Here is a 72,089-nt window from a genome sequence, read left to right as displayed (position 1 = left end):
ATGTATGATATGTTGTGTTGCATTAGAGACCCTTGTAAATGGTAGTTACAATTCATACGTTGAATTAGGAAATAGATGTAGATCATGTATGATGAAAATAAGGAAATTTGCAAAACACAACTCAATTATGTCAACTTTTACCGTCTATTGAAAACTTGTCTCATGTACATAATAGTCAACATAGTAGATCTATAAAAAGAGCACGTTGTCAATGGCGATCAGGAGGCGTTCTGCTGCTGGCCACCGACGCGGTGACCCTGTGCTCCCCTGTGGCAGTCACAGTCCGGCGCCCGGCGCGCTCCATGCTGACTACCTGACTGCAGAGCTTCTTGAGGAGACAGAAGATGTAGCCGTTCCGCTGGGGACCTTCGCCCAGGACGTCTGCCTCGTCCACGCAGCTGACGCGTCGGTCGTCGTAATGGCACCACCTGTCCCGTCCCACACTGTACACGTCAGACACTGTCCCGAGCGCTTGGCCCCGCTGTAATGACTAAAGACGGCCATCAGCCGGACGTAAAGTCGCCGGCATGGTCAGCGGAGCAGAGCGACTGGTCGCCCTCGACTTAGAACTCGGAGAGGTGCGTCTGTCCAGGGGCGTCGGCCGGCTCTTCCTTCCCCAGTGACGGCATGATGGCCTCTTGGAACTCGTGATCCTCGACCACGTCCATCCAGCGGATAACAGCCGCACTGCAGCCGTTGTTGGCAGTCGTAAATGCTTCGATGGTCTGATTGGACTTCTTCTTGAAGGCGTTGATGTCGGTGAACTTGTTCGCCTTCAGAAGGTGATTCCCTCACATGGTACCCGTGCCATGGAACTGGCGCTTCTGGATCTCTGCTGCAAAACCGATCATCAGGGTCAAGCTTGGTGCTGCTTTGGAAGTGAAATACATCCATAATCATCCCGAACCGGTTGAAACGGTGGGTGCGACCAGTTACGGGCTCAGTTACGTCTTTACGGCTCAGTTAAGTCTTTACGGCTCAGTTACGTCAGTTACGGCTCAGACCAGTTACGTCAGGCGGGCAGGGTCAGCATTCTCTTCGTCGCTAGAGTCTTCGTTTGTGTCGACGCGAACTTCCGGCGGCTCTAGGACGACGACCGTGACATCGGCGACTCGACTTCGCTCCTTGATGCCATCCAGAACAGGGCTGCGGAGTCGGAGTCGGAGTCGAAATCGGTCGGAGTCGACAATTCTGACCGGAGTCGGAGTCGATTTTGGAAACCGGAGCCGGAGTCGGAGTCAGAATCACCGACAAATCCATCGACTCCGCTGACCTGGCAGGGCTGCTGAGTCGGGAGTCGGAGTTGGAGTCAGTCGGAGTCGATAGTTCTACCCGGAGTCGGAGTCGGAGTCGGAGTCGGAGTCGGAGTCACTGAAAATCCATCGACTCCCGCAGCCCTGATCCAGAACATCGTTGAGGCTCACATTTGCCATCAAACCAAAGCATAAACGTGTTTGATGTTTGGGAAACAAAATGTAACGGATATGCATAGACGTACATTATTGTACGTGCGTTTTTGTGAAACGTACTATTTTTGGATTTGCTTGGTAAGCAAAATTAGCATTATAATGACACCACTCATGAAGTTAGGGTCATGCTTGAGCAGATTGCTGGCAACGAAAGCTAATCCGGGAAAAGCACTTAACTATAATTAAGAACACTTGGCTCACCCTGGGTCGAGCGTCTGAACGGGTGAAAATCTTCCCGTTGCGGCATCAACAAACCGAATGTCTGAAACTCAACACTGAATGCATTGGAACCGTGTTTTTTGGTATTCACCTGACGGCTAACAATGTAAATGATTTAGAACGACCGCGTTTGATGGCTCATTAGCTCTATTTCTATAAAGATGGCACACATTGGTCAACTCAAATTGACGTACATTTATGTACGTCTATGCATATATGGGTTAAAACCACAGTACTTAACAGCAGGTCACTTGGTGCTTCTTTGTTTGGTGTACTTATCCATGGGTCAGGTCAAATGAGGTCAACTGAGGTCAAATGACGTTTTTGCCAATAACTTGGCACATAATGACGCTAGAGCTGAAAAAAATTGTGTCATTGTGTTCCTGCTGATCAGCCAAATCGGATGATATGCGATATGATGCAATTTGGCTAACTTTAACTTAATTCATTAATAAAAGTTTACTTAAAAATTAAGAAAAACTTTAAGTACAATTAAGCAAGCTTAAAAGTACATCATTTGACGTGCCTTGACGTGCTGAGTTCACTGGTGCTTTTCTTTTTGCTCTTTCATAATTAGATCAAAAGTTATAGGCGAAAAACTTTTGACCTGTTTTTAGCGAAATTTTGACATTTATACCCCCCAAAAACCCCTAAATATTGACCTAGATCAACCAAATTTGCACAGGGGCGAGAACTCTAGGGGTCCCACCTACCTACCAAATTTGGTGTTTCTAGATGCCATAGGAGCCAATCGCGAGGGGGGGGGGGTCGCATCGACCCCCCCTCCCCCTGCCAGGCCGCGTTATGAAAAATGCCATGCCAGGGCGACGGATATTTCTCAAAAAGTCGTCAAGGGAGTACGACGGTAATATGAACGGTGTTTATCACCCCTAAAACACTGTTGAAATCTGTAAATGGGATTTTTCTACACCTTCCAGATACCTGTAAAATTATTGTGGGGAGTAATGCTGGCATTATGTAGGTGTCAAATATCAAACTGACACTCTTAAAGGTGTTGGCTTAGTTTTGTACACCTCACAAACTCCCTTTAATAATGAAGTTAACACTTTGCATGGGTGTTTTTGGGGTATCTGACACTCCAAATACACCCTAAGAATGTTTATTAGGAGTTATATAAAGATCTGTGAGATATATGTTAGCAGAACGTACACCCTCACGGGTGTCATAACGGTGTCCGATACCCCAAAAATTCCCCACAGGCATTATTATTTTTTCTCGTAGGTTCGCGCTCGCAAAGACAGTGGTGTGGTTCCGGGTCTATGTATTGGCTTTCCCACACTGTCTTTGGGTGAGGGAAAAAGCCCATAGCCGATCACAAACAATCAAATGATAAAGCTTTTCACAGAGCACAAGTATGTCTAACACAGTTGCTGGCTAGATACATATGCCAAAGCTGGCGGAGGTGGGGCGGACGGTGGATGTCGCGCCAAATCGAACCGTGCGCTCAGGTGACACGCGCGCAGTGAAATGGCCCGGCGCAGCCGGCTACCACTCGGGTCACATTGTAGATGGCGCTGGGCTCGCGCTCGCCCGCGAGAAAGGTCATTTGTGCTCATGCGCGCAAAAATGCTGCATTTCTCGTAGGTTCGCGCTCGCAAAGACAGTGGTGTGGTTCCGGGTCTATGTATTGGCTTTCCCACACTGTCTTTGGGTGAGGGAAAAAGCCCAACAACCCCCAACCGAACCCGCGAACACATCACTGCTAACTTTGTCGAGAATGCAGCTAGACTGCAATTAATGCATTGGCTAACTGCAGATCAATATACTAAACTCAGCGCCATTGTTGCTTTTAAACTACCAAGAGCTGTTTTAAAAACTAGTCCAGGGAATATGATTTGCCTGGGGTCAGCGTTCCTGGCACCGACGCAACGTTCAGACTAGCGCTGGAGCCGGGTGTGGCGCTAATTGATGAGTCTAGGGGGATGAGCGGTCCCGATCCAACGTCTCTGGCACCGATGCAAGCGGTCGGACCAGCGCTGGAGCTGGGTGTAGCGCTGCGTGACGATTCTTGAGATGAGCGGCCTAGCGCCAGCGTCTCTTGCACCGATGCAGGCGTTCGGACCAGCGCTGGAGCCGGGTGTAGCGCTGCGTGACGAGTCTTAGAGATGAGCGGCCTGGCGCCAGCGTCTCTGGCACCGATGCAGGCGTTCGGACCAGCGCTGGAGCCAGCTGTAGCGCTGCGTGACGAGTCTTAGAGATGAGCGGCCTGGCGCCAGCGTCTCTGGCACCGATGCAGGCGTTCGGACCAGCGCTGGAGCCAGCTGTAGCGCTGCGTGACGAGTCTTAGAGATGAGCGGCCTGGCGCCAGCGTCTCTGGCACCGATGCAGGCGTTCGGACCAGCGCTGGAGCCAGCTGTAGCGCTGCGTGAAGAGTCTTAGAGATGAGCGGCCTGGCGCCAGCGTCTCTGGCACCGATGCAGGCGTTCGGACCAGCGCTGGGCCAGCTGTAGCGCTGCGTGACGATACCAAGAGACCGCTGTGGCCCCTCCCTTCCCGTGCCGGGACCGGCGTCCGAGCCACCATCAGCCGCCACTTGTGAGCCGTGTGGTGCCGTGGAGATGCCCGGACGGCCAGTGGCGCTAGACACGCCAGCAGGAGCAGACGGGGTCACACTGCGCGTTGTTGACGTGTTGCAGGTGGTCCACGGCTTGGACCCAGCCGTCAATTTGCAGCATCGCCTCTCCAGTAAATCATGAAAAAAAAGGGAAGGCCATGAGTGTTGCACTGTGCACATGATAATCACGTAGAGTTGCGGGCCATGTAAACGACTGAGTTCAGAGCTTGCACGGCAGAAATGGGCTCACACTTAGCCTTCGTTACATCACAGTGGGCACGAGACGACATGCCTTATAACACATGTCCTGCTGAAGGACACGAGACGACTTGTCACGAGATTCATGCGTTGTTGATGGACACGAGACGACATGCCATGACACCATGCGTTGCTGAGGGACACAAGACGACGAGCCATTGATCGGGGCCCCGAGACGATGAGCCAATGATACGGGCACAAGACTACGGGCCTATGATAGGGGCACGAGACGACGAGCCATTGATAGGGGCACGAGACGACGAGCCATTGATAGGGGCACGAGACGATGAGCCAATGATATGGGCACGAGACGACGTGCCATTGCTAGGGGAACGAGAAGACGCAGCATTGCTAGGGGCACGAGACGACGTGCCATTTGTGAGGGGCACGAGAAGACGCGCCCTTGTTAAGGGGCTTGAGAAGACGCGCCATTGTTAAGGGGCACGAGACGACGTGCCACTGTTAAGGGGCACGAAACGACATGCCATTGCTAGGGGCACGACACGATATGCCTCTGTTAGGGGCACGAAGCGACTTGAGTTTATTAGAGGTACGAGATAACGTGTCATTGGTAGGGAACTTGGATAACGTGTCCTTGATAGGACGATTGGATAACGCGTCATTGGCAGGGACACAATATAGGCATGATGCTCTTTTGCCCACTTCATCGCCATCTTTTATTGACTCAGTGCCAAGAATAGCCCCTTTGACTTCGGTCAAAGATAGAGGACGGCCACTGCGAAGTAATTAAAGAAATAGGGCACGAGATAAAGTGCCATCGGTAGGAACACGAGATAAGGTGTCATTGGTAGGGGAACGAGATAAGGAGTCATTGGTAGGGACACGAGATAATGTGTCATTGGTAGGGACACGAGATAATGTGTCATTGGTAGGGACACGAGATAACGTGTCATTGATGTGGACACACGATAACGTGTGAGTCATTGGTAGGAACACTAGACAAAGAATCATTGGTTGGAGCACGTCACAAAGTGTTATTGGTTGGTGCACGAAAACAACCCTTCATTGGTAGAGCATGAGAAGGCGAGTCCTTGGTAGAGGCACGAGGTCAACCACAACGGACACGATTAGGCAATGACCCGAAAACCCAAAATAACGCCAACATTGTTTCAAACCAGGATATCCTTGTCTGAATGCATTACTATATCTAGGCATAATTGGATCCACTGTTTTACTGCGTGTCTCAAAGCGCCCATCATGTTTGCCTCTAAGGAGGCAAAAGTGCCTTAAGCTGAAATGAAGATGGATGCAGTCCAAACACAGAATCTCGTATTATTACTTGTCTTGCTTTGAGCAGCTTGTAGGTAATTCAAGCCTAGGTACAATTAACCAAATGCTGCACTAAGCAACACTTTAAATGCATTTTAGTTTTAAATAGGTTAAGGCATCCTCACTCAGGTCAAAGTATTAATAAAGCAGAATGTATCGCAATGATCACTTGAGTGGCAGGGAAGGCAAGAGACGTGCCCCATTTGTGACTGGCTAGGTATCTTGCACGAGACAACGTGCTCTTGGTGGGGTACGAGACAATGTGTCATTGGTTGGGGCACGAGATGATGTGCCATTGGTGGGGAGCACGCGATAACGTGCTATGGTTAAAGATGCGATACAACGTGCTATGATAGGGATACGAACAGCCTGCCATTGGTATGGGCACGAAACGATGTGCTGTTGGTAGATACCCTGATTGGTAGTGGCACGAATCAACGCGCCGTTCAGGGGACACGAGACACCGTGCCATTTGTGAGGACAAGAGACGACGTGGTATTGGTGGGAGTGGGGACACGAGGCGACGTGCTCTAGCACAGTCTGTCTGCGATGCGGTGGCGAGCACGGCTGGTAAATATGTTGCAATAAGAGAAATTGTGTCATGTTCCTCTGCTAGCTCATTGCCTGTGCCCAATCTTAATTTTAACACGGGCAGGTAAGAACGCTTCCAGAGCCCTTCGCCCTATCTTTGAAGGGTGGACACCATTCGGCCCCAGAAAACCAGGCTAAAAGCGCGAGTGTTCCGAAGATTGTTTTTGGGTATGACGAGGTAGCTGTAAACTGCATAACTGATTCTGCTCATGTAGCAACTCCAGCCACCAGCACACCAACCGGCGACCCGTACTCTTATAATGTTATACACTCCCAAGGCAACACGCTATACCAGCGCTAACAGGGAGCCACATCTCTAACCGTGAGGCGACACTAGTTATGTTGTTCGTTAGTGGCACGAACGAGATATCAGGATTCAGGAGGACCGAACACTGCAGGTGGGGCACGAGACGACATGCCCAAGAAGAACGAGCATTACAGGTGGGGCACGAGACGACGAGCCAACAAGACCGAACATTACAGGTGGGGCACGACACGACGAGCCAACTAGACCGAACATTACAGGTGGGGCACGAGACGAGCCAACAAGACCGAGCATTATAGGTGGGGCACGAGACGACATGCCAACAAGACCGAACATTACAGGTGGGGCACGAGACGACATGCCAGGACACCAAGCACCGAATACGGGCACGAGATGACCTTCCATGACATTGGACACTGCATTTGGGGCATGAGACGACATGCAATTTTACTTTTTTTTGCTATCATTCTTGTTATTATAATTAGTTTAATATTAACATTCGTATTATCAATACTATTACTATATCAGCATTATTTATCTTTATTATTTTTATGTTGAATATGACAACTCCGATCAACAGCAGCACAGCATGCCGGGCTGTTAGGGGGGGGCGGCACGATGAGGTTATGTTGGGGTGAAACAACTTGCTCTTTGGGAGGAGGGTGTGACAATACGACCTGTGAGGGACATCACTGCACGTCTTTCTCACTTACTTTAAGCGTGTTCTGAGACGAATGACCATATAGCCTGCCAACCGGTCTCTGACGGGTGAACGCCGTCGGCGCCCAGAAAACCACTAGGAAAGTGGAAAGGGAAGCAGACGATGGGCCGCCGACGGGAGGTTGCACGGAGGATGCGGTTGGTTAACCGCCTCCGACGCCGGTACTGTGCAGGCAACACATCATTGGCTCGTAGCTGGTCGCGCGGCGGGATGGGGAACAGTATAACTGTCTCAGCGCCCGCCGCTATTACCCCGAGCGCCAGCTCCCTCAGGTGGCGGCTAGGCTACGCTGCCTAAAATCGGGCCGCGCGAGGTCGTTGCCGCCGGCGAGAATGATGACGGTGTCGGGCCTCCGCACCGCCACCTCCCCGATGACCCAGCGCCGGAAATCTTCACGACCAACACAGGCACCCCGCCAGCCTGCGGCCTGGATGGGGCCGTTGGGAGCTATGCGCGACCCAAGGTGGGCGGCAAAGCTGTCGCCTACGAGCAGCAACATCTGCAGGCAATTTAGCGCATTATGAACGCAAAACGAAGAATTCATCAATTTGCTTGTCATTCTTTCTACCTTTTTGCGGTTTTACTTATAATAATTAACAATTTTGGCGTCGTCTATATGCATTAATTAGTACGGCGGTTGATTTAATTTCCCTTAGCCTGATAAAATATATGTGATTCGTATTCTATTATCCGGTCGCGGTTTTCACGCTAATGCATCTAACTTGGCTGATTGATATTGCAATATGGGACCGCTGCCATGTCGCAGTCATTGCTCACCGTGACCTACTGCGATTTTCTTGGCGCCGCCTGCCTAAAAGACAATTATATAAAACATCGGCCGCCAATGCTCGAGTGATTTCATCCTTATGGGCGTTATCCGAAAATTTCTGCATTATACTGTTCCTATTGCTATAAATACAGCATTTATTATATAGCGCCGACCCGTACGGGTCCATTTGCATATTGCAAAGGTTATGCACATTACTAGCCCCGATGTTTAGCAAACGGAAAATTTATGAAGGTGGTTGGCGGGCGGCGGGCTCTTACGTGACGCTTTCCGGGAGAGAAGCCTCTACTACTTCGCCCAGAGGGAGTAATTTATCCCAAAGTTTTGACTCCCATTGCCCAAATTGTTTGGCCGTCTGGACTAAGGTGGTTGAGGCAGGCGATGCACCGAGACGCCAATATAGCGGCGGAAAACTCATATGCACTAACTATCCATCGAAATATTTCATGCCAGTCTGCTGCAATGGCTGTAAGTTATTTGCCCATCACTCACTGAGGTATCAGTCTCCGAATCTGGCCAGTGCGACTCGCCCTATGCAGGAGAGAGGTCAGTAGGTCAATGCCCCGGGGGCCCAGTGGGCAGGTCGACCGGACTAGCGTCCGGGCCGCGCCGGTCAGGCACCAAACGCCGAGCCCCGAGGCATGAGCACTGAGCAGCTGATGCGGCCGGCGACCGTCCACGGCACAGACGGGGAAGGAAACCGGTAGGCGGGGACGGAAACAGACCGTACACACAACTTGTTCGATGAGCCACATAACTGTGGTGTTACATGCTGCACCGAGCTTGGAAGCAGAAAGACGGTGAGGCGACACCGAAAATTTAGCCAATCTTTGTAAAGCAAAACGCAATTCAATATCAGCTCTTCAACGCTGTCAGACGACTAGCATCCACTCCCCGGCATGCTAAATTGAGATAAAATACGGAGTGCTCATTAGCTCCGGCTAGAATAAGCGCCGCTCTAATTAAAACCAGAGCTCACCTGAGGGAAGGTCCAAGCCGGTCCGCCTTTTGTCCATGCCCTTCTCAAAGCGCGCGCGGTGAAATCAAATGTCGCGCCAAATCGAACCGTGCGCTCAGGTGACACGCGCGCAGTGAAATGGCCCGGCGCAGCCGGCTACCACTCGGGTCACATTGTAGATGGCGCTGGGCTCGCGCTCGCCCGCGAGAAAGGTCATTTGTGCTCATGCGCGCAAAAATGCTGCATTTCAGTGTAACTTCAAAGCTTGACTCAGTCTTTGAAAGGAACGATTTCATTCAAATCGTTAGAGATCTATCTGAGTGCATCCCGGAGACGGCGGTTTCCTTAGTCGTTTCCCTCACCACATTTGGCTGTTCCGGCCGTCCTGCGTGTAATATCCGTTCTGTGATATGGACGGTCAAAATGAAAGCATTTGAGGTCTGCAGCCGCCGACTACGTTATAATGTTTTTGTTCCTTTCTTTCTTTTCGTTTCCTTTACCGTGCCCTATCCTTCCCTGCCCTGCTCTTTGGTTTCGGTCTGGCTCTTTGTTTGCGCGCTCTAGTTTAGTTTCTGTCTGTGACCTCAGGCTAGGTCACGTGGTGTCTGTGCCCGGGAGCGATGGGCCGGGTCAGTGCGGTGAGGGAGAGCGGCGGCGGCCAGGGACCAGTCTGGTCTGACTTGAGTGGCGAGCGGGAGGGCTAAGGCCCGTAGCGAGTGTGAGCGCACAACGAACGGGAGAGTGCACGGGAGAACGCGCTCGATAAGTGACGAGAGAGGTGACGAACGGGAGAGCGTTGAGCCGCTTCACCGAGTGCAGCTGGAGTTCCAGTATATCATTCGAGGGCGCAATTGCCGGTAAGAATCTATCTGTACTGATTAGTTTTTGATTGATATTGATGTTCGATGTTTCAATGTTAGAAAGTTTGAGCCAGACCGATAGATTTAGCTATTTATTTACGTAAAATTCAGAAACGATGTTTTAGGGATGTTCGTTGTCGTTTTCAGTGTCATGGCGTTGAACGATGTTGTTCTTTCGCAGCAACGGCAAGTATTGTCACGCAAAGGCGTGTGTTGGCGAGTACCTATATCGAGTGTTGGCGTTGTGCAATACAGCCAGTCGTGCAGGGTTGTATACCAATCAAGTCGATTGAATTGATTGATTTGTTTCAACGCATATTTTGAGTTGATTGGATTGAGTCGATTGACTTTTCGAGATGACTGGTTGACTGACTCGTTTGACTTTAGCGACTGGTTGACTGATTTGATTCCCGAAAATTAGAGTGACTCGTATGATTGAGTCGATTGAATGGAAAGTTCAAATAAGTTTTAGTTGATGAAAAATAATGACACCAACTGATGACATCAAAGATCACAAAACTACACTGAAAACTGCTTGTCAATTGTCATCACAACTGCAATATGGGGTAGATGGCCAAATAAAGAACAGGGCCTAAACATGAACAGCCAACTTTGACTTTCAACTGCAATAACTCATAACTGCTCCAATCCTGGTGATAGAACCTGGCGATGCACCTACCTACCTTTCTGCACTCAGCAGGAAACGTTTTTTTTTTTTAATCCAGATGAGAAAGTGCAAGGCCCTATATACTAATAAAGTGTGATTAATTAATAATTCACATCTCCACATCTCCTCAGAAACAACCCACTGAACTCTATAAATATCTGAAACCCCTAAAAAAATAACTGAAACAAAAGCGCCGTTTTCGTCTCGCTAATTACGTTTACGTATGCCAATTAATAGCTAATTTGCTGCATTGTTTAAATTGCAGCAGAACGTTTGTTGATCCTTTTCTCCTGAGAGCCTAAGCATAACATATGAAATATATTTCATTTTTCTTAAAATATTTTACCGAATATTATTAAGTGGTCTTATTTCAAATGAAATAATAATTAAAACGAAATTGGTGTTGTACAACCGATTTATTTTATGATGATCTACCATAGTACATGATAATCAATGACGTCATCTTACAAAAAAATCAAAACACGTAGAAAAAGGATTTATAAAAGCTTAGCATACTTATTGGCAAAACGTTTTCTTTTATTCACAGTCGCACCGTGCCGTTTTCGCGTTTTAATTTTCTTTGTTCTACTTTCTTTGTCCTTATCTTATCCTGTGGTTCCAGAGTCCCTGTCCTCTCCATTTCCTTTTAAATATATTTTTAATCCTCATCCTTATCCCCCAGTCCTAACAGTTTCAAACTGTATTGCAATTAAATGTTTTGAATTCTTCACATAGGTACCTAACATTGACATGCCACGTCCAGAGTCGTGGACCGCTAAATACTTCAAATCTCTTCCTTCCCAATCTGACAACATCCCACGCCTCAAATGCATATTGTGTGGAAAGATTTTTCAGGCTGCCCGTCAATCTCTGTCTAACTGAAACCGTCACATGCAGGTAAGATATTTATTTCTATTTCCCTATTGTTAATATGTTATTGATGCATATTATCCATTAAAATAGACGTGGTGTAGGGTAAATTGTCCAAATCACGAACACTGCCAAAATCCGAGCAGCCAACTTTCAACCGGAATATCTGATATTTAGTGTAAATGGAGTTGGAATATGGCCAAAATTAAATTGACAACCTTTAGGTGAAAGGTGGTGATTTGGGTTAAGGGGCGAGTCAACTACTGGGTTATTTTGCACCCATTAAATGAAACTTCTGCTCCAATTCTACCCATTGAACCTCAATATCATGATCCACCTGTCCATCACTAGGTATCCATCCTTATTACATAGAAACTTTGAATGGCATGGCAATTTATAATTTTAAATGACAATATTTTTATGTTTCTTCTGTGGGTAGGTAGGAAGGTAGGTAGGTAGGTACATACACCAGAGTGCTATGGACACTTTTCCAAGTTGGTGGGGCAAAAAACCTAATGTATGTGTTGGTTTGAGTCGTTTGATTGAGTTGATTGATTCCTTTCATTGTCGCGTTTGAGTCGATTCAATCAATTCCCGAAAACTGCTCTGACTTGATTGATTTGATTGGTTTCCCAAATTTGTCGTGATTGAATTGATTGCTATTGATTGAGCCGTATACAACCCTGCAGTCGTGGAGCACGTCCTTTTTTGGTGGAGCACCGGGGAGCGGCTACAAGGTCCTAATTGGCGAGTTTTCGTGCCTTTCTTGAGTCTCATGTGGCTACGATTTGGGTCGCGTTGCGATAGCTGTTTTGCATGTAGCTCAGTTGTCGCAGCCATGAAACATTGTTTAGTATTATCGTATATTGCAGTGAGAAAACTTAAAAACGGGGTGGGGAGTTTTTGCAGTGTATGATGAGTGTCAGACACTTTTAACCCTCGCCGGACCTATTGGTTTTCTACATACGCGCCGGCCGAGGGGGGGTGGGTGGGTACGACCCCCCCCCCCTCACCGTTTCGCCCCTGGTGGAGCTAGCGCGTCGCGGAAAAAACGAGCGTGTGCGCCGTTACGAGACGCAGAGATTGGTACCCGATTTTAAGGTCCTAGGTCAACCAGTGACCTCTGAGGTCAGGTCAAGTGCCCCAAGGTACGGTTCAGTTTTTGGTGAATACCTTCGCATAAAACGGCCGCAGAGCGCCGATTTTGGCAGCATCATGTTCGCCTCGCTCAGGCGCGTCGAATGATATACTTTTGGTCCGGGTCAGGTCAACTTGGGGTGTTGACCTCAGGTCAAGGTCAGGTCAGCACCCCCAGGTCACGAAGTTGGTCGAAAGAGGTCATGTCGCATATCATTCGATTCGGCAGGTTTTCCTGAGTCCATTGGTGGCTTTCCCGACTCGCTAGCTCAATTTGATCAAGAGTTATTGACGAAAAACTAATATGACCTTGATGACGTCATAAATGACGTCACGCAAGGTCAACATTGCAAAAGTGACGCATCTAACCTTGCAAGGAGTGCATCGAATCACGATTCTGTGTGCTTGAGATAGTTGGAGATCGTTCCCGGCGCCAGAATAGCAGTTTGAATTTTTCCCCATTAACTTATAATGGTGAGGTCACGAAAATGACCTGACCTCATATGATCTTGAGGAAAAATCCGAGATATACAAGTTGTGAGACTCATAATGGATACTAGATCCTGCAAGTTTCATTTCCCTGTAACATCTCCTCTGGCAGTGAGGGCGTTGCGAAGTTGCGACATCTGAAGACCGTGCAGAGGTTCACTTATGACGTCATAGGTCAGTGACCTGACCTGACCCAAAAATGCGGTTGGTGTCAAAAGATCCGGCTTGAATCAAAGGTCAGGTATGCCAAGTTTCAGCTCTCTATCGCCAGCGTGTTCGGAGCTATCGCGAAAAAAAACCTATGGGGGGCGGCACCCGCCCCCCCCCCCTCGGCGGGCGAGAGATGTGTACTGTGACACTTATTACAGTGTCATGAAGCCTGTCATACACGGTTAAAGGTGTCAAACGCTCCCTGAACACCCATTATTGGGTATATAAAAACTCCGGTATGCAGAATAACCACTTACCCAGTTAACGGTGTTCAAAATGTTTTCAGTGTGTCTGCCCGGGAGACACTGGTGCGGGGCCGAGGCGCCGTCCGTCCGGGCTGACATGTTTTCAGCCCCTCCGCTGCAGATAGCGGCCCAGGATGTGGTCCCCGCGCAGCGACCGACTCGTGCGTCAGTGTCCTCGTGTTGCGGAGTTGCGCCTAGGGGCGATTTTGCCGCCTAACGCGCTGTGCCATCGCCTCTACTGTCCGCGGGTCCGGAACTGGAGGAGATAGTGGGACTGGCGTCGGCGACGAGCGCTTCCAGTGGTCACGGTGCTCGGGTGAGGACGTCTCCTCAGACCGCCGTCTCTGGGCCGAGGTGACGGCTGAACGAGGAGGGCCGTCCACTACCTTTCAGACGAGGGTACCCTAGAAGCTTCGTCTTCAACGTCCTGCCACGAGTGAGTAGAATCGATGGCCAAATGTGGCTCTGGCTTGTGTTGTGCTGTTGCTGTTTCGAAGTTCAGGTCAAGAAAATTTTCGAAATGACGTCGTCATGCCTTGTCTCTTTTGGTCTTCTTTTTGCACTCACACTTTAGCGAACAATGCTATTTATTCCTGACTCCATTCCAACAAATGCCGTAGCATGCTCCGAACCCTCCACAACCAATAAGGCACCAGACATTCACTCTCCTTCCTTCAGATTCAGATCCAAAATCCCTCACAAACTCCGCCGGTTTCCGAGCACTCCAAGTCGGCGCTTCTCCACTCGCGCCTCTGATTGACGAGGTGAACCACTCTACATGACGTCAACTGTACCAAGTCACCCCGACCCGTCCGGCCCTGCTTTCACTGGGGCCGACCGCGCCGGCCCGCCCGCCAACAAAAAGACGTCAGTCGGCCCCTCGTCCCGGCCCGGCCGATATACCCACCTGGCTGCGGTCTTGATGGATGACCTTAGCGGCGTCCCCCTGCCGCTCAGCGACGGGGCTCCTTCAGCACGGGGAGAGGGTGTTTCAAGAGGCCTGGTCGGAATCGGCTGACAGAACTTTGTCAGCCGAGAATAAGCCCCGCCCACACCGCGCTGCTGACGGGCTTGTTCATAATCGGCTGACAGGAAACGTCAGCCAAAGATGGCGCTCGACAGTTAGGGTTGAGACTTGAGGAGAGGTAGCATTTTCGCGCTTTTTTCAACGACTATCTTCCGTTACATTATATTTCTGAGATTTATTTGCCGAGGCTATAGAAAAAAAAAAAACAGGATTGATAATTGAGGCGGTGCTGGCATTTCGATTTGTAGGTGCTGTTTTCAGGCTGATTCGCACATTGCGCCATGAAAAAGAAATAATTGCTATCTTTCGCGAAAAATATTTAATACAAAATAGGTACGTCAAAACATCGTACCTATATAAAAACTAACCACCTGCACTATATAGCTGCGCTTTGACTTACACATGCGCCACTTTCGAGCCACTTTGAATTTCGGCTGAAGTGCTGCTGCCCTCTCCCAGCAGCCGAAAAGCCGGCTGTCAGCAGAGGTGTGACGTCACAGCGCGGGAAGGTGTGATACGTCATCAATACCTCAACCAATCAGGGGCTTGGATCTCAGCTGACAACAGCACAGCAGCCGATTCCGACCAGGCCTAAGGAGTTGGGAAGGTGCTTTGGAGTGGGTTACGACCGGTCGACTGGGTGAGGGCCGGCGTGGATCGGGCAGGGATGGAACGGCCCTCTCGGAGGCGATATACGAGTTTATCGGAGCCCCTGCTCTCTCTCCATCGTCCGCTGTTTATCGTCACCGTAATTACAGAGAACAGAAGGCCGATACTAAATTCCGCAACTGCACTGAAAAAAAAAATTGAACACCGTTAACTGGGTAAGTGGTTATTCTGCATACCAAAGGGAGTTTTTATACACCCAATAATGGGTGTTCAGGGAGCGTTTGACACCTTTAACCCGCGCCCCGCTGGGCTATTCAGCCATACGCGCCCTGCTGGGTGGGGGGGGGGGGGGGGGCAGATTCTGCCCCCCTGTCTAACTTCCGAACCGATGGTCGTAGAAAGACGGGGAAAACGGCAATCGAAAGCTCTCAACAAGGCGGATCTTAAGAGCCCAATTTTTTGCTTAAGTAGGTCAGAGGTCAGGTCAAGGTCAGGTCAAGGGTACAAAATGCAAGTTTCTACAGTATCGGCCTTGCACCGTAGTTGCCGAAGAATGGACTGCGACTGATTGCCCAAAACGTGTTCTCAGACTACCAAGACATTATTCGTTGCATACAATGTCATTCAAAAGTCAAGTCATAACTCCCACATTTTCAACCGATTCTTCTAAAGATTGGTATGTAGGTGCACATAGACCACCTCTCTGACATGTATTCCGGTCTTTTCGATACACTCAAAATTTTGGATTTTATAATTATTTTTCCAAAAAAGTCAGTTTTTTGAAAAAAATGGGCCAAAATCCAAAAGTTTCAAAAAACCGAGATAGCCATTTGATAGACAAAGTAGAATCACGTATAACCTTTTTGTTACGTCTTGATTCCTTTAAAAATGAAGATGATAGCGGCGTTTGAAATTTTGCCGTTTTTTAAGCGAAAATGGCGAACATGACGTCACTAAAACGTCAATTTCTCAAAAACTTTTTGACGGATTTTGCTCAAATTTTCAGGGAACGTGTCAAATTGATGTATGATAAGGTACTGAAAGTTTGACGTCGCTGGCGTAACGCGTTTAGAAGTTATTGGCAAAAAACGGGAGGGGGGCAGATTCTGCCCCCCCCCCAGCGGGGCGCGGGTTAACCGTGTATGACAGGCTTCATGACACTGTAATAAGTGTCAAAGTACACATTTAAAAGTGTCTGACACTCATCATATACTGCAAAAACACCCCATCCCCTTTTTAAATTTTCTCAGTGTGCCCAACAATAGGCAGACGAGGAGGACATTAATTAGGCTTTATACAGTAATGAGCGCGCCCGGGGCGGCGGCGGCGGCGGCTGAGTCGGTAGTCACTCCATCAGCGGTGTGACATGGGCTGTGTGTGTGGGGTGCCGGCCGGCTGACTGTCCTGCTGGCCGCGCCCGGGGCGGCGGCGGCGGCGGCTGAGTCGGTAGTCACTCCATCAGCGGTGTGACATGGGCTGTGTGTGTGGGGTGCCGGCCGGCTGACTGTCCTGCTGGCCGCGCCCGGGGCGGCGGCGGCGGCGGCTGAGTCGGTAGTCACTCCATCAGCGGTGTGACATGGGCTGTGTGTGTGGGGCGCCGGCCGGCTGACTGTCCTACTGGCCGCGCCCGGGGCGGCGGCGGCGGCGGCTGAGTCGGTAGTCACTCCATCAGCGGTGTGACATGGGCTGTGTGTGTGGGGCGCCGGGCGGCCGGCGGACTGTCCTGCTGGCCGCGCCCGGGGCGGCGGCGGCGGCGGCTGAGTCGGTAGTCACTCCATCAGCGGTGTGACATGGGCTGTGTGTGTGGGGCGCCGGGCGGCCGGCGGACTGTCCTGCTGGCCGCGCCCGGGGCGGCGGCGGCGGCGGCGGCTGAGTCGGTAGTCACTCCATCAGCGGTGTGACATGGGCTGTGCGTGGGGGGCGCCGGCCGGCTGACTGTCCTACTGGCCGCGCCCGGGGCGGCGGCGGCGGCGGCTGAGTCGGTAGTCACTCCATCAGCGGTGTGACATGGGCTGTGCGTGGGGGGCGCCGGCCGGCTGACTGTCCTACTGGCCGCGCCCGGGGCGGCGGCGGCGGCGGCTGAGTCGGTAGTCACTCCATCAGCGGTGTGACATGGGCTGCGTGTGTGGGGCGCCGGCCGGCCGACTGACTGTCCTGCTGGCCGCGCCCGACGCCCCCGGCCGAGCGATCCCTGAGGGTCCCGCGCCCGGCTCTGTTCCCAGTCCGGCCCTCGGGGTGTAAGAGAGACCTGGACCGAACTACTGGCGCCCAACTTGAGTTGCGTGTGGTATACAGTGCTTAGAGCGTTTCCTTCCCGTGGTGTGGCCTATTTTTCCTCGCGGTGGCTTACATGCGTCTCGGTTCACAACATGTCATCAGTCATGAGATAATCGGAGTATTGAAATCTTATTCAGAAATCTGACAGCGCTGTCGCTGACTAATTGACCACGCCGGGTTTGACGGCACTGAATTGAGACGGTCTTCGTCAAACAACGTCGGGCTGTTGCCGGCTGACGGCCAGGGTTGACCATGGAGCTGGTGTTGATGGTTTTGATGGCAGTGATGGCTCCCGGTGTGACTGGTGCAGCGACTCTATCACTGGCCTGTATCGTGGGCCCGCGGCGGTGGGCAGTGGGTAATTGTCCCGCGCTCCCGCCCGTCTGGCGGCGCCGGGTGGCCCGATTCACCGGCCGGGGCGCCGGGCCGTGACGCTCCCCTGCCGCCGCGGTGACGGTCGTCACGGGCCGTGACGCCAGAGCTGACCGGCCTGCGTATTTACAAATTGCAACCGAGCTCCGCCGTAGGGTATTTTATTTCCGCCGTAGTGTATTTCACTTGGGGGATTTTCTACCATACATTTGCCTGAGCTCAGGGTAATTACAATTTGTCAGCGACGTTAAAAAATGATGCACCTTTTTTCGCAGTATAGGATATCGCATGTGCATATTTCTGCCTTTTTGGGTGCGCTTTATCGGTTTTTCGTGAGTAACTCGCGTAAAAACCGTCCGATCGCGACGAAACTTTCAATGCCCCCGATTTTATCAATTTTACACCTACCCTGACCCAAATGACCTTTGACCTGTGACCTATTTCTCGAGACCATGTTTGGCCCGAATCGCGATTCGGCGTATGTCGGCTCGCATTAGCCGCGCGGTTGCAGTCTTCACGTGGTTTCAAGCGTTGAAACATGTGATATGATGCAGCGATGCTGGTCCCATGCATTAGGGTGGGTGTCAAGGTCACCTGAAGGTCAGGTCAGCTCAATGACCTTTGATGACCTCGGTTCCTTTTTCGAGTTTTACATGTTTCTAGGCTAGTTTTTGGAGCTGATTTCGAATTTAGCAACCATTTGAACATAACAGGGGGTGTAACGAAATTATCCGAACACCTTTCTTCCCGCTGTAATTAAAAAGCAAAAAAAAATCTGGTACTTTTTCTTTTAACTGAGCTTGTAGCCACCTTTCATAAAAACAGTGATGAATGTTCTGGAGCATTTCAGCCAACATGGATTCTCCAGCACACTGGCTTTGATGCGGACCAACGCCGTCTAAACCTGTGCCTGCGGTTGAGCAGTGCTGATGGCGGGTGGCTCTTCATACACCTCCTGCTGAACAAGAGCCCACGCCCCACAGGTTTTCGATTGAATAGGGATCGCGACTTTTTCCAAGTCATAAGCGTTAGCCCAGAATGATTGAAGGTTCTATCGGCATCACTTCCCGTTCGTTTAGGAACTTTTAAGTAGCGCGCCGCCCCGCATGAAGACAGTGTGGCTTGAATCAGGCATCAGTGCGCGTTCAGAAACCGTGCCCTCCTATGCCGTCTGGTTGAGCGCCTCCAATCATGCTCCTACACCTTCCCTGGAAAAGCTCCACCCTTGCCTATGGGGCAAAATATAACCCGCGAGTTGCTGGGGGGGGCGTTAAACGCCCCCACTTTTTTCGCCGGGCCATAGCATAAAAACGGCGCGCCGCAGGCGCGCCAAATTTTGGGTACCTGTAGGGAATTGATTGAAGTGTATTGTGACAAAGTTTCAAAAAAATCGGTCGGAAATTTTTTGAGATATCGAGGTTTTAGTGACGTCATGATTTCTGAGTTTTCGACCAAAAACGGCATATGTTCAAAAAATCATATAAAATCACAGAATAGACATACAGACATGCCGTAAACGCCATTAGACTACCAATACCATGAACAATCAAATGGCTATCTTCGATTATTGATTATCGTTCCGCATTTTCCAAAATCTTGAACTGAATCTTGGCAATTTCTCGTGACTACTTCACGCCCATGATACATGCATTTCTTCAATTGGACTTTTTGAGCCAAACACGTACACATATGATAAAATGAATGTCACCATCGTGTTCTACGCCCCAAATTACCCACAAAACATGTGTCACAGGCTGCGAATATCAGTTTTGATTTTCGGGGATATGTGCCTACCCGGTTGACCTGACCTTGACCCTGACCTATGCTCGACTGACCCCTACATGGAGCTGACACTCTTGTTGGCCTTATTTGATGGATTGTGCACCGTTTTGACAGAGTTTATGACGAGAGGCGCCCATTGCGAAGTCCTGAAGTCCATGCTACTGAAAGCCCGATTTCAGGTGTTTGACCTGACCTTGACCCGACCTGTGACCTCAAAATTCAACTTTAAGTACTCATCTGAAGCGTCTCGTCGCGTTCTTTCGTTTGCCGCCTCGTGCGTTTCGCTGCGCCTATTGGTTCTCGAGTTATCGGCTGGGGGCGTTTAACGCCCCCCCCCCCCCCCCAGCAAACGGTGGGTGGCGAAATACCCCAGCAACTGCCGGGTTAAGGGACAAAAACACAAAACAAGACAGATAAAAACAAAGCAAAATTAACTCATTACCTAATGAAATTAAGGCTGGAGCAAAAACATAGGTAATAGGTATATATGTCAAATTAGAATGAAAGATTAAAATCAACCTGACCAGGCCTTACGGTCTGACCTGGTCCTAACCACCTTACTTCGCCTAACTTAACCCAATTCAACCTAGCCTACCACAACACCTGCAGAGGTACCTTCCTGGAAAAATGACGCCCAGGGAGGTGACTGTCCAACTTATTGGAATAGGTACTACCATGATTGATTGTCAAAATGTGTGTCATCATGCTCTTGTTTGACAAGTGATGTATAATAAATGTGATATTCAATAACATTATCTCCTGACTGCTGACTGTTGAGTGATCAAAATATTCAAATAATCAGGGTACAATGCTTTGCATAGTGCACACTAATCATGTTGTTTTTGTGTAGGCCCTCTGCACATTGTTGTGTGCAGTGCTATGTGCACCTTAATTAAGTAAAAAAGTGACTGGTGGTACATGACAAAAGGTTGTGCAACTGTGAAGTTCATGCCCTTGGTCAAGCTGGTGCCAAATGCCTATAGCTATAGCAGGATCAGTGAGGGTTGTAGACATGCTACATACATTGTGCATTGAAGATATTGGCACAAAGTTCATCCGTAATTACTATGCTTAACACCTAATGTAAGAAGCGACATAAATGCCCAGATGATAAAACTCTCTGGCCAACATCACACAAATTTATTGACATACTTTGCAGGTACATATTTACATTCATGGCAAATACTTTTGATTTGATTCAGAAACTAGTTGCTAGTAAGCTTGCATTTTTGTAGGTACCACAACAATCATATATTAAATCATAAAAAAACCTTCTCATGGCATTCATCACATACCTTTTTACCGAACAAGTACCTAGCTACCATACAATGATTCTACAAATTTTCTGCAATCCATCTATCTATATCTCAACTGACACAATGAATTGAAATACCCTAGCAAAACCTATAAATGTACATAAAAAGAATGCAATGCTACAAGAACTATGAATTTCTGAAGTTATTCTCACATGCTGGAACATTGAAACTCTACTTTTGTCTTCCATTTCCACGTTTGATTGAGCCATCATATCGAACTGTTTTCGTTCTTCAGTCACAAGCTTTCGCACAAATCTTGAATTTTTACACATCATCTTGAACCATGCTCCAGTCTTTCCAACAAGGTACTATGTAACATCAAAGCAATTTTGATTTGTTACAGCAGCTTCAGATCATGATAGGCTTGAGGTTTGTTACACCATTTGCCAGACAAATCGCTACAAAATGTGTATCAACTCCCAAACTAAGTAATTGATCATATCAGTATTTGCAGTTTCCACACAATGTTTCATAATATTATTCTATGTTTATATAAAGAAACTCAAATAATCCACAAATTGTTATTGAAACACTCCCACTTCAAGAATTCACAGCAATAACAGTACAAGTTCAGAAGCAAACAAACATTGCGCCAGATTTCGTATGAAACGCGCCATCGTCCTGAACTTTCTACCACAGACGGTAGTTCAACCGCAGCCGTAGTGCGAAAACCCCTGCCCACCTTACCCCACGGCGAAGCTCGGTTGCAATTTGTAAATACGCGACCGGCCTGCTCCGGGCCGGAGGGAGGCCGTCACACCGGCGGTGCACAAAGGGCCCGCCTGCCGCACCGGGTGGGGGGGCGCAGCACACGTGGTGTCAGCTACACGTGCAGTGGGCACAGACGGGCGGAGGAACTGAGCTACCAACAAACTGCCGTGTGGTGGTAGGGGAGCAGCATGCAGCGGAATTAAGGCGTTATGCATTGAATGGCTCCTGACTTTCGATTTCTTTTTCGCAACTATTTGTCGGATTTTTAATGTCTGCATATCAAGAGAAAGAGTGGGTTTGGTGGGTTTCACGGTAGAAATCTGCACGCCACCGTTTGCCACAGTTTATCGGTCAGGTCCCAGCTGCCATGAATGTGTCACACGCCTGACGAAGTGTATAGCAAACAGAGCTACCGGGGCCCGTCAGCAGCTCTTTACAGATCAATGTGACTGCACCCTGATTGGTGTCAGTCCATGATGTCTTATAGGCGTATTTGGAAATTCCGACCTCGACGAGCATCTGTGGTAGAAAACCAACCCTTTCGTAGGGGAAACTACTGCTGTCTGCTACCATTTGCACTACATGTGTCGCTATAGCTGCGACATCTATGCATATTAACCCTCGCATGTGTAGGGGGGGTCGGATGGACCCCCCCCCCATGGTTTTTCGCGAATAACTCGCGTAAAAAGCGGCCGATCGCGACGAAACTTTCAGTACCCTCGCATTGATCAATTTTACACCTACCCTGAAAATTTCATGACCCTGACCCAAATGACCTTTGACCTGTGACCTCTTTTCCGAGACCATGTTTGGCCGGAATCGCGATTTCGCGTATGTCGGCTCGCACTAGCCGCGTGTTTGCAAGCTTTTCGTGGTTTCAAACGTTCAAACATGTGATTTGATGTTACTCCCGTGTGTGTCAAGGTCACCTGAAGGTCAGGTCAGGTCATTGACCTTTGGTGACCTCGGGTGACCTCGGTTCACTTTTTCGAGTTTTACATGTTTCTAGGCTAGTTTTTGGAGCTGAATTCGAATTTAGCAACCATTTGAACATTTACGAAGCAGTTTTGGTGCCTTCGTAACATGTTACGAAGCTGTCAGAGGCGGTTGACACGTACTACGAATACCCGTCACGACGCCTACTGATTGACCTGACCTGACCTGACCCGACCTGGTCTAAATGCTTAAAGACATCATCTGTGATAAAAACTAACACGATTTTCGTGATCAGCACCCCGAAAACCCCCTTAGCAGCCACACTTTACGACTTTCTAATAGGTCCCGATTTTCCCGACTTTGGGTCATTGACCTGACCTGGAAGGTCAACCAATGACCTAGGACCTTAAAATTGGGTATCATCGGCTTCCTCTCGTCACGGGCAACACGCTCGTTTTTTCCGCGAAGCTCTAGCTCGATCAGGGGCCAAACGGCAAGGGGGGGGGTCCAACCGACCCCCCCCCCCCCCTACACATTAGAAGCTGTAAAACGCCGCACACATGCGAGGGTTAAATCGCGACGTGTGTGTGCGGTGGCCGGTGATTCTTGGGTGATTCTAATTAGCGATTAGCTAGGGCAGCAGGGTGGATCCAGACTTTCAGTTTGAGGGTGGGCGGACTCTTGGCCGGCCCGATCCCCGGCAGTCAAAGTTGCTGAGCGGGGGCCCGGAGGGGGGGGGGGGGAAGGAAGGTCCAATATAATGACCCAAAAGACATGCCTGTTGCCCATAGGTATACATATACGTATGTATTGAATGGTATCAGCACTCAGCAGTGTGCCTCCTGAGATGTTAGTGATTTTTATCGATTCATCAAGTTGACGATTTGTTTTTTGCGGATATCTTAAAAACGGCAGCGCTCCGCGTCGGTGTTTTTTAACATATTTAATAACCTTTAGCTTTAACTTTACCAATACCAATACAAACCAATACATACTATATATGCCTATAGGCAATAGGTGTGGCATCATATTGGACCTTTCTCCCCCCCCCCCCGCTCAGCAACCGGACTGCCAGGGATCGGGCCGGCCATGAGTTACCCCACGCCCACCCTTAACCAGGGATGCGGAGTCGTGGACATTTCAGACGGTTCCGACTCCGGCTCCGGCTCCGGGTGAAATGCCATGGCGGCTCCGGCTCCGGCTCCGGCTCCGAGTAAAATGGTCCGGCGGCTCCGGCTCCAATACTCAGTACATTTTAAATACCTACGGGTGGCAGAAAAAAAGAAGATGGGATTGGTGCACGTTGCTTCTGCATTTGCATAACTTAAGGCTATTTTCATATTTTGAATACCGTATTTCTTACTGTTTGGAACTGTAAGTTACAGGCAGTTCGGTTTGACAAACCGAACGGTCAATATTTGTTTCCTCTTCAAAAAAGGAGCCGGAGTCGCCCCCTTTTTTGACAGCTCCGGCTCTGGCTCCGGCTCCGAACTATTTCACAGCTTCGGCTCCGGCTCCGGGCAAAATATGCCGGCTCCGGCGGCTCCGGCTCCGGCTCCGCACCCCGGCCCTGCCTCAAACCGAAAGTCTGGATCCACCCTGGTGCCCTAGCTAATCGCAGAATCAGCGCACACAGATGTGGTTTACATGTATATGTATAGATGTCGCAGCGATAGCGAAGCGACACATGCAGTGCAAATGGTAGCAGACAGCAGTAGTTTCCCCTACCAAAGTGGTGGTTTTCTACCACAGACGCTTGTCAAGGTCGGAAATTCCAAATACGCGTCTTATAGTGATGATAAACTACCACAAGCCTTGTTGGCTTACCGTTGGTGGTAGACAGAGCCATTAGTGCTTTACCAGATCCACGGTAGAAAATAAATTTTCCGTGACAAGCAGCATGAGGTAGAAGCACGATTATTTCAAGCAAGGTACTACTCTTTCGGTGTAAATCTAAAATAGCCTTATCAAAAGCACCGATAAATTCATTTTTGATTGAGGCGTCACATATTTATTTGGCTTTTGCATACTTCACTGCATAGGCGTAGGAACAGGGGGGCCGGGGGGCCATGAACCCCACCTTCGGAGGTGGGGGGGCCAGCAATGTTAACTGGCCCCCCACTTTTTGCTGACTTAACCCGCGTGGGGCTGGGGGGGTAAATTTTACCCCCCCTCGCGAATTTTTGCAATATCTCAAAAACGGCGGCGCGCAGCGCCGCCAAACTTTCAGTACCTTTTTTTACATCAATTTGACACGTTCCCTGAAAATTTGAGCGAAATCCGTCGGATTTTTTTTGAGAAATTGACGTTTTAGTGACGTCATGTTCGCCATTTTCGCCTCAAAAACGGCAAAAGTTCAAACGCCGCTAACATCTTCATTTTTAAAGGAATCAAGACGTAACAAAAAAGGATATACGTAATTTTACTTTGTCTATCAAATGGCTATCTCGGTTTTTTGAAAATTTTGGATTTTGGCCCAAATTTTGTCAAAAAACTGACTTTTTTGGGAAAGTAGCTATAAAATCCAAAATTTTGAGTGTATCGAAAAAACCGGAATATATGTCAGAGAAGTGGTCAATGTGCACCTACATACCAAGTTTTAGAAGAATCGGTTCAAAAATGTGGGAGTTATTCAAAATTGTATGACGTCACGACACACAAATTTTTTGAAAAATGACTTTTTTGGAAGTTCTAGACCTCGTACGGAAACAAAAGTAGCACCATTCGATTCGCCGTGAAAAACTGCATCAGATAGACACCTTTTTAGGCCTTAACAACCAACTTCAGAATTTGACCTCACTTGACCTGACCTTGACCTGACCTCGACCTGAAATTCATCCAGAGGTGGTCCATATCACTTATTGAGCGTGCCTATTGAATTCTATGAGTAAAATGACCCATAAAACATGTGTCGCACATGCCCTTTTCTATATTTTGTTTTTGGTGACCTGACCTGACCTGACCTTGACCTTGACCTTGACCTCTGAATGATATTGTATGCAACGAATATTGTCTTGGTAGCCTAAGAACACGTTTTGGGCGATCAGTCTCAGTCCATGACTCCATTCTTCGGCAACTACGGTGCAAAGCCGATACTGTAGGAACTTGCAATTTGTACCCTTGACCTGACCTTGACCTTGACCTCAAACTTAAAATTAAGTACATGTTTTTAGTTGTTCGTGATGAGATCTTTCGATTGGCGTTTGATTTTTCCAAATCGGACCATTAGTTTGGGAGATAACAGGGGGGTAAAATTTACCCCCCCCAGCCCCGCGCGTTCGGCTGGAGACCCCAGCCCCGCGCGGGTTAAGTGTCTGTCTGTACCTACCTACCACCCGGTAACTTGACAACTATTCAGCTTGCCCTTAAAGATTCCCTTTTGTTTCTACAGCGTTATTGACCGCCAGCACGGTGCAGGAGAATGCATATACAAACGACCAACGCTTGACCGGATCTGCTTGGGGTCGGCATAGTTCGTCAAAGGCGTACTAGCTAGGGGCCAGGGTGACCGTGCCCCCGCCTCGGCTCAAACAGGCTGGGGGCCAGCAATGTCTGTATCTGCCCCTCCCCTTCCACTTTCAGTGCAGTGGCGTTCGCAGAGGAGGGATCAGGGCCATGCCCTCCCCCCTCCAAAGGCTAATCAGGGGGCCATCATATCATTTGGCCCCCCAAACAACCAATGGGCCCCCATGGGCGCATGGGGCTCTGGCCCTTATTCGATTGCCGGTCCCGTAGCTCAGTTGGTTAGAGCGTTGGACTCCGCGTGGTGAGAGCACGCGTTCCCGGTTATGACAGTCCGGGTTCGAAGCGCGACGGGCGCTCGACATTTATGGGCCTCCTGACAGGTATGGTTGCGGTTGGTGGCAGGCCGTAGCCAGGCGAAGTCAGCGAGGGGACCGGCCGTGCGCGGCTTTGTGCGCACGTTAAACTTTGGACTCTAAATTCTGCCATAGAATCGGAATTGCGCGATCGGAGGGTAGAGGGCAGGGTCATCGCAACAAGCTTCGCTTAGCGGTGGCTCTGTCCTTGTGAATCCTTCCCATCAAAAGGTTCGGACTAAATTTATTAAAAAAAAAATTGTCACGAAGCTCAAGAATCCCACGCTAGCTAGCTCCCAAACCAGTCTTTGAGGGTCCTACACTGATCTCGGAGGGCCCTTCAGTGGCGGTCAAGCGCCCACATTGACCGCTGAGAACCCAACTTGACCTCATTTGAGGGCCCCTAAACCGGCCTCAAGGGCCCAGCCGGCGTCTGAGGGCCTCACACCGGCCTCTAGTGGCCTCATTTTGTCTTTCGTTAAATACATATTACTATTCACGTCGATTTAGAGACAATATTTGGCTATTTAACCCTATTAGTGGCAGGCTCCTGGCTACCCCATATTAGTGGCAGGGGGGGGGGGCTGTTTACGACCCCCCTTGATATCTCGAGATCTAACCGGCCGATTTTCAAAATTCAAACGGCATTCGATTTGGATCAACGAGATCTACATTTCTAAAAAATAAAAATAAAAATGTCAATAGGGGGGTAGAGGGGGGTAAAAACGGGCAAATTGCAGATACATTTTAGACTGTTTATCACGGCCAGGTTTCTGAACCAATCTTAACGCAACTTTTGCCGATCGATAGAGAATGAACCAGGAATTCACATGGATCCTAAAAATATGCATTTTCAAAAATCATAGGCGGATACAGATCATTGAGATTGGGGGTACACAAAAAGTATAGTAAATAAGGTTTTTATTGGTACTGTTTCTAAAAAGGGTGGCAATGGTCTTGTTATGTTACAATTTTCTTATGAGAGAACCACTAAAATTGTATTGGTCATGCATAGGCGGTGTCAGGGCACCTATGTTGGGAGGTAAAAAATAACCCCCCTTTTTGGACGCCTGGATCCGCCTATTATAGCAAAAACGTGTCAAAAGAGGATGCACAATAACTTTGTATATGTTATCACATGATACCTTTCATTCACTGTTCGTAAAACTGTTCAGCATCGTGATCTTCGCCCAAATGACTCGCTTCACGAATAGGACCCCCAATTCCCAGTGCTCTGGAGCCGCCCCTGGTAAAGTTATGAACTTGAAATTTTCAGGGAATGTGCCCAATTTAGTTTTAGGAAAAGTCAGAAAATTTCAGCATCGTAGCTTCAGCGGTTTCGGAGATATTTCCGAAAAACCTGAGGAGTGGATAAAAACAACCCCCCTGCCACTAATAGGGTTAAGCAAATTGAGGAGTTCGTCGGTTTCACTGGGGACGGTCCCCAGTAACCCAAAAGTTACTGGGGACCGGTCCCCAGTGTCCCCAGTGGTGGTTACGCGCCTGCTCGGTTGTCGTCCCGGCCCGCGGCCGCCCGCTGGCCGGCGCGCTGTGACCCAACCGCCGCGAAACCTTTCCACCTGTTCTCACCGGCGCCGCACGCGTCTCCCGCTCGCACAATGCGCCAAATGGGATTTCACGGACGGCTGAGCACGAATGCGGCGCACTGGGGGCGAGCGCGGCGCACGCCCCGCCCGGTGTGCGTCACAATGGTCACCGTCGGCTCGCGCTGGCGGCGGTCGCGGCGCAGCGGCGGCGCTGGGTCTATGTCGGGTCAAGGGCGGGGAGGGCGCCGGCGGCGCGGTCACGCCTGGCTGGAGGGCGCCGGGGCGCCGCGGGGCACCAGGTGGTCGGCAGGTGCCGGCGCCCTCCCCCGCCGCCGGCTCCCCTCCCCTCCCCGCGGCACGCACCCTCCTCCGCTGCTCCGACGGGGAGGGGCCGCTGCCGGCTGCAGGCCGCGACACCGCGACTCCGCGGCGGCGGCGGCGGCGGCGGCGACCCTTTGTTCGCGGCCTATGCAAATCGAGCGGCGCTTTTGCGCCACCGCTCACCATTACCCATTTACGCCTATCATCTGTTTTGTTTTTCAACCGTTCATCATGGCATTTTATCATGCTTGAATTGAGTACACACAAGTGTGTAAGAATATGTGCCTAAGCTAGGGCGCATACCTACATTGGCTGGGTTTGCATGATATCATTTATTTACCGTAATAGGACGATGAAGTGTTTCGCTGAACTGACAGTCGCTCACATTGTAGTCGACGAAATAGGTATCGCTGAAACATAGCTTTCGCTAAAATTGATAATCGTTATATTTGATAATCGCTTAACTTGATAATCGCTGAATTGTCATTCGCTGAAAATGGTTCGCTCAAATGACGTTCGCTCGAATGACACTCGCTAAAGTCGCCCGCACCGCATTTATTTGTGCATGGATGGATGGATTTGGATTTGTTGACATAGATTTGTGCATATCATTTATTTGTGTAAATGAGTGTGTAAGTGTGATGTGTGCATGATACTGTAATATGCCACCCCATCTGTTTGGCGGCCTGGGACCTTGGGGCGCCCGACAACAAGCCTCGCTTCGTTGGGTGCTCTGGGAGCCCGGGCTACCTTGCTGCTGACATACGCTGAATTTGACCAGAGTTTGATGATGACTTGGCTATGACTGTGAATCTCCCTCTAACTAAACTGCCCCAGTGGACTTGGACACTTTCCCCAACGTGTATGAATGTTATGAATGTAATGAATGTGTGAGTGTGCTGATAAATTGGGGGCTTTCAGTAGTGGGCAGTCACCACTGATTGCAGTGTTGACTACTTTGCTTCTTTTTGTTCCCCTAATTCATATGGCTTTCTCCTTTCTGCTTTTTATGTTACATTTCATTTCCTTGCAGGGAGTGCCGCGACTTGCAATTTTAACCCTCGCATGTGTGCGGCGTTTTCCAGCTTCTAATGTGTAGGGGGGGGGGGTCGGTTGGACCCCCCCCTTGCCGTTTGGCCCCTGATCGAGCTAGAGCTTCGCGGAAAAAACGAGCGTGTTGCCCGTGACGAGAGGAAGCCGATGATACCCAATTTTAAGGTCCTAGGTCATTGGTTGACCTTCCAGGTCAGGTCAATGACCCAAAGTCGGGAAAATCGGGACCTGTTAGAAAGTCGTAAAGTGTGGCTGCTAAGGGGTTTTTCGGGGTGCTGATCACGAATATCGTGTTAGTTTTGATCACAGATGATGTCTTGAAGCATTTAGACCAGGTCGGGTCAGGTCAGGTCAGGTCAACCAGTAGGCGTCGTGACAGGTATTCGTAGTACGTGTCAACCGCCTCTGACAGCTTCGTAACATGTTACGAAGTCACCAAAACTACTTCGTAAATGTTCAAATGGTTGCTAAATTCGAATTCAGCTCCAAAAACTAGCCTAGAAACATGTAAAACTCGAAAAAGTGACCCGAGGTCACCCGAGGTCACCAAAGGTCAATGACCTGACCTGACCTTCAGGTGACCTTGACACACACGGGAGTAACATCAAATCACATGTTTGAACGTTTGAAACCACGAAAAGCTTGCAAACACGCGGCTAGTGCGAGCCGACATACGCGAAATCGCGATTCCGGCCAAACATGGTCTCGGAAAAGAGGTCACAGGTCAAAGGTCATTTGGGTCAGGGTCATGAAATTTTCAGGGTAGGTGTAAAATTGATCAATGCGAGGGTACTGAAAGTTTCGTCGCGATCGGCCGCTTTTTACGCGAGTTATTCGCGAAAAACCATGGGGGGGGTCCATCCGACCCCCCCCCTACACATGCGAGGGTTAAGTTATTAGGTATGGTGTTAACGTAAGGTTCTGTGTGTCGCTGGGATAGAGGGATGGGGCACTCCTGGTCACCTGCTAATGGGTGGCGGCATAGAAAAAAAATGCCAGGCTGCACCCCACCCCCTCCCATGACCTGTAATTTGTAAAGTCGTTCAGAGAGCCTTTCAGAGTAGGGCTATGGCGGAGCTTTGCTCTCCGTTGCGACTTCACACGTCACGTGATGGGCGCCCACCATGAGCACTAGGCTGGTGCAGCCAAGCGGCACAGGTATCCGCCGGGGGCGGTGGACCGGGTCAACGGAGAGCGATACGAGCTTGACCTCTGGCCGGCCTCCACCTGCCTCGACCCAGTTGTCAGCCGCTGGTGCCTGCGTCATATAGCAGTTTCCTTCTACCGCGCTGGCGTAGGATCACGTGCTAGAGCGTACTTTTTATGATACAGGCCATGACCTCACTGCTGGGGTCCTCAAACTGAATGGAATAGTTCGCCGAGCCGCCGCAGCGCATGACGCGATACTTTCAAGAGAGATTATACGTCCCCAGCCGTCCCCAGCCGGTACGTCCCCAGCCGGTACGTCCCCAGCCGGTACGTCCCCAGCCGTCCCCAGCCGGTACGTCCCCAGCCGGTACTTTTCCCATTGATACAAAGGTAGTTTGAACAGCTACTTTTTGTTCGTTTTGAAATACATCGTTTTGATATGCAAGATGACATGCTTGGGTGTAAAATGTCACGGTCCCTGCAATACACAGTAACACTTCGCTGTAAGTCTGACATAACGCTGTAGGTGTGTCAGATTCTTCTCAATGCCAGAACGTTTTTCCTAATGCGAGCGGCCAGGAGGCGGGTGTATGCCCCCCTGGCGAATGACTTATATGGCATCTAGAAACACGATATTTAACCCGCGCCCGGCTGGGGGTCCTGCATTTCCACGCCCAGCTGGGGGGTGTTTGAACACCCCCCCCCCTCTAACTCGGCTCCTGGACCACGTAGCGATACGCGGAAGGCGGCGTTCGAAAGAGCGTCAAAAATAATGACGAAATCACTTGGTCAATTTTTTGGTCAGGTCAAAGGTCAGGTCACTAAAGGTCATTGAAGGCAAAATTTCGCCGATTTCCAGGTCGAATGTCTAAAATTTCCAAGAAGCCAACGCATAACTCGGGAACCAATAGAGCTACAGCGCCGCGGAAAAGCGCATTCGATAGCCCTATTAACACCCTTTCTGAACAATTCTCTCAGATTTGAGCTAACGTCAACGGTTTTGCCTGCAGGGGGCAAAAACTGCAAAAATAGCCGATTTTTTTCGGAAACAGTTTTTCTGCAATAACTTTTGACCCAAGCCTTGTACGAGCTTACTTTTACCGGCATCGTGTTCCTCTCGTCAAGACGCATCGAATGAACTATAACTTGACCTTTAAAGGTCAACTTGAAAATTTGACCTCAGGTCAAGGTCATGACCTGACCGGAAAGGGTCATGTTGCATATCAGTCGATCCGTATCGTCGAGCTGCACACATCTAAGGCGTTTTCATCGTTCTAGCATGCCTCTATCAAAAGTTATTTGCGAAAAACTGTTAGATACCATTCGTGACCTAAGATGACCTCAGGGCATAAACAAGGGTCATGGACACCATTTTTATGTTCAGTGTGTCTAAACCACTTGTAATGCGGTGTTTGGGAGTGTTTATAATGTCTTTCGTCCAAAAGAGGCGCATTTCAATTTTCTCCCATTGACTTATAATGGGGAGATCGCAAAATTGACCTGACCTTAGGTCATCGATATCAAAATTCTGAGATTTACATTTTGTACATGCTATTGCTCTTAGCAATCGCTGAAACTTTCAAAGCGATCGGTCACTCGGTGTAGCTATGACAGGCATTGAAACTTTTGATGAGGTGAGGTCACTTCAAGTGACCTGGTGACCTGACCTTGAATGACCTTGGTCTGAAATTTTCACAACATGTGTAGAATTGATGTATGATAATATGTACCGCGCCGCCGTTTTTGAGATATTCGCGAAAAACCACAAGGGGGGTGTTCAAACACCCCCCCCCCCCCAGCAGGGCGCGGGTTAAAGGGTAGGTACTAGAGATGTCAATCGGATACCGACTTTTAGGTATACCGATACCAAACCGATACGAACTTGGTATTTGGTATTTCGATCCTAATGTGCTTGGTATTTTGTTGGTATCATAAATCCTCACTAATGTAGAAGAGGCTAAGAAATCGGTAAAAAGTTGGTATTTCTCTCATGCTCACAACTTGGTTTGGTTTCGGTATTTCCCCATGGTTTTGGTTGGTATTTGGTTTGGCATTGGTATTCCGATTGTCTGTAATTAACATCACTAGTAGGTAGGTATACTAGGTGGACCAATAAAAATGTCCCTCCTGTACAACATTGGTAAACCTAGGTGTTAGCGAGCAAATACGTTGGTATTTTTAGGTATTGTCACAAAGACGGCCGGCGCTCGGAGCGCGGCGGTCGGTCCGGCGCGCCGCGCCGGGCACATATGTGTCATCTGGCCCCTGTCCTGGTTCTCAGGCCCACGTGTTGTGCTACCACGATGGCTGAGACGGGACGGGGGCCCGACAGTCTACAAGGGGACTCCACCGGTGCGCGACGACCCGTTGCACGACGTGGCCGACGTGGCCTTACGTACGACGCGGCCGACGTGGCCCTACACTGAAAACCAAAATGAATCTCCTGATGCCCTGATCATTAAAGTCTATACCCCAATTATTCCCTTTTGATCTCTTCATTATGCCTATGGGGTATATTCATGGAATCGCAGTTGGCCTCATATTCCCATGATATTCCCTCGTCCTCCATGAATTATTGATTCTCTTAATAAGCTTTTGATATCACCCTGTGAGAACCATATTATGCCATTGATACCCCAAATGATTCTGCATGATTCCGTGCGTATAAGATGCTGCTGATACCCCAGTCGCTGATAGTTATGCCTTTATGATTCTCTATCTATTCTTGCAATATACCCTTTCATTGCCCAGAGGGTATCTTGCCGGAATCACAGGGAGGCTCATATTCCCTTGAGATGCTTTCATATTCTTCTGTTATGCTTCCTTTGCCTGATTCTTTCAAAATACTCTTGATATCACCCGAGTAGAACCATAGTATCCCTCAATGATTCTTCGTTGGAGGCATCAGGAACGCGCCAAAGGTCCGCCATTTTTCTCCGCCATTTCCGGTGATCAGTGAAGAGCGGTGTTGGGTGCTGTGTGGTTGCGAGTGGTGCCATTTTTAGGCTGGAATTGAGCCTTATTGAGGGTGAGTACCATCCTTAGCAGGAACTCATATGACGATGAAATGCTTGGATTGACTTAGGCCCTTGATTTTTCATATGTAGTGTTCTTCTAAGGTTGCGTGTTATTGTGCTTCTGATGTCTAAATGAGATCATTACCATACAGCATTATATTTGTTTAAATAGGTAGGTACCCAACAGTTGAACATCGTTGTTCTGATACATGTTAACTTCTTACATATCGAGTATAAGCGAACCTGTTCAACCAATCTTATACAAAATGCATTGGGGGGATTGCATCATACTCTTGAGTATGTGTGAGCATCCCTGGACCCGTCAGTGTGAATAAAAAATATTCTCAAATGAGTAAGTGATATGTCCGTCGTCCTCCTTGCCTGATCCACAGAGGACGCGGCGCTGGTACTGCTGCGCCTTCTGGGTGAGGAGGGAACGGTCGTCATGGAAGCGCCAGCGGCGACGATGACACGTCCCCTGATACACGAGCGGGAGACGAGTTCGACATCGTGGTCGAAGAAACAGTGGTGGCCAGCGCCCAGTGCCTTGAAGAGGCACTCCTTCTCTTCGGGGTCGCCTACTACGTCTTCAACCAGAAAGTGTCCCGTGCATCGCGCTCCACGATGTGGTTCATCGTCCACGACATCATGGGGCTGCCGGCAGAGTCAACAGCGACGGCGGACGCGCTGAAAAATCTGTGGGTGCTGACAGCATAGTGTGCCCGCGCAGTGAGGTAAGCCCAGGGGCGGAGTGGAGACGGAGTGATGGACGGAGATGATGGAGACGGACGTGATGGCCCGCCCCACAGGGAAAGGGGTCACAAGCGGCATGGGCGGGCCTGTTGACATCCTGTAGCAGCCCCTGGGCTACGTTGTCGGACTTTCTTGAGGTCAGGGAGGGGGAACTCGTAGGAGCCACACGCTCAACTTTCGTTGTGTAGCAAAGGTGGGAAAAACCACGCCATTTGAAGGGGCACCGGTTGTTTTGCGACTCCTTCGTAAGAGTCGCAAAACAACGGTCATCGTAGAAGAGCCAGCGGCGCTTCTCGTGTGTCATGTGTTTTTTACAGCCTGGATCTCAACATGTGATATGGCATTTGTTATTTGTTTGTTATGGTATGAGGCGTGTGCGTGACGTATGTTTAATATGGATAGTACAAATTGAATGTCTCTTGGCAACTACTATGGACGTCAAGCCCCGTGAGACCCCACTTTTTTGCGATAATTTTGAAATGCGTCAACTCTCGTTGACAATATTCTGGCAATATGTGTTTCAAAACCTGCCGAAACTTTTATTACTAAGGTATTTTGACGCCAAACGATTATGAAAGGTACTTCTCATTCACTCGTAATGCTAAGGTCAATTCAGGCCCGGGCAGAGGCTTGCGCTCAGCCACACTCGAGTCCCGCCACCAGCGCCATCTGCTCTTAATGTCATCTACCAGCGCCCGCTACCGCTACCAGCTACCGCCCACCATCAAGCCTGAACGGAGCGAGAGTCGCGAGTGACCGGTCGCCGGGCAAGGAGCGCCGGAGGGGTAGGGCGGAGCTTAGCGCTGACGTCATTACGTGGCTCCGCCCCATGAGCGCGTAGCCTCTACCCAAACAGCAGATTCGTTCCGTAAAATTTAACATTACGAGTGAATGAGAAGTACCTTTCATAATCGTTTGGCGTCAAAATACCTTAGTAATTAAAGTTTCGGCAGGTTCTGAAACACACATTGCCAGAATATTGTGAACGAGAGTTGACGCATTTAAAAATTATCGCAAAAAGTGGGGTCTCAAGGGGTTTGACGTCCATAGTAGGAAGCTGTGATTTTGAAATGAATGCAGAGGCAGTTGTCTTTCCAATCAATACAGTACGTTTTTCTTATACACACAAGCGTATCGTGGTTGCTGTTGGTGTGGCTGAGCGTCGATGGCATGGGCGAATCCAGGAAATTCAGAGGAAGGGCGAAGGTGGTTTATACATAAATGGCGTCTCTTACCTTTGTGTGGGTAAAGAAATCAGTGCGCTAGGTATCTCATGGGGATCTCACGAGGAATAGCATGACCCCGCGAGCCCATCCCTTGATCCGCCACTGCGGAACGAAGCATCAATGGGGTATATAGAGAGCATCAAAGGAGCATCAATGTGGTGCATAGAGAGCATCAAATCAGCATCAATGGGGTATATAGAGAGCATCAATGGGGTATGTAGAGAGCATCAAAGGAGCATCAATGGGGTATATAGAGAGCATCAAAGGAGCATCAATGGGGTTTATAGCAAGCATCAAGAAGCATCAATGGGGTATATAGATAGCATCAAAGGAGCATAGATCGGGTTTAGACGGAACATCCGAACTATGCTAGGGGGCATCAAAGGGGCAGAGAGGAGAATCAGGGGGAATACACTAGGCATTTCGTAAGAATAATGGAGGCATAACCAGATAATCATTTTGATTCCACTTAGCCATCCAACAGGCATATTAGGGTAATAATGTTGGGATATTGGGGGTATCTAAGGCCAAAAAGGTGCTACTTGAAGTATATCACGGGAATAATTGGGGTTTCGTTTTAGACCATTCTCCTAATATCACACCCCCGGAATCATTTTAGTTTTCAGTGTACGAGAACGATTCAGTGAACCGCATTTGTGACCCCCGTATTTTGTGCATTTTAACCGTTTCCATTTCATTCAAGAATAGACTTTTACTTGTTTATGTACAAAAGCTTTTCACTCCCCCTCCCTCCCGCTTAACCCTCGCCGGCCGAGGGGGGGGGGGGGCGGGTGCCGCCCCCCCCCCATAGGGTTTTTTCGCGATAGCTCCGAACACGCTGGCGATAGAGAGCTGAAACTTGGCATACCTGACCTTTGATCCAAGCCGCATCTTTTGACATCAACCGCATTTTTGGGTCAGGTCAGGTCACTGACCTATGACGTCATAAGTGAACCTCTGCACGGTCTTCAGATGTCGCAACTTCGCAACGCCCTCACTGCCAGAGGAGATGTCACAGGGAAATGAAACTTGCAGGATCTAGTATCCATTATGAGTCCCACAACTTGTATATCTCGGATTTTTCTTAAAGGTCATATGAGGTCAGGTCATTTTCGTGACCTCACCATTATAAGTCAATGGGGAAAAATGAAAACTGCTATTCTGGCGCCGGGAACGATCTCCAACTATCTCAAGCACACAGAATCGTGATTTGATGCACTCCTTGCAAGGTTAGATGCGTCACTTTTGCAATGTTGACCTTGCGTGACGTCATTTATGACGTCATCAAGGTCAAATTAGTTTTTCGTCAATAACTCTTGATCAAATTGAGCTAGCGAGTCGGGGAAGGCACCAATGGACTCAGGAAGGCCTGCCGAATCGAATGATATGCGACATGACCTCTTTCGACCAACTTCGTGACCTGGGGGTGCTGACCTGACCTTGACCTGAGGTCAACACCCCAAGTTGACCTGACCCGGACAAAAAGTATATCATTCGACGCGCCTGAGCGAGGTGAACACGATGCTGCCAAAATCGGCGCTCTGCGGCCGTTTTTTGCGAAGTTATTCACCAAAAACTGAACCGTACCTTGGGGCACTTGACCTGACCTCAGAGGTCACCGGTTGACCTAGGACCTTAAAATCGGGTACCAACCTCTGCGTCTCGTAACGGCGCACACGCTCGTTTTTTCCGCGACGCGCTAGCTCCACCAGGGGCGAAACGGCGAGGGGGGGTCGTACCCGCCCCCCCCCCCTCGGCCGGCGCCTATGTAGAAAACCAATAGGTCCGGCGAGGGTTAACCCGCGCCCCGTAGGGCTACCGGCGGACCCTACCACCCGTAGGGGGGGGGGGCCGTTTCGGCCCCCCCCCTAAGATCTCGGAAAGTTACCGGCCGATTTTCAAAATTCAAACGGCGTTCGATAGCCCCACCCGGGAACTACCTTGTGACCAAATTTCATTGACCTAGGTCAAACCGATGACGTCACAGGTCAGGTCAAAGGTCAGATTTTCACCGTTCACAGGCAATTCAAGAAATGTGCTGTGAAAGCGAGTAAATTGGTAATTTATTGAAAACCATCGATGGTACATTGTTCGTCAAACACATACTTTGCTATCTGAGGTCACTGATACCAGGTCAGGTCACAGCGAGGTCAGGTCACCGGGGGTCACAATATGAATGTGTCGTGTGATACATGTTTTATGGTCCATTTTACATGACAAATGCGATTATGTGGGTTAGGCAGCCTTTGGGGCCAGCCTAGGTCACGTTTTTGTGAAGGTCAGGTCAAGGTCAGGTCAAATTAGGTCAAATTTTAAAGTTGATATTTTTGCATAAAATGGATATTGATTCGATGCAGCTCGTCACGGGGAGTCTAATGGTGGTCTTCGTTTTGCTCTACGAGTTCTAGAATTGCCAAAAATTGAGTTTGAAAATTTGACGTCATCATTTTTGAACAGTTTTTTCGCTATAACTTGGCCAAAAAACGAGGTATCGATCTGAAATTTGGTATGTAGATAGAAGACGGTAGGCACTATCACATATATTCAGGTTTTTTCGAAACTCAAATTTTTTTTTTGGATTTTTTGGCGAATATATCCAAAAAAATGCTTTTTTGATTTTTGGGGGTCAAAACTCAAAAATTTCAAAAATTCGAGATAGCAGTTTTGTAGCCCTGTCAATTCTACACCTTTAATGTCTTGATCATTTTTCTGTATCTTCAAAGCTGTAGTCCTGACAGGTCTTCTCGCGAAGGTCTTTTTTCGGTCGAAAATGACAGAACATGACGTCACTCTGACGTCATTTGTGGCCAACCTATCATAGCCTCTGGAAAATTTTTTATCACAATGTGTAAAATTGATGCCCGGAGAGATCCTGAAAGTTTGGTGGCGATATCTGCAGCCGTTTAGGAGATATCGACCGAAAAGGACAGGGGGGGCCGTTTCGGCCCCCCCCCCTACGGGGCGCGGGTTAACCCGCGCCCCACTGAGATCTGCGTATAACACGCCCTACTGGGGGGGGGGGGGCTATTCATAGCCCCCCCTCCTAACTCCGAAACTACTGTGCCGATCGTCAAAATTCAAACGGCGTCTGATAGCCCCGGAAAAACTGTCGAGCAAAACCTAATTTTATTGACCTCGAGGTCACTGATGACGTCACAGGTCAGGTCAAAGTAAAAATTATTAGCATTTTGGCTTCTTCACGTTTTGGGCTCTGGCCGCCGTCTTACAAGTCAGATCAGGCTCACTTTTGGTTCACACACTCCTGAACAGATGCTCTAGATACCCTGAGGGTACCAAACTTGTACTTTGATTTTCAGGTCAAGGTCAGGTCATCACAGGTCACGAAAATATTATATCATCCGTCGGTCACGTGACACATGTTTTATGGTCCCTTTAGGCCAAACATTTCGAATTTGATGTCGTCTGTGTCATGCGAGGTCATTTTGAGTCAAATTTAGCTTAGGTCAGGTCACTTTCAGGTCAAAAAAGGTCAAATTTTGAAGTTAAATTTTTTCAACAAAAAAGGTGTCTATTCGATGCAGTTTGAGCTCAGGAACACGATGGTGCTATTTATATTGGCGTACGATGTCAAATTCGTGCTGAAAAATTGATTTGAAAAATTAATAATTGTTATTTTTTTGCAATAACCCTCGCCCCGTTGGGGGGGGGGGGCCATTTTGGCCCCCCCTGTGGTTTTTCCTGAATAGCAAGAAAACGGCGGCGCGCAGCGCCACCAAATTTTCAGTACCTTCCCGGGCATCAATTTGACACCTTCACACCAAGTTTCAAGTCTTAGGTCACCTTAGGTCAGGAGTTATTGAGGTCAAACTGAGGTCATGTTCGAGCAAAAATGAGCAAAAAACATGCAATCTTGAAACGCTCACCAAATCTACAGTTATCAAGCAATTTCAAAGTTCTTTATATGGTCTAGTAGACAAAAAGCGGCGCTACAAAACTGCTATCTCGGATTTTCAAAATTTTTGGTTTTTGACCAAAAAAAAATCAAAAAATTGTTTTTTTAGAAAAACTTTAAAAAAATCCAAAAATTTTCCGAATTTCGAAAAAACCGGAATATATGTGATAGTCCCAGCGCTCTTCTATATACATACCAAATTTCAGATCGATATCTCGTTTTTTGGCCAAGGTATAGCGAAAAAACTGTTCAAAAATGATGACGTCAAATTTTTGAACTCAATTTTTAGCAATTCTAGACCACGTACGGCAAAACAAAGACCACCATTGAACTCCCCGTGACGAGCTGCATCGATTCGATACCCATTTTATGCAAAAATATTAACTTTGAAATTTGACCTAATTTGACCTGACCTTGACCTGACCTTGACCTGACCTTGACCAAAACGTGATCTAAGCTGGCCCCAAAGGCTGCCTGACCCATATAATCGCATTTGTCATGTAAAATGGACCATAAAACATGTATCACACGACACTTTTATATTGTCACCCCCCCGTGACCTGACCTCTGTGACCTGACCTGGTATCAGTGACCTCAAATAGCAAAATATGTGTTTGAAGAACATTTCCCCATCGATGATTTTCAATGAAATGCATTTTACTCGATTTTACAACGCATTTCTTGAAGTGCCTGTAAACGGTGAAAATTGGACCTTTGACCTGACCTGTGACGTCATCGGTTTGACCTAGGTCAATAAAATTGGGTCACAAGGTAGTTCCCCGTTGGGGCTATCCAACGCCGTTTACCGCTTGTCGCTATGTTGCGTGGTTCTCGAGATCTTAGGGGGGGGCCAAAATGGCCCCCCCCCCAACCGGGCGCGTTGCTCGGCAGAGCCCAACGGGGCGCGGGTTAATGCGTATAACTTGGCCATTTTTGAAGATATTTAGCTAAAACTTGCTAGAGGTAGTCATAATAATGCGTTCTATCACATATGTTCCGGTTTTTTCGAAAAGTCAAAAACTTTTTGAAAAAAATGTAAAAATATAAATTTTGAATTTTATTACTTAAAATTTTTGAAATTTTCAAAATTTCGAAAAACCGAGATAGCAGTTTGATAGCGCAGTCTATTCTGAGTCCTCTCATGCAAAGAAATTGGATCTAGCTTAAAAACTGAGCTCTTGGGAGCGATTGCCGTGGTTCAATGTTTTGCGTCGAAATCGGCCGAACATGACGTCACTCTGACGTCATTTCCGGCCGACCTATGGTAGGTACGAAGTTCAAATTTTGACACAAGGTGTCAAATTGATGCAGCCGAAGGTACTGAAAGATTGGCGTTGATACGTCAAGCGGTTTGGAAGTTATTGCAGAAAAACGGGAGGGGGGGCTATAAATAGCCCCCCCCAGTGGGGCGCGGGTTAACGCTCGTCACCGTTGTCACCGTTGGGTCACCGTTGGATATCAAGTGCGCTGCAAATCATATACCGATAACGATGCCGTTTTCTGGTGCTAAGCCAGCTAAAACCTCTTTGTCACACTACCGGACCATATTTTTGCTGCTGAGGTCATTTCAGGTTAAGTTAGGTCAAGGTCAATTATATGTGTTTGTATGTCTGTGTGTGTCTGTGTGTATACTGATGTGTGCACCAATTGTTTATGTGTCCATATTACATGAAATCATGATCTGAGAAGCTTTTACCAAAAATGCAGTCAAAAAACTTCACGAAAAGTAAATTCAGCCTGCCTAAAACGCAATTATTTTAGATGGCCTAGGCTGACCTTGACCCTGACCTTGACATCTGTACATCGTCGAACAACATGTTCCATGATAGGTGGGAGGTTAGACTGGCAAAAAAAGGCCGAAAGCAAGGTGTCAAAAGCTCACAAGGCCCATAGCCAACGCAAGATGTTAAGAATCGGTCATTTGGGTCATGACATGACCTGAAAAACAAGGTCATATCTCCGAAACCAAAAACTACAGAAACCTCAAGAAACGATAGAGGAGCAGCTATACGAAAAATCAGACTTCTAGCTCTAACAATGTTGAGTGCAGAGCAGAAAGACTACCGGGGGGGAAGGTAGTTACCCCCCCCCCCCCCATGTGCGGGCGAGGGTTAATCAATCTCCCCCTCCCCAATCCCTGACCGGGCGAGGGATGAGATGTAGGTCCGAACCCTCCATTTTGTCGAGACATCCACTGAGATCATAGACCCGCCTCTTCCATCCCTGCACAGTCTGCTCGTCACTATGTTTTGTTTTGACGAGTTGCATGAGTTGTCCAGGGTACTGGGAAAGGGAAGGGGAGGGGAGGGGGGGGACTGCACATCGACCGGCGGCCCGTGTTGTCCCTGTAACCCTGGTGACCCCCCACTGACGTCATCAGGCCAGGACACCGCGCCGCCGACTCACTGAACACGATCGATTCTGCCGACACACCACTCAGGGTGTTGATGTTCGGCGCAGTTCCAGACAGGAACAAAGGCCGACGGAGGAGCCGGAGCCGCACGAGCTGCACTGCGTCCACCGGCCGGGTCAGTGGACAGAGCGGGTGATCCAACAGTGTGTGGACGGTACTGAGTCCTGCCCACCGGAGCCGACCACGGCGGAGGCGGCGAATATCAGGTGAGCCGGGCCGACCTGTGTGTGTGTGTGGGGGGGGGTGGGGGGATCTGTGTGTCCCTGTGTCTGTTGTTGAGTGTGTTTTGTGCGTCTGTGTCTATAGTCAGACTATATGTGTTAACCCGCGCCCCACTGGGGTCTGTGTATAACACGCCCTACTGGGGGGGGCTATTCATAGCCCCCCCTCCTAACTCCGAAACTACTGTGCAGATTGTCAAAATTCAAACGGCGTCTGATAGCCCCGGAAAAACTGTCGAGCGAAATCTAATTTCATTGACCTCGAGGTCACCGATGACGGCAGAGGTTAGGTCAAAGTAAAAATTATTAGCATTTTGGCTTGTTCACATTTTGGGCTCTGGCCGCCGTCTTACAAGTCAGATCAGCCTCATTTTTGGTTTACACACTCGTGAACAGATGCTCTAGATACCTTGAGGGTACCAAACTTTTACTTTGATTTTCAGGTCAGGGTCAGGTCATCACAGGTCACGAAAATATTATATCATGCGTCGGTCACGTGACACGTTTTATGGTCCATTTAGGCCATATATTTCGAATTTGATGTCGTCTGTGTCATTCGAGGTCATTTTGAGTCGAATTTAGCTTAGGTCAGGTCACTTTCAGGTCAAAAAGGTCAAATTTTGAAGTTAAGATTTCTCAACAAAAAAGGTGTCTATTGGATGCAGTTTGAGCTCAGGAACACGATGATGCCATTTATATTGGTGTACGATGTCAAATACGTACTGAAAAAATTGATTTGAAAAAATTAATAATTGTGAATTTTTTGCAATAATGCGTATAACTTGGCCATTTTTGAAGATATTTATCTAAAACTTGCCAGAGTTAGTCATAATCATGCGTTCTGTCACATATATTCCGGTTTTTTCGAAAAGTCAAAAACTTTTTGAAAAAAATATATAAAAATTTAAATTTTGAATATGATTATATACAATTTTCAAAAAAAAAAATCAAAATTTTGAAAATCCGAGATTGCAGTTTGATAGCGCGGTCAATTTTGAGTCCTTTCATGCAAAGAAATTGGATCTAGCTTAAAAACTGAGCTCTTGGGAGCGATTGCCGTGGTTCAATGTTTTGCGTCGAATTCGGACGAACATGACGTCACTCTGACGTCATTTCCGGCCGACCTATGGTAGCTACGAAGTTCAAATTTTGACACAAGGTGTGAAATTGATGCAGCAGAAGGTACTGAAAGTTTGGCGTTTATCCGTCAAGCGGTTTGGAAGTTATTGCAGAAAAACGGGAGGGGGGGGCTATAAATAGCCCCCCAGTGGGGCGCGGGTTAATGTAACGGTGTGTATGTGATGGTGTGAGTCTTTGTGTGTCTTCTCTGTGTGCTAGGTACCCGTCTGAGTGTTTGAATGTCTGTGCTTAGATGAAGTAACGGGAGAGAGGGCATAGGTGGCGGAACGGGGAGGGGAGGGGCACCGGGGAATCGTGCCAACTTGATTTCGGTATTTTAACATAAGCCCTATGGGCGTTGCATGGAAAGAATGGGACCAAAAGTCGGCAATGCCCCCCACCCCCACCCCCACCTTAATTGAAGGTGTTCAGCGCTACTGGGGAGGGGGCAAATGTCCCGCAGTGGCTGCCAGTTGCCCCTGCAGTGACGAGATTTTGCCCATCCTGTTGGAGTGAATACCTATTATGCGCTTCAAATAAATATTATCCAAGCTGTCAAACCCGATGTGAAAGTCAATCAATCCTAATTCCTTTTCATATTTTGTCGCCCGTGTTTACACTGCTTTTAGTCTAATATCGTAGAGAACACCCAGCGGCGTATCCACAATCTTGAGGTTACCTTTACTTTAGAGGACCCAGTGGAAACTTTTTAAACCGCGCCCTGGTTGGGGGTGTTTTATGCCCCCCCCCGTTCCAGTCGTTTCGCACTATCTCCCAAATTAATGCGCCGATCGCCGCGAAAATTTCAGAACCCTCTTGTAAATCGGTTTTACACCTCGTTACCTTTTCTTCCACAGTCTATGATAGGTTGGCCGCAAATGACGTCAGAGTGACGTTACGTTCAGGCATTTCCGACCCAAAAGAGGTTTGACGGGAGGAGCTGTCAAGACCAAAGTTTTAAAGATAAAGGAACATGTTGAAAAACAAAAAGATATAAAACGAGCAGCGCTACAAAACTGCTATCTTGTTTGTTATATATTTGCTTTGATTTTGAACCCCAAATTAACCCGCGCCCCGTTGGGCTCTGCCGAGCAACGCACCCCGTTGGGGGGGGGGGGCAATTTGCCCCCCAAAGATCTCGAAAACCACGCAACCTAGCGACAAGCGGCAACCGTTGTTGTATAGCCCTATCAGGGAACTACCTTATCAGGGTTTCGGAGTCGTGGTAGCGCTGTTCCGACTCCGACTCCGACTCCGACTCCGGGCTCCTGACCGACTCCGACTCCGACTCCGACTCCGACTCCGGGTCTGATACGAATGGCAATGGCGGCCGCCAAAATTTTGCGTGATATGACGCCACGTGCTAGGTATACGTGCACGGGGAGAACGCTCCTACTCTCCGGTTTCCTTCCTGCAGTCACCATTTCTCCCACGTGGACGCAGCTGAATCCACAAGAGGTCGCGGCCAGCGTGGAAACCCGCCGAGAAGCGCGAGAGGCGGCCGTATCACGAACACGAGCATCGCCATCATGTCGGTCATTCCATATGTGTTGATACTTTTCGGAACATAAACGAAGAAAATAAAAATACAGTTGTCATTTAGTCTTTGACTCGTCAAATACTTCAGATAGTGGAAGTTATAACAGGCATGCAAAATACGACTACTAAATTATGATATCACTTGAAACTTGTAGGATCCAATTTTTGTCATTTAGAACAAAAACAAGATGAGTGCAATTTTCATCGCCGGAAGTGAATTCTACCGTGGGCAACTGGTAAAAAAAAAAAACTGAAAAGTGATATCACAGATTCTAGTTAATTTCCGGAGTCGGAGTCGAGGCAGCTTGACCGACTCCGACTCCGACTCCGACTCCTGGCTGCTTGCCACGACTCCGGGCGACTCCGACTCCGACTCTGACTCCGACTCCGAAACCCTGTACCTTATGACCCAATTTTGTTGACCTAGGTCAAACCGATGATGTCACAGGTCAGGTCAAAGGTCGAATTTTCACCGTTTACAGGCATTTCAAGAAATGCGTTGTAAAATCGAGTAAAATGCATTTCATTGAAAATCATCGATGGGGAAATGTTCTTCAAACACATATTTTGCTATTTGAGGTCACTGATGCCAGGTCAGGCCACAGAGGTCAGGTCACTGGGGCGGGGGGGGGGGTCACAATATGAAAATGTCGTGTGATACATGTTTTATGGTCCATTTTACATGACAAATGCGATTATGTGGGTCAGGCAGACTTTTGGGCCAGCTTTGGTCACGTTTTGGTCAAGGTCAGGTCAAGGTCAGGTCAAATTAGGTCAAATTTCAAAGTTGATATGTTTGCACAAAATGGGCATTGATTTGATGCAGCTCGTCACGGGGAGTTCAATGGTGGTCTTTGTTTTGCCCTACGTGGTCTAGAATCGCTAAAAATTGAGTTAAAAAATTTGACGTCATCATTTTGAACAGTTTTTCGCTATATCTTGGCCAAAAAACGAGACATTGATCTGAAATTTGGTATGTATATAGAAGAGCGCAGGGACTATCACATATATTCCGTTTTTTTCGAAATTCGGATTTTTTTGGATTTTTTTTTACTTTTGGAAAAAAAATATTTTTTTTGAATTTTTTGGGTCAAAACCCCAAAATTTTAAAAATCACAGATAACAGTTTTGTAGCGCCGCTTTTTGTCGACTAGACCATATAAAGAAGTTTGAAATTGCTTTGTAACTGTAGATTTGGTGAGCGTTTCAAGATTGCATTTTTTTGCTAATTTTTGCTCGAACACGACCTCAGTTTGACCTCAATAACTCCTTGCCTAAGGTGACCTAAGACTTGAAATTTGGTGTGAAGGTGTCAAATTGATGCCCTGGAAGGTACTGACAATTTGGCGGCGCTGCGCGCCGCCGTTTTTTTGCTATTCAGGAAAAACCACAGGGAGGGGCCAAATTGCCCCCCCAACGGGGCGAGGGTTAAAAAAGTGACTTTTGAAATAATCCCCTAAAATGCAAAACAAAATAAAAAACTGATCTTTTTGGTTTGCATTTTAGTTTTGCAAAACAAAAAGATCAGTTTTTTTTTGCAATTCCCGCTCCCCGAATGGGCGCAAGAATTGCGCGTGAAACACATATTTTGCTATTTGAGGTCACTGATACCAGGTCAGGTAACAGAGGTCATGTCACTGAGGACCACAATATGAACGTGTTGTGTAATCCTTGTTTAAAGTACCCGGCGGCCGCTGGGCCTCCGCGCCACCCGCCGTCCGCTGGGGGGCATGTAGTTGCCCCCCTTTACTTCTGCGACGATATCGTCGCAACGCGAAGAGATAGAGAAACGAAACTTTGCACATATCTTCCTGAATACATAGTTGAGGTTGTGTCCAAATTTAATGTCGATTTCATCTGAAATGACGTCACAGTGACGTCATAAGTGAAATTATAGATTTGCGACTCTCCAGTTTCCTCACGATATATCAGATATATGGGACCGTATATAAAGGGCCCATTATTGGTCAGGACCTAGATGGAAGTGTATTTAGGTGTTTCAGGATGACAGCAGGTGCTGTCTAGTTCATTTACAGTTGAGTTTCATGCTCAGCGACATCAGAAACGGGCCGTATAGGAAAACGACAATATTTTATGACGTCACTGTGACGTCATCTTAAGTGCTACAACCACCAAATTTCGCTCAAACATTGCCTTGGTATTCATTTGAAGCTACCTTGAGTTTCCCGTTCGTAGCTTATCAGGTTTCGGAGATATGCCGCAAAACGTAAAGGGGGGCAACTCTATGTCCCCCCCCCCCCCCAGCGGCTCGTGGGTTAAACATGCTTAAGGGCTACAGTCTGACCGTCGAGGCCCTCTAGGTGGCCTCTGATGGCCCAAAGCCAGCCTCTGAGGGCCCAGCGCCAACCTTAGACTTCAGAGGACAGAGGGCCCCACGTTAACCTAAGAGGGCCTACATTGTCCTTAGATAGCCCCAAGCTGAGCTGTTCCCAGTGGGCCCCAATCTGGCCTTAGAAGACCCCACGCCGCTGGTCTTAGAGGAACCCACGCTGCCCTTATATTGCCCCACGCTGGTCTAAAGGGCTACGCACTGGCTTCTTTGGGCCCCACGTCCACATTTGGCTATTTAAGGTCCCAAAGCGGACTCTAAATGACCATGCTAGCCTCCGACGGCTCGACTTCGGCTTCTGAGGGCCCTACGCTGGCCTCCAAACCTTTGATAGAAGTTTGTTTAGACATGTTTACGTATGCTTAACTGATTAAGCAGAATTTTGTTATACCGTTACCTACGGTATCACATATATAAAAATAAAAACGTCCGTATGTATGTATGTATGTATGTATGTATGTATGTATGTATGTATGTGACGCGTCAGTCACGCTTGGCGGGCTATTGCTCCGGAACGGTGCGGGCTACGGGGGTGAAATTTTCGACTTAAGTCGGACGCGTGCATCTGTTTGTCGTATCAACTTTTCGAGGGGGTGGGTTCGGCGGTTTGCACGTGGCGGGCGCATCTTTGCCGCATGTTGGGCCGCGGCCGTCGCCGATCAGAGAGCACGCGCATTAGCCTCAGTTTCTTCGCTTGCAAAACTGAGCGAAATCAGAGCCGGAAGTTCACTGACCTTTGGCAATGAATACCGGAACAGGGCACCGCCGGCCAAGAGGAGACGCCAAATTTATTCTGGCAATAACTCGGCCGCTACTGGGCCGATTTTAATGAAAATTGACTTATTACGCTGCGCGTAATGCTGTCCCTCTAGTTACTTATATAAAAATCAAAATGTCCGTATGTGACGCGTCAGTCACGCTTGGCGGGCTATTGCTGTGGAACTGTGCGAGCTACGGGGGTGGAATTTTGGGCGCAAGTCAGACGCGTGCATCTGTTTGTCGTATTAAATTTTGGTGGGGGTGGGCTCGGCGGTTTGCACGTGGCGGGCGCATCTTTGCGGAATTTTGGCCGCGGCCGGCGCCGATCAGACGGAACGCGCCTTAGGCTCAGTTTCTTCGCTTGCAAAACTGGGTGAAATCAGAGCCGGAAGGTCACTGACCTTTGGCAATGAATACCGGAACAGAGCACCGCCGGCCAGGAGGAGACGCCAAATTTATTCTGGCCATAACTCGGCCGCTACTGGGCCGATTTTATTGAAACTTGATTTATTACGCTGCGCGTAATGCTGTCCCTCTAGTATGGTATGAATGTTAGGTATGGTGTAAAGGTCCGCTTATACGGTGCATATTAGGTGGTATATGACATTCTGATTTCTGGAGTCTGGTTTGCCCCCCATCCCCCAGTCGAAATTCCTTAGCCGAGGTCCTGCTGTGTGACTGTGTCAGTCCTGCTGTGTGACTGGCTGTATCCTATACGTCCTATCCATCCTATAAGTATACATCTGGTGTTTCTAAGTGCATCAGGAGCCAATCGCCAGGGGTCGTACAACCAGACCCTCCCTCTGCACCGTCCGCGTTATGAAAAAGGCCTGGCCATGGGGTAAACATTCGTAGTGATAAACGTGTCTTTATTATATCGCTTTTTTTGCGAAAAAGTAGTAACGATAGTAAATTTTGATATTGGTTACCTAAGACCTGTTTGCCTGCCTGCCAAGCTTGCCTGCCTGGTATGCAACAATGCGGGTTACATGACAAAACAGTCGTAATACGTAATGACATGTCGTTTTGTGACGTGATTAGACACGACGCTGCACGACATGACGTAATGCGTACGACGTAACGCTACGTACTAGGCCACTGATTTATGATGAGTAGAAACGTAAAAAACTGTAATTCTGCGTTCCAGATGGAGATGACAGATGTGCGTGAAGACCTGGCCGCCTTTCGCCGGGAGGTGTCCGCCCTTCGTGAAGTGGTGTCCGCCCTTCGTGAAGAGATGTTCGCCCTTCGTGGAGTGGTGGCCCCCCTTCGTGAAAAAGTGACCATTCTAAACGAGGTGGTGGCAAAAGACAATAAGGAGACAAAGAAGCTCAAGGGGGAGTACGCCGCACTTCACGATGCGATGGTCCGCCTGGAGCAGGCAATTATCGAAGAGCGGACCACTCGCCAGACCGTGGTGGAGGATCTGCGGCAGGAGGTCCGCCGGCGAGCGGCGCCATCCGGCCGTCCCCAGGGGTGAGACTGGGAGGCAGCAGGGGTGGCTGTGGGGGCTGATAGATTTCGGAGAGCTGTCATGGTGAGAAGTAAACGTTCTTTGTAGAAGGTGTAAGAAATAAAACATCACTAGGTCTTTGAAGGTCGAGTAGCTTGTAATTGTAATTTCCGCCCAATTAAAGAAACATGCCTTGAATTCGTACCATCTTCTGCAAGTTAGCCGTTTAGTCTCGATCGTATTGTTCCAGCTTTCGACAGACGTCCTGCAATCTGCATAATGTTGGCCAGTTCGGGGCATTATATCCCGCACGTATTTACATGTCTTCATCAGCAATCGTGTCACAAAATCTAATCGGTCGTATCAAATCGTTCAGATTCGTATGAAATCAACTCTGAACGATTTTATTCAACCGAATAGATTTGACAACCTGCTATTGCTGACGACGATATGTAGGGGAGAGAGGTCATATTGCACCATGTTCTTAACCCGCGCCCTGGTGTGGGTCTGAGCCACCTTCGCCCTGGTGGGGGGGGGGGGCCAAAATGACCCCCCGTCTAACTCGAAAACGAAGAGGGCTAGGAAGACGCGGAAAAAAGCAAACGAAAGCCCATAACAAGTACGTTCGAAAGTATTTCGGTCATTTTTTCGCTAAGGTCAATATTGAGGTCGCTAGAGGTCATCATAGGTCAAATTTCAGTGTTTTCGGTGTTGCCGGACATATTCCGCTGTAGCTCGGAAACTAGAAGAGCTAGAGAGCCGCGGAAAAAAGCAATCGATAGCTCTTTTCAAGCTCTTTCGCCAAAGTTCGTCAGATTTGACCTCAGCTCAACGGTTTGGCCTACAGAGGTCATGCAATGTCAACTTGGCAAATTTCGTTGAAAATGTTTTTAACTATAGCATGCATTCACGAGAAAATAGAGAAACGATTCATGCACCATCGTGCTTGGCTCGTCGAGACGCGTCGAATGATATATAGTTTGACCTCGAAAGGTCATTTTGAAAATTTGACCTCAGGTCAAGGTCATGACCTTACCGAAATAGGTAATGCTGCATATCATTCGATCCGCATTGACGAGACAAACACGATAAACGTCGAACGGAGTCTCTATCTCTATTCAATAACAAGTAAGTGCAGAAAAACCGCTGGTGACCTCTGGTGACCAGGGAGATGACCTAGCGTGACCTCAGCGAGGTCACAAGCAAATGGTTTCACATGGGCTGTGATTTGCTGACCCAAGACACTTCAATAACGAAATATAGGAACAATCACGCCCGATTTAGCTGAAAAAACAACTACTTTTCGATTCTCCCATTGACTTATAATGGGGAGCAGCGATGACCTGACCTGACCTTAGGTCACATTTATAAAAAATCCGAGATAGCCATTTTGTAGAGCTGGGTGACATCTTCAAGTACTGTAAATTTTACATCAATCGGATAAAAGCTGTGCCTTTGAGAGAGCTTTGAACTTTTTTAGAGGTGGTGTCAGTTTTGGTGACCTTGTGACCTGACCTGACCTGACCCGAACCCCCCAAAAAAGGACATGATGTAAAAATGTTGAATAAACAGCTATACAAAGTTTCAGGGCGCTAACTCAAGTGGTTTCTGAGTTATCGCTGAAAAACCACAGGGGGGGGGGCCAAAATGGCCCCCCCCCCCCACCAGGGCGAAGGTTAAATGCGCCACACCTTCCTCCTGTCCAAAATTCGATTCGAATGAATGCTCGAATGTGTGCATTTACTTCACCACCAATAACTCGCTCTTATTCCGGTCCACGGGGGCAGGTGAGGTGTCTCAGCTTTCTCGCAGACCATTTTTTGTGATTTCCTCTATTTTCTTACGCGAAACAGTCTATTTCGACCTTTGCTAGTGTCATGGTTTATCTTATAGATAGTGATTCAACTAATGATCATTGTTAATTGCTCGTTTAATGGTAGTTTTGAAAGTTTATCATCACCGTGGCTTCGCTGTCCTCGCCATATTTGAAGCTCATGAAAAATGTGTTCCAACCGTAATTGCGTCCACCCTATTTGCGCCCTATTCTTCAGCCCAGAGAAACAGCATCTTGTGGTTGGGACACATTTCATTGAACACTTTGAATATTAGAGCGCTCACCTTACCATTACCTTAGCCTTCACAGCATAAATGGTTAATGGGCTGACACGTCCAAAAAGGCTACTTAGTTAGGTGGCAAACCGTTGTTTTTAATAGGGCGCTTTTACATGAGAGGCATGGGCGCTTTTTGATGGGGTAGTCCGTAAATGCGCCCTTTGCAGGTGTGTCGGAAAACTTTTCTCTTGTTATTTTTTATGGGTGTGATACAAATTAGGAGTTGTAATTTGATGCCAAAATAACTGAGGTACAATTTGAGATATCATCAAGCATGACAGCTGGTCAACTATAGCCGCAATAGGCCGATATCCTTAACCCTATTAGTGGCAGGCTCCTGGCTACCCCTGGCAGGGGGGCTGTTTACGACCCCCCCCCCTGATATCTCGAGATCTAACGGGCCGATTTTCAAAATTCAAACGGCTTCGATTTCGCTCCACGTGATCTACATTTCTAAAAAATGAAAATAAAAAATGTAAATAGGGGGGGGGGTAGAGGGGGGTAAAAACGGGCAAATTGCAGATACATTTTAGACTGTTTATCACGGCCAGGTTTCTGAACCAATCTTAACGCAACTTTTGCCCATCGATAGAGAATGAACCAGGAATTCACATGGATCCTAAAAATATGCATTTTCAAAAATCATAGGCGGATACAGATCATTGAGATTCGGGGTACACAAAAAGTATAGTAAATAAGGTTTTTGTTGGTACTGTTTCTAAAAAGGGTGGTAATGGTCTTGTTATGTTACAATTTTCTTATGAGAGAACGACTACAATTTTATTGGTCATGCATAGGCGGTGTCAGGGCACCTATGTTGGGAGGTAAAACATGACCCCCTTTTTGGACGCCTGGATCCACCTATTATAGCAAAAACGTGTCAAAAGAGGATGCACAATAATTTTTTATATGTTATCACATGATACCTTTCATTCACTGTTCGTAAAACTGGTGCAGCATCGTGATCTTCGCCCAAATGACTCGCTTCACGAATAGGACCCCCCAATTCCCAGTGCTCTGGAGCCGCCCCTGGTAAAGTTATGAACTTGAAATTTTCAGAAAATGTGTCCAATTTAGTTTTAGGAAAAGTCAGAAAATTTCAGCATCGTAGCTTCAGCGGTTTCGGAGATATTCCCGAAAAAAAAACTGAGGGGTGGATGAAATCAACCCCCCCTGCCACTAATAGGGTTAAGGTGGCGCAATATGACCTCTCTCCCCTACCTAAATGCATATCGGATCATCAAAGGAGCCAACTAAAGTTGTGAACTTCTTTTGCATTTTGATTTATGTTCTTTTTCTTGTCTTTTCAGTAAAATTACAAAAGCGTTTCATGACGTCACGGCACAGACGGAGCCCCAGCCATCGGCACACAGTGACGTCATAGTACAGACGGAGCCCCAGCCATCGGCAGACAGTGATACCACAGTGCTGAGAGAGGCGCTAAGGACCGTGACGACGTTCGACGCTCCGTCGGCCATTGGCGAGGATCAGCTGACGGCGCTCCTGCAGAGTCTTCCCCACTTGGAGGAGCTGACCGTCAGGGTCCCGTCCTTCGGAACGGGGCGGTGGCTGCGGCTGCTGCCGACGTCACTGAGGACGCTATACGTTGCCGGTGAGAATATGTTGAGGAAACGCGTACTATTACTTCTGAATGGTGGTAGGTACTTACATAGTATGTACATAAAGTAACAGTTTCAGTGATAAACGTTCAGCGGACATATGTGTGCCATGCTACCTACATGCTACACAGACATTAGCCACTGTATTGTACCTACCTACTTTATACTATCATGCAAACGAATATGACCTGTATGTACTGAACCTGTATGACCTGTATGGACTAAACTGTATTAATTAACTGACGCATGTATAAGCGTAGTGCATGCTTTGTGCACTATGTTCAATTACTGTCCAACAGTGAGGCTCGAACCTTACGTTGTCAGTGTCGTCTGTGTCAGTGTTTGACACCACAGTGTCAGCCGCCCCCCGACCCGGCAGCAGCTCCGTCCGACTGCAGTCAGCTGACACAGCTCTGTCCGACAGGGCCGGAGATGACGGAGCCGAGGTGGCCGGGATGGTACGGGAATGGTCTGTCGGTATCTCTCCAGGGGGTGGCTGCCGACACCATCAGTCACCTGGCCACGGAGCTGGGGTCACGGATTACCCTACTAGTCACGGATGGTGAGCAGCGGTTGAAGTTACTCATATATGAATGGCTAGGAAGGGATAAACAACAGTAGGGGCATTCCACGTCAAATCGGACAAAAATCGGCTGTTTTGCACCTTACCATCAGCGATTTCATTATAAATTTGTGAGCGAGTTCCTGTGTGGCCCCGGACATTACATTGATGTTTTTTGCACATTCTGACCACAGGTCTTCTAAATATAGGGCATCAAATTTTTACAAAATGTTGCATCTTTATATTTTTGAACGACCATAACTTTGGTTGTACTTGTTTGATTTGAATGAAATAAACCTTACTGTTTAGGTAATTTCTTAAGCATTTGTTTAGAATTGCACTAACTTAAATATATGACCTTGAAATTTGCTTAACTCTGTTCTTAAGCACAAATATTGAAATAGCAAAAAACACGTCACCTTCGATTTGGCTCATTTTCATATATTTTATTGCCTACTATATTCTTAACAACCTGTGAAAAAATTAGAGTGGGCCATTCATAAGTTTTGAAGAAAATTGCACATATGCAAACGTATGTTAGCACGCGCAGTGGAGGGGGAAGAACGAATTTCGCCCACCCCTCCTGTTTTTTCGCCAATATCTCATAAGATTGATGCGAAATTAATTATGGCTACCTGTCAAGAATTGAATTGGGCATCTCATCGTGCAAGCAATAAGAAAATCGGTTCACAAATGTTCTAGTAATAGCGGTGTAAAGTGAACATCCTGTCGCCGCAGCAACGCGGCGGCTCGGCAGCCGGCGCCGACCGCTACGCGCCGCCTGAATTGTAGACTGTGCCGGGACGGAACGGAACGGTTCCGTCTTTACATCGCGCTCCCTACCGCTGATTACTTTCGATTCGCGTCAAATTTTGTGAGAAGACTAAGAAATGTACAGGCAATCTTATGGTGAAAGAATTTTGAAAATCGGTTGGTAAACAATTGAAATATGAACGTGTAAACACAAAATTGTGATTGCTGCGTTTCCCGCATCGGCCGAGCCCGCCTCAGCCGGCGACATGTTACTCTTAGCAGGCCTCTAACTGCCATATTTATTATTGGATTAACTAGAAATTCCCCATACATACTAAAAAATGTATGTTCTTTCGTATAGTGCAGATCAAAAGACGTGAAAATATCGTAGCGTGATAATGTTTTCGTTGAATTTACTTCATGATGCATTTCCACACGGCTCAAAATTCACCGCAAAATACCGTTTGCCTGAGACACTTTTACTATGGAACGTGAATGCTTGACTACGATGACTATGCATTTCCATTCTCGCAGAGTTTGTGATATCACTAATCAGCAATCATTCATTTCAGAAAGTGTACACAAGCAAGCATGTCTTGACTCTGTCTTTCAAGGTCACGCGCGGTTGCGTGATGTTGATGCATGAAAACGGCGTTTGCCGCGAAAGTTATGAATGGCCCACTCCAATTTTTTCACAGATGGTTAGGAACATTGTGACGGACATAATATGTAAAAATTACCCAAATCGAAGGTGACGTGTTTTTTGCTATTTAAATTTTTCTGTTTTAATTCAAGGTCAAATGCATTTCAAGGTCACTTCAATTTAATTTTATAATTAAAAATCAAAGCCTTATCAATTGCCTATAAGACCCTGTTAATATCATTTTGATATCAGAAAAGGAACCAGAGTTATAGCCATTTAAAAAATTGATGTGTGGCATTTTTCGCTATATTCGATGACCTATATCTCAGCGATACGTTATCAAATTCTGAAAATATTATACGTAACTCAGTTTTGAACCATGCCCAGTCTGCCTACAAATTTTCAGAAAAATCGAAGGGGATGACGGATTTCGGTGTTTGATTTGACGTGGAATGCCCCAGTAGCTGTTCCGGCGCTCAGCATTCGCTGGCTGTGACGTCACGGCCACCCCGGCGGGCCGCGGCCCGGCTGACCTCCAGTGACCTTGAGACGCGCCGCCGGCCGCGTCAGCTGATTGTCGGCGGTGCGCACTGCGCGGCGACCCCAAACGCTGCCGGACTGGTCAGGTGCAGGTGGCGCTGCCGGGCGCTTCTGAACGGGGCAGGGAGCGACACAGGGACACGAAGAACAGGAAAACTGGCCGGCGACAACGCTCCTTGCTTGTTATTTTTGCTCTAAGGAACTGCTTTTTTCTAGCAAATGTTCATAAATAACGTGGAGAAGCAGTTTATCCCTGAAAGTCTGAAGCCTAAATCAAACCAAGAATAACTGCATACAACACATATTACATGTATTGCAGGTAATGCTCAATGCTGCCTCATCCTAAGGTAAGACGGAAGCCATAAGCCATGGCAAGCTGTAGGATGACAAGTCGTGTGCCGTGTGGTGAATGGTGATGGTCAATGATTTGGGCCTCTATTGGACGTAATATTTACGCTACAAATTTTATAACGATACAAAATTGTTATAATTAGCTACACATAAGTGCTGAACAAATACTTATGTGAAAAGGTTTCAAAAACTCATCATGATGTCATATTGATCAATTGACATCATGAAAATATGCCTAGTTCGGAATATATTGGACTAATTAGTGGTGATTTTGTTTTATATGTCAAAGACCCATTATCATTTTATTTGTTAAATATTATGTTACGGAAAGTCGCCGTAACTTATGAAATTCACATCGTTTTGATAAAGTACATACATATTTACTCAGACACGGAATTATCACAGCATTGTAGCCACAAACAGTTTTCACTTTGTGTTTTCTACACCTGTAGGTAAGTGTACAATGTTTGACCTAGACAAATGCCTGACATTGGTTCAATCACCTTTCCAGCACAAGTTACTACTATTCCAAGTCAACTTCGTGATGCCATCATCAGGGTGGGCCCAAACACTATTATCCTTCCGGCCGGAGTCGGTGACAGCGAGCTGACGGAGCTGCGGAGCTCACGGGAGACTGTGGAGCGGCTGTCAGTCTCCACCGCCGACCTCCCGCGACTGAGGGGGCAGCTGCCGGAGGGCCTCAAGCGCCTCAATGTCAGAGGTGAGATACCACGGATCATACATGTAATGCCGGTATAATGGACAATGCACATGGATATACAAATGAACAGGGAGACAGACGGCAAATGGACGAACCGTTCGAATTCAGCCAACATCTTACAGCCTTGTTTGTGTTATATGGTATTGTTAGAGTGATGCAATGCATGCATTTGCATATAGTGTGAGCATCAAGTGCATGCATGAAATATTATTGTAGCATTTATGGTAATTTGAAATGGTTTCATTGCAACCACTGCGAACCATATATTTATGTTGTCTACCAACCTGATCCGTTACTATACCATGACTGGCTGCCCAGTGCCTAGGCCAATGTGCCTTGCAAAAATCGTAATACTTATGTTGCTCATATTTGCATATTTACGTATGTATGCTGTTGGTAAAAATATCGTTGTGCAGCCGCTCGGATGTGTTAGTGCTGGCTGTGTCAGTGTGTGCCACTCTGGTGTCAGTGGTGCAGCGGGGAGCTGGCGGCAGCTCTGTCCGACTGCAGTCAGCTGACACAGCTCTGTCCGACAGGGCCGAAGGTGACGAAGCCGAGGTGGCCGGGATGGTCCCCGTCGGATGGGCTGTCAGTGTCGCTCCAGGGGGTGGCTGCCGACACCATCAGTCACCTGGCTGACCTGGGACGGACGGTCACACTACTGGAGATATACGGTGAGCAGCGGCAGCACGGACAGGCCGCTGATAAACGTGCTCAGTGAATGGCGGACATCGAGTAACGGTGTGCCGGTGTCGCACCTAATGGAGACAGAAGTGATACATAGCCAATGTGCTTTGCGAAATAATGAAGCCAATTGAGCTCCAAAATGGAGGAATGTTCACTCAGTGACATATTCGTTCAGAGTTAGTTGATCATACTCATAACAATTGTGTTGCACTGTTCAATGAAGTTCAATGCATTTGCTTAACATTGCATATAGGTATCATATAATAGCACTGTCTTACCATTGTCTACTGTGTCCATAAAACCATGAAAATTATTAGGTGTTTTTTCGTTTTGTCATATATCGACATATATTACAGCTAACTGTTTCTGTCTGTATGTGTGTCTGTGTGTTTTCCAGACTGTCCTGATCTCACGGCCGGCAGCCTGGAGCCCCTCACCAGGTGCCCTGAGCTGCTCAGTCTCACCTTGTCCGGTGGCGTCCCTGACACCGTGAGCCTGGAGCCCCTCACCAGGTGCCCTGAGCTGCGATGCCTATCAGTCACCGCCGCCGACCTTCCGCGACTGAGGGGGCAGCTGCCGGAGGGCCTCATACTCCTCAATGTCAGAGGTGAGATACCTCAGATCACACATGTAATGCCGGTATATGCAAATGAACAGGGGAGACGGCAAATGGACGAACTGATCAGCCTCAACTAGCAAGTTTCATCGTTAATCGTGTATATTACTCGTCTCGTATTGTGGTGAGAGGGGGAAGGGGTTCAATGCATGCCCTTCGATAGTGTCCATGCTTGTGGCATATGCGTGGAATATTAGTGTAACGTCACGGGGTGATTTAAAAGTTGAGGTACTAGCGATAGTTGCATTGTCACAAGCAGCAAATTTCCGAACAAACGTATTTAGTATTAGTGCGAATTCGGCATCCGGAAAATCAGGGATAATTTTCCGGGATCAACGGGATCATTCGGTGTTTTAGGCTGACACCGTGCACAACGGACATGCCAATGAGTAAAAGAGCCATTACTGAAGCAAAAGCAATATAAAAATATGACTTATTGCATCGATAGTCCTTGCAATACCAAATTATTACCGGTGATCCCGGATAATTATCCCTCATTTTCCGGATGTCGAACGCACGCCTGATCGACAACTGACACTGACTGACTACCTAATAGAGAGCTCGCTGACGACGAGTCTGAGCAGACTGACGAGACTGACTGGCCGCGGCCCTGGAGCGGCGGTTATACAGAGTATAGGTGGCGCCACGATCGAAGGCGGCCAGCAGGGAATGCATGAGCATTGCTACAATTAGTAAGCACTCGAGCAGTTATTTCCAATGAGGGATGATTATAGACATTGTGCAACCAATAAGAGTAGTATAAGTAGTTTCATAGACTACTGTATTATGCATATACTTATCGCATTTACATATTATGTTCATATTCACATTCTACATATCCATATGACTGCTGGTGCTAAATATCGTTTTGCGGCCGCTCGTCTGTTTCAGTGCTGACTGTGTCAGTGTATGACACTCTGGTGTCAGTGGTGCAGCGGGGAGCTGGCGGCAGCTCTGTCTGACTGCAGTCAGCTGACACAGCTCTGTACGACAGGGCCGGAGGTGACGGAGCCGAGCTGGCCGGGATGGGACGAGGATGATGATCTGTCAGTGTCGCTCCAGGGGGTGGCTGCCGACACCATCAGTCACCTGGCTGACCTGCGACGGACGGTCAGAGTACTAGAGATATACGGTGAGCAGCGGCAGCACGGACAGGCCGATGATATACGAACTCAGCGAATGGCGGACACTGAGTAACGGTGTGCCGGTGTCGCACCTCATTGAGACAGGTGTGATGCATACAGTGGCGGATCCAGGGGGGGGGGGGCAAAATGGGCATTTGCCCCCCCAAACGGCATAATTTTAACATTACGCCTATGGACGATGCATGGAAAGAATCGATAAATTGTTATGGTTTGCCCCCCCCCCAAACTCTGAGCTGGATCCGCCTCTGGATGCATAGCCAATGTGATTTGTGAAATAATGAAGCTAATTGAGCTCCAACCAGACTTGTAAGCGATTCAACTCTGATTGAATCGATTCTCATGAATCGCTTGAAAATGCCGACTCACTGTGATTGAGTCGGTTGAATCACCTCTTGTCACCATATGAATCCTGATTGAATCGGTCACACATGGCAACTGCAAGTGATTGAATCGGGAACTCATCGATTCAAGTTGATTGAATTAACAAAATGATTCAATCATCATGTGCTGGAAATTGAAGTTATGACCATATTTAGTACTATATTATGTAGAAATATATGTGGCATTTGCATCATAGTCACACACAATGCACTGCAATTTTTTTAGGGATTTTGTCAGCATTATAAATGCGCACAGCTATCATTATTGAAAAAACATAAAAATTTTGTTTTAAGTTTTCCATCAAACTGTAAACATAAAATTATACATGTCAATGCATGAAGATGAAAAATGCATGTAAAGTTTCTTTCCATTGCCCTAAAATCATTATAGTAATCAAGTTAACAGTAGCAGTAAGCAGGCGCACATTGCTCAACACACATGTTTTAGATATCATGTTAATCTTTATATTTTCAATACTCTGTTTCATCAGGACATTTGTGAGCAAGCAAAACATATTGATGAATACACAATGCATGTTCACATTATAATTTGGTAACCTTAGTTACTGATTTGATTTTGGGCTAAGGGTCATAAATTGCTTGATCTAACCCATGGTCTTCTCACTCACTTTACATTTCCGAGCAGAATTAGCAATTACCTATCAACGTAACTAATTGGAATACCTTGGCTTATGAGCATTGATGGATCTGTCACATATTGCCGTGTGGTGGCTCCCAATTACATAAAAGTAAAGATACAATGGCAAAAAGTAGATACATACCCTACTAGGTATTAAAAAACAACCACCTTCCCATCACCTCCACCATCACCCAAAAACTATTGTTTTGATAGCTCAACAAACAATCATTATCCGTTTGGTGTTCTTCACCTTCTAGTTTTGAGGACCGCTAACAGTTTTGCATTCGATGCTAAATTCGGATTAGAGATTTGCCAGACTGCTCGCAATATTTGCAACATGCAAACCACGCAAAATACGCTTTTATGTCGCAGCTGCGTCAATATACGCTGCAACTACCTAGTGCTGGGCTAAATACATATTGCCAAACCAATTTAGATTTTTACTGTTGGGTATTTTTTCTTTAATGAATTGGACAGAATAAAAAACTGTTTTACACGCATGCATAAATATGCTTAATTGAATCTAAAAATATAAACTATGTATTTTATATCCATGGTTCTGCTCCTAAATTAAAGATGGCTGCCCACTTAGCGCATGCGTACTTCAGTACTAAAGGCCTGGCTACACTACGCGTGTTCTGCGTGTCGCATGGTGTCGTGGGGCGGGCTTGGAATTGTTATTTTGTCATTGAAGATATGGATGGTTGAGGTAGTTTTATCATGAGAGCATTCAGTTTATATTATGTAACTATTGAATAGCTTCGTATGTGTCGATATTCCGTATTCTTGATAGTAAAGAAAACTTGTAGCACGCCGAAAATGTCTAGTCCTGTGTAATGCTTTACCGGCTTTACCACTGCTTCATAAAGTATCAATCAATATCTTTTTTTTTTGAATGGCTGATCACCAGCTATTTTAGTTTGGGTACCACAATTGATTTGCAAATTTTGGTCCTTTTCGATGTTGCTGATAATATTTTTTTTTTTGTTCTGTGCAATTTTGTATGTTTCCTTTTGCAAGCGCCAAGCAGATAAATGAATTATTATAAGTCCTCTGGTAGTTTCATTTGTAACAGAACTTGTCTTTTCTGTACTTAAATTATCATCTTTACACCGTATTGATATAAATATCTACAACTTTGTTGAGTTCAGTATAGATTTAGTACTTTTCAGTGTTTTTTGGTATTTTCCTAGTGTATTTGGTTGGTATCTGTTTGGTATCAGTTTCCAAAAATGTCTTAAATTGATATCACATATGTATATATTCTATATAACATCTTGATTGAATCGCGTTGAGTTAAATCATGAGTTGAGTCATTCCCTGAATCACTGATAATGGGTTGAGTCGTGATTGAGTTGAATCACAAGGTCCATGAGTCGTGATTGAATCGCTTGGAAAATCAGACTGTTTGATTGAGTTATGATTGAATCGGTCATTTCATCAAGTGAGTCGTGATTGAATTGATTGAATTTTTTTGAATCGTTTACAAGTCTGGCTCCAACATGGTGTGAATCAGTAAGGGAAGGGAATCGGTGACATATTCGTTTAGACTTAGTTGAACGTACACATAATGATTGTAATGCAATGTTCAATGCAGTTCAATGCATCGGTTGAAACTTGAACTGATTGCATATCATATATTAGGTACCATTGTTAATCAATATATCATCGTCTGTGTCCATAAAACCATGCGAATTCATAGCTGTTTCGTTTTTTTCCGTATATTTACATATATTCCTGCCGACTGATCCTGTCTGTATGTGTGTCTGTGTGTTTTCCAGACTGTCCTGATCTCACGGCCGGCAGTCTGGAGCCCCTCACCAGGTGCCCTGGGCTGTGGTGGCTCACCCTGTCCGGCGGCGTCCATGACGCCGTGCTGGACAGTCTCAGCGGCTGCCCCGGGCTGAAGGTCCTTACACTGGGGAACCGCCAGCGGCCGGCAGAGACGGCCTTCACAGCAGCAGCGTACACCAGGTCAGTCAGCAGACACTGGCGAGGCGGGTCCTGTCAGACACTGACACTGACACACTGACACTGCACTGACACTGCACTGACACTGACACGCATACACTGACACTGACACTGACACACTGACACTGCACTGACACACTGACAATGACACTGACACACTGACACTGACATACTGACACTAACACACTGACACTGGCACTGTCACTGACACACTGACACACTAACACTGACACACTGACACACTGACATCAACACACTGACACTGCACACTGACACTGACACACTCACACTGACACTGACGCACTGACACTGACACACTGACACTGACACATTGACACTGACACACTGACACTGACACACTGACACTGACACACTGACACTGACACACTGACACTGACACACTGACACGGACACCAACACACCGACACTGAACTACTGACACTGACACTGACTCGTACGTCCGGCCGGCTGGTGCCGCTGTGTTTGTGTGTGACGTCTCTGCTGCTCTGCTCTGTTACAGACTGGTGAAGTCGTGTCGGAAGCTGCAGGAGCTGTGGCTTCACTGCACGGCAGACACCGGCCAGGCCGTGCTGACCGCCCTGAAGGAGGCGGACCTGGGCCGGGACAGTGATGGCCGGCCCCGTATCATCAATCTCATTGTCCCCGGTAGGTGAGAGGGCGCCGCGCTCCGCGCCTCTGACCAGTCAGTCCCTCACAACAGACGCTGCACGGCGCCACCGGCCTCTCAGACACACACACTCGAGCACCGCCGCAGGCCACGTCACGGACGGTGACGTGACGCGTCACGGCCACCACGGCCGACGGTGACGTCACGTCAACCGTCTGTCCTGTGTGTGACGTCACTGGCTGGCGGTGTGTGGACATGGCTGTACCGCTGTCTGTGTGTCTGTCTGTGTGTGACGTATCCACCTCAGACGTGTCTCTGCTCTGTCCACAGAGGAGCTGTGGCGTCAGCTGGAGAGACAGGAAGGCGGTCGGGTCACAGTGTATCCGTGGTAGTATTGCTGCGCTGCACTACCGACCGTGCAGTGATGAGCTGACTGCAGAGAGGCCGAGCCAGTCGGCCGGGGCCGCCAGCTGACTGCTGCCGTGTGTGCTGCACCAGCCGGCACTGAGAGCGGCGCCGGTCAGCCGGCACACGGCCCCGGTGTCCGCTCTAGTGTAGTCATGTAGTTTTAGTAGTTGTAGTGTAGATGTAGTAGTAGCACACGCATGTGATGTAGTGGGTAATTACCGGGTGGGTATTGTGGGTAATTGGCTGGAACGATGTGATCTAGTGGGTAATTACCGGGCGGATATTGTGGGTAGTTGGCTGGAAGGATGTGACCTGGTGGGTAATTACCGGGCGAGTATTGTGGGTAATTGGACAGTGAAAAGTGATGTAGTGGGTAAATACCGGGCGGGTACTGTGGGTAATTGGACGGAGGTATGTGATGTAGTGGGTAATTACCGGGCGGGTATTGTGGGTAATTGGACAGTGAAAAGTGATGTGCTGGAGAGACTACCGATCGTGGCATTACGCTATTCTGTATGTAGAACCCACGTCTCTGGCCGTCCGACTCGGTTCACCGCGCCTGGTCCCGGCGGCACGGCCGGCCTCGGTCACGTGACCGTCCCCCGGTGGAGTCGGACGGCTCGGTCACGTGACCGCTCCCCCCGGGTCTGGCTGCACCTCGGCTCGGCGGTGCTGAGCGCCGTGCTGAGCGTGTTGTGACACGTCCCACACGGACAGCTCTACTCGACTACTGGCTAGCTGCCGTCCGAGCTGGCAGTATCCACGCGGTGCCAGTTCAGACGGCGGCCGGCCGCGCCGCGCCCGCCCGCTCCGGTCCCGGCCGGCGGCCGTCACCCGGCCCGGGGCGGGGACCGGTCCGTCAGCTGACCATTGGTCCGTCAGCTGATTGGTCCGTCAGCTGATTGGTCCGTCAGCTGATTGGTCCGTCAGCTGATTGGTCCGTCAGCTGCCCCGCTCTCCACTGGCGGAGCGTGGCGCACGCCGAGACTGGAGACGTCAAACACATGTCTACTACATACACGAGAGGAGACGCTTCAGCTGTACTATATGTAGCCTAGGGCAATTAGTTACCGGGCGAGTATGGTGGGTAATTGGATGAAGTGATGCGATGTAGTGGGTAATTACCGGTCGGGTATTGTGGATAATGTAACCCTGGGTATGATATAGCCGGCTATCCAACGGTCGGATATAGTCAGCTGGATGCTACTGAATTGTGTAGAGCTCTTACGGCACCGGTCATAACGAGTGTCCTCGCGTCTGTCCGACTCGGTTCACGGAAGCACGCCGTCACGGCCCGGGGGCGCGCCGCCATGTTTTGTGTCCTCTGCTTCGTACAGGGGGGTAATTGGGCTACCGACCGATTGGGAGTCGGAGTCGGAGTCCGTGTCGATCAAGCTGCCTTGACTCCGACTCCGGAACGGCTTTTTAGATTTTAGTTATCACTTGGCCATGCTACTGATAATCGGCTGCGCTTTGACTAATACATTTTACACATGTCCAGTCTTTGTCCTGGGAAACAGTTACCTTCGGAGCTTACCTCATCATTTGTGCTAATGTCCTGGTGACCAGAGTACAGTTTGGCCGGTCGGCAGACAGACCGACCGGTCACCGCCAGGTCACGGCCGGCCCACTGACAAGCACGCCGTGCCGCCGCCGGGGCCGTGGCCGTGCTCCGGCCGTGCCCTGACCGGGCTCACCGGCTCTGACCCACCGGCCTCAGAGATCTGACACCAACTACCGGCTGGACGAGCCGCCGAGCGGCCTGCCGACCGACCGCTCCCGTATGGCAGCGGGCCGCCGCCAGCTGCACCACCCGACACCGACAACAAGCACCGACACACTGTCACAGCACATCCAGCAGCCGGCTTGTCTCGCTGTCAACCACGTGCCCTCGCCGGTCCATCAACGCAATCACAAAATCAACTAATCACCCTCGCCTGCCCATCAACACACTCACTAAATCAACTAATCACCCTCGCCTGTCCACCAACACACTCATAAAATCAACTAATCACCCTCGACTGTCCATCAACGCACTCACAAAATCAACTAATTACCCTCGCATGTCCATCAACCCACTCACAAAATCAACCGGTCACCTCTCGTCAAATACACACAAAATAATACCGAGCTCACAGCCATTCCCGTATTTATCGGAAATTCCCACCACAGCAGTCACCCCCGTTGCCGTCGTGTGGCCTTTCCGTTGCAGTGCGGGACGATTGTCAGCCCCCGTCGCTGCTGTGGCCAGCGGGCGGCTCCAGCACAGCGGCGAGCGTTACTGGCTGCAGCCGGTGTGTCCGTGCCCACAGCCGGGTGCAGCTGTTGGAGGCCGTGTTGGAGGCCAGTGTGACGTCACACCGTCGTGCCGTCCCAGTCCGTGTCAGTGTCCGAGTGACAGTGGTCTATATATATACAGTGTCAGCTGTGTCCAGCTGCTGGTGCTCCGACTGTCAGCTGAACTGACACACTGACACCGCAGCCCCTGACAGTGTCAGACCGGCCCCCGGTCAGTGTCAGCTGCCGGCACGGAGAGCGGTCCGGTGACACTCCCAGCTGCAGCCCCCTCCCCGTGGCTGGTGCCGCTGCAGTCTTATTGTGCCGGTGGTCAGCTCCGTCAGAATCCACCACAAACAGCTGCCGTCACTCCTCTGCCGCCGCTCCGACACTCTATTCCGGCAGCCGGGCACCAAACAGCTGCAGTGGCTAGCAGTGCATTCACTCCACACGGACACACCGCTCGGAACGTCTCGCCAGACGGACCCGTCTCGGCCGGAGGGGGCGGTGAGGGGGACGCGGCGAAGGCGGCCAGAAGACGGCGCAGCCGAAGCCAACCAGCAGACGCCTCTGCGGCACGCGCGCCACGCACAGACCAATCAGCAGACGCCTCTGCGGCACGCGCGCCACGCACAGACCAATCAGCAGACGCCTCTGCGGCTCTCGCGTTACGCACAGACCAATCAGCAGAAGACTCCAGCGACTGGCTCCGGCCGGCCGCTGGAAAATGGCCGTAGAAAAGAGGCACACCCGCCGACACCTTAGGGCTGGTCAGTGGCGTTCGGTGGCGTGGTGGCAGCACGGCACGGGGTGGGGCCGGGATGACATGTCGTAGACGATATGGTCTCCGAAACACCCGGGAAATCTGACGTCCCAGCCGGTACGTCCCCAGCTGTCCTCAGCCGGTACATCCCCATTGATGCATAGGTAGTTTGAACAGCTACTTCTTTGTTCGTTTGGAAATACATTGTTTTGATATGCAAGATGACATGATTGGGTGTAAAATGTCATGGTCCTGCAATACACAGTATCACTTCGCTGTAAGTCCGACATAACGCTGTAGGTGTGTCAGCTTGCGTTTTTTTCTAATGCGAGCGGCCAGGAGGCGGGTGTATGACCCCCTGACGAATGACTTATATGGCATCTAGAAAGCTGTCCTCAGCACGATATCTAGAAACACGATATTTAAAGGGTAGGTAGTTAATAGGTGGACCAATAAAAATGTCCCTCCTGTACAACATTGGTAAACCTAGGTGTTAGCGAGCAAATACGTTGGTATTTTTAGGTATTTTCGCAAAGACGGCCGGCGCTTGAAGCGCGGCGGTCGGTCCGCCGCGCCGCGCCGGGCACATATGTGTCATCTGGCCCCTGTCCTGGTTCTCAGGCCCACGTGTTGTGCTACCACGAGGGCTGAGACGGGACGGGGGCCTGACAGTCTTCGACGGGACTCCACCGGTGCGCGACGGCCCGGTGCACGACGTGGCCGACGTGGCCTTACGTACGACGCGGCCGACGTGGCCCTACGAGAACGATTCAGTGAACCGCATTTGTGACCCCCATATTTTGTGCATTTTACCGTTTCCAACCGTTTTAACCTACCTAAGGTGGTTACCACCCCACCCCCCCCCCCATGTGCGGGCGCGGGTTAATCTATCTCTCCCTCCCCAACCCCTGGCCGGGCGAGGGATGAGATGTAGGTCCAACCCCTCCATTTTGTCGAGATATCCACTGAGATCATAGACCCGCCTCTTCCATCCCTGCACATGTCTGCTCGTCACTATGGTTTACACTGCCGAGCTGCACGCAGTGTCCGGAGGGATGGGGGAGTTCCAGACGGCCGGGGAGGGGGGAGGGGGGCTGCTGCACCGCCATCCGGCCCGTGTTATCACGAATCCATGGTGGCCTTCCGCTGACGTCATCAGTCCGGAACGCCGCGCCGCCGGCTCACTGGACACGCTAGAGTCTCCTCGCTACGGGACAAGGCCCATTGGAACCCGGACATCCAAGTCCTTGACGAATGTAGAGAGTTCCCATTTTATTTTGTTGTTGTTGCTGATTAGCCTTTACGAGGCAACTGTGCACTTACATCTCAAGTGCTCCATGAACGCCCCGGCTCCCCACTAGTTACAGTACGACGCCGGTGACCGGTAGGGGCGCTGCAGTCGTCCAGCGGCCCGAGGTCGGCGGTAACTGGTACCATGACTCAGCGGCGCCCCGCCCCGGGGTAATTCCGTACTGCGCAGTTGCAGCGGTCCAGACCGGGACAAAGGCCGACGGAGGGGCACGAGCTGCACTGCGTCCACCGGCCGGGTCAGTGGACAGAGCGGGTGGTCCAACAGTGTGTGGACGGTACTGAGCTCTGTTCACCGGAGCCGACCACGGCGGAGGCGGCGAATATCAGGTGAGCCGGGCCGACCTGTGTGTGAGGGGGGGGGGATCTGTGTGTCCCTGTGCCTGTTGTCTGAGTGTGTTTTGTGCGTCTGTGTCTATTGTCAGACTATATGTGTTTATGTAACAGTGTGTATGTGATTCTGTGAGTCTTTGTGTGTCTTATCTGTGTGCTAGGTACCCGTCTGAGTGTTTGGATGTCTGTGCTTCATATGCCTGTAGACTGTATGTTGGCGTGTCTGGCCTCGGCTAACATGCATTAACTGGGGCGGAGGGCATAAGGGGCGGAACGGGGGGGGGGAGGGCACCGTGGAACCGTGTCCCCTTGATTTCGGCATTTTAACATAAGCCCTATGGGCTTTGCATGGAAAGAATGGAGCTAAAAGTCAGAAATGCCCCTTTAACCCGCGCCCCACTGGGGGGGGGGGGCTATTCATAGCCCCCCTCCCGTTTTTCTGCAATAACTTCCAAACCGCTTGACGTATCGACGCCAAACTTTCAGTACCTTCGGCTGCATCAATTTGACACCTTGTGCCAAACTTTGAGCTTCGTACCTACAATAGGTCGGCCGGAAATGACGTCAGAGTGACGTCATGTTCGGCCGATTTCGACGCAAAACATTGAACCACGGCAATCGCTCCCAAGAGCTCAGTTTTTAAGCTAGATCCAATTTATTTGCATGAGAGGACTCAGAATAGACGGCGCTATCAAACTGCCATCTCGAATTTTCGAAATTTTGAAAATTTCGAAAATTTATTATAATAAAATTCAAAATTCATATTTTTACATTTTTTTCAAAAAGTTTTTGTATTTTCGAAAAAAAAAAAACGGAATATATGGGATAAAACTCATTATTATGACTAACTCTAGCAAATTTAAGCTAAATATCTTCAAAAATGGCCAAGTGTTACGCATTATTGCAAAAAATCACAATTATTAATTTTTCAAATCAATTTTTCAGCACGTATTTGACATCGTACGCCAATATAAATAGCACCATCGTGTTCCTGAGCTAAAACTGCATCCAATAGACACCTTTTTTGTTGAAAATTTTAACTTCAAAATTTGAACTTTTTTGATCTGAAAGTGACCTGACCTAAGCTAAATATGACTCAAAATGACCTCGAATGACACAAACGACATCAAATTCGAAATTTTTTGCCTAAATGGACCATAAACCATGTGTCACTAGACCGACGCATGATATAATATTTTCGTGACCTGTGATGACCTGACCTTGACCTGAAAGTCAAAGTACAAGTTTGGTACCCTCAGGGTATCTAGAGCATCTGTTCACGAGTGTGTGAACCAAAAATGAGCCTGATCTGACTTGTAAGACGGCGGCCAGAGCCCAAAACGTGAACAAGCCAAAATGCTAATATCTTTTATTTTGACCTGACCTGTGACGTCATCGGTGACCTCGAGGTCAATGAAATTAGGTTTCACTCGACAGTTTTTCCGGGGCTATCAGACGCCGTTTGAATTTTGACGATCGGCCCAGTAGTTTCGGAGTTAGGAGGGGGGCTATGAATAGCCCCCCCCCCAGTAGGGCGTGTTATACGCAGACCCCAGTGGGGCGCGGGTTAATTGAAGGTGTTCCGCGCTACTGCAAGGGGGCAAATGTTCCGCAGTGGCTGCCAGTTGCCTCTGCAGTGACGAGATTTTGCCCACCCTGTAGGAGTAAATATGAGACACTTCAAATATTATCCAAGCTGTCAAACCCAATGTGAAAGTCAATCAATCCTATTTCCTTTTCATATTTTGTCGCCCGTGTTTACACTGATCTTAGTCTAATATCGTAGAGAACATCCAGCGGCGTATCCACAATCTTGAGATTACCTTTACCTTCTTAGGGTACCCAGTGGAAACTTTTTAGCCCGCGTCCTGGTGGGGGGTATTTTTTGCCCCCGCCCCCGTTCCAGTCGTTTCGCAATATCTCTCAAACTAATGCTCCGATCGCCGCGAAAATTTGAGAACCCTCTTTTAAATAGGTTTTACACCTCGTTAGCTTTTCGTCCACAGTCTATGATAGGTTGGCCGCAAATGACGTCAGAGTGACGTCATGTTCAGGCATTTCCGACCCAAAAGAGGTTTGATGGGAGGATCTGTCAAGCCCAAAATTTTTAAAGATAAAGAAAAATGTTGAAAAACAAAAAGATAAAAAACGAGCAGCGCTACAAAACTGCTATCTTGTTTGTTATATATTTGCTTTGATTTTGAACCCCAAATTAAAGGGACCCTCCCACCTTAACATTAGTTTTGAGTTGAGATGGCCAAGTTTGCGGCCAGGCTCAGAAACCACCATTTATCCTGGTCGCAACCCCCGCAGCTTTATGGTGTTCAAGAAATTTCTTCACTTTACTTGCAGGGTGGGACCAGCGTGGTCCCTATCTCTTAACCATTACGGGAATCTGATGACGTCATCAGGCTTTCGAACGTCCGTTAAATGTTTGACTAAAACGTTTTGTAGCACGCGGTGGTATATGCTGTTTTGCGCGCAACAAATGCCGCACTTTCAAATAAAGTCGCTAGGAACAGCCGAGATCCCAAAAAGTAAACAAAAGTAAAAGTATAATATCTTGAAAACCGGTAAATATTTTTCGATGAAATTTGGTAGATATTCGTTTTTGCTCTTTCTGAACCGAGCGACATCACTTTCATGCCAATTCATTAACTTTTTTGAAGGTGGGAGGGTCCCTTTAACCCGCGCCCCGTTGGGCTCTGCCGAGCAACGCACCCCGTTGGGGGGGGGGGGCAATTTCCCCCCCCAAAAGATCTCGAGAACCACGCAACCTAGCGACAAGCGGCAACCGGTGTTGGATAGCCCTATCAGGGAACTACCTTATGACCCAATTTTGTTGACCTAGGTCAGACCGATGATGTCACAGGTCAGGTCAAAGGTCGAATTTTCACCGTTTAGAGGCATTTCAAGAAATGCGTTGTAAAATCGAGTAAAATGCATTTCATTGAAAATCATCGATGGGGAAATGTTCTTCAAACACATATTTTGCTCTTTGAGGTCACTGATACCAGGTCAGGTGACAGAGGTCAGGTCACCAGGGGGGGGGGGTCACAATATAAAAGTGTCGTGTGATACATGTTTTATGGTCCATTTTACATGACAAATGCGATTATGTGGGTTAGGCAGACTTTTGGGCCAGCTTTGGTCACGTTTTGGTCAAGGTCAGGTCAAGGTCAGGTCAAGGTCAGGTCAAATAAGGTCAAATAAGGTCAAATTTCAAAGATGATATTTTTGCATAAAATGGGTATCGATTTGATGCAGCTCGTCAGAGGGAGTTCAATGGTGGTCTTTGTTTTGCCCTACGTGGTCTAGAATCGCTAAAAATTTAGTTAAAAAATTTGACGTCATCATTTTTGAAGTTTTTTTTCCGCTATAATTTGGCCAAAAAACAAGATATCGGTCTGAAATTTGGTATGTATATAGAAAAGCACAGGTACTATCATATATATTCCGTTTTCGAAATTGGGAATTTTTTGGATTTTTTTTAGTTTTTCTAAAAAATCAATTTCTTGGATTTTTGGGGGTCAAAAACCAAAAATTTTGAAAATCCGAGATAACAGTTTTGTAGCGCCGCTTTTTGTCGACTAGACCATAAAAAGAAGTTTGAAATTGCTTTGTAACTGTAGATTTGGTGAGCGTTTCAAGATTGCATGTTTTTTGCTCATTTTTGCTCGAACACGACCTCAGTTTGACCTCAATAACTCCTGACCTAACGTGACCTAAGACTTGAAATTTGGTGTGAAGGTGTCAAATTGATGCCCGGGAAGGTACTGAATATTTGGCGGCGCTGCGCGCCGCCGTTTTCTTGCTATTCAGGAAAAACCACAGGGGGGCAAATTGCCCCCCCAACGGGGCGAGGGTTAAAAAAGTGACTTTTGAAATAATCCCCTAAAATGCAAAACAAAATGAAAAAGCTGATCTTTTTGTTAACCCGCACCCGGAATGGGCGCAAGAATTGCGCGTGAAACACATATTTTGCTATTTGAGGTCACTGATACCAGGTCAGGTAACAGAGGTCAGGTCACTGAGGACCACAAATGAAAGTGTCGTGTAATCCATGTTTAAAGGTAGTGTGCCAGCTTTCTTGGACCGTATGGAGTTAATGGCCCAGATAAGGAGAACCGGATTTTTAGAACTTATCCATACCTTCAAAACTCATGGAAACGTCTTAAATTCTTCAAATTTTGAGTACCCCAGTGCGAAATTCGCCCCGACGGGTTGTCGGTCGTACCCTAACCACATTTCACACCACTATGAACAATAAATGCACACACTGAAATCGCTATTACCGATATGCTCATCCAATCAAGTTTCGATAAACCCGTTCATCATCA

General features: G+C 48.3%; 1 protein-coding gene across 2 annotated transcripts; it reads left to right on the top strand.

Annotated features, from left to right (window-relative positions):
- The first annotated feature begins 13,870 nt into the window (after positions 1-13,870).
- LOC122379282 lies at positions 13,871-64,564 on the top strand. 2 transcript variants are annotated; one of them, XM_043361331.1, is made up of 12 exons: positions 13,871-14,047; positions 41,819-42,057; positions 48,987-49,315; positions 52,715-53,016; positions 53,448-53,585; positions 56,384-56,593; positions 57,130-57,267; positions 57,678-57,887; positions 58,891-59,028; positions 61,843-62,035; positions 62,553-62,698; positions 62,991-64,564. In XM_043361331.1, the coding sequence occupies exons 3-12, from the start codon at positions 48,987-48,989 to the stop codon at positions 63,050-63,052; spliced, it is 1,866 nt and encodes a 621-aa protein (XP_043217266.1). In that variant the 5' UTR covers positions 13,871-14,047; positions 41,819-42,057; the 3' UTR covers positions 63,053-64,564. The 2 variants fall into 2 exon arrangements, with proteins under 2 accessions (XP_043217266.1, XP_043217273.1); XM_043361338.1 differs by lacking the exons at positions 57,130-57,267; positions 57,678-57,887 and having other exon boundaries at positions 13,886-14,047.
- Positions 64,565-72,089: the final 7,525 nt, after the last annotated feature.

This window comes from Amphibalanus amphitrite, unplaced genomic scaffold (genome assembly GCF_019059575.1).
Source record: "Amphibalanus amphitrite isolate SeventyFive unplaced genomic scaffold, NRLGWU_Aamphi_draft 000008F_arrow, whole genome shotgun sequence".
NCBI classification, from domain to species: Eukaryota; Metazoa; Arthropoda; class Thecostraca; order Balanomorpha; family Balanidae; genus Amphibalanus; species Amphibalanus amphitrite.
The sequence above is the reverse complement of the archived record's forward strand: the minus strand, read 5'-3'. Positions and strand labels throughout refer to the sequence as shown.

Excerpts from the sequence above, each read along its gene's own strand:
- LOC122379282 (XM_043361331.1), top strand. The coding sequence starts at position 48,987 with ATGGAGATGACAGATGTGCGTGAAGACCTGGCCGCCTTTCGCCGGGAG. Across the intron at positions 59,029-61,842 it reads CAGAGTACTAGAGATATACG|ACTGTCCTGATCTCACGGCC; the intron begins GTGAGCAGCGGC and ends TGTGTTTTCCAG. Across the intron at positions 62,699-62,990 it reads CATCAATCTCATTGTCCCCG|AGGAGCTGTGGCGTCAGCTG; the intron begins GTAGGTGAGAGG and ends CTCTGTCCACAG.